Genomic DNA, 72089 nt, shown 5'->3' on the forward strand with positions numbered 1-72089 from the left:
TATTGTATGGTGACTAACATAACATAATAAAATTAAAAAAAAATAAAATGAAAACACTAATTTGAAAAGATATATGTATCCTTATGTTTATTGCAGTATTATTTACAACAGTTAAGATATGGAAGCAACCCAAGTGTCCACCCTTAGATGGATGGATAAAGACAATGTGGTATATATATGCAATGGAATATTACTCAGCCATAAAACATAATGAAATCTTTACATATGCAACAACATGGGTGGACCTAGAAGGCATAATGCTAAGTGAAAGAAATCAGTCAGAAGGAGACAAATACCATATGACTTCACTCATATGTGGAATTTAAGAAACAAAACAAATGAACAAAGAAAAAAGAGAAAAAAAAAAACAAAAAACAGACTCTTAAATACAGAAAACAAACTGGTGGTTGCCAGAGTGGAGGTGGGTGTGAGGATGGGTGAAGTAGATAAAGGGGATTAAGAGTACACTTAAACTGATGAATACTGAGAAATGTATCAAATTACTGAATCATTATACTGTCCACCTGAAACTAATATAACACTGTATGTTAATTATACTTCAATTTAAAAATAAATAAATAAGGCTTAAAAATATAGATAAATTTGATTACATTATAATTTATAACTTCTCTGCAAAGAAACCTCCAAAAAATGAAAAGAAAATCCCCCAGTCTTCAGGAAGATATTTATAAAGCAAATAATGGAGAAAAGATTAGTGTTATTGTATCAGAAACTAATAAAGAACTTTCAAAAATCACTGAGAAAAAGATAAGTCAATAGAAAAAAACAAATGAAAATTAATAAGCAAAGAAAGAGGCAATTCACAGAAGAAGAGACCTGAATGGCCAATAAGCATATAATAAAGCTATCGATCTCATTAGTAAATGGGCAAAGACAAATTAAAAACATAATGAAATATCATTTCACAACCATTAATTTAGTGAGAATGGTGTAGGCTAATATCAAGAGTTAATGTGGAGCCACTGGAACTCTCATACACAGTGGGTAGGAACTGAACTCAGCATAACTCTGTGGAGAGCAATTTGGCAATATCTAGTAAAACTGAGTATGCACGTTCCCTGTGACCCAACAATATATATCCTAGGAATTTTCTCATGTTTTTCCCAATTTATGGATGAAAATATTCATTGTAGAATTATTTGTAATGGCAAATGGGAAACATCCTAAATGTCTATAAATAAGAATATGTATAACTATATATTGGCTTATTCATCCAATAGAATACAATACTACAGTAAAAACAAATGAACTAGAGGAAATATGGGAAAAGCTCACAAACATAATGTTGAACAAAAAAGCAAGCAGACATGTACAATATGGTAACAGTCATATAAAATTTAAAGACATGTTGAACCACACCATATTGTTTAGGAATACATACATACATAGTAAAAGCCTAAAGATAGGCATAGGAATGATACGTAAGAAAATCAAGGTAGTACTGGTAGTTAATTACCTATGGGGAGCAGGTGAGGTTATAAAGAAGAGAATGTCATTGGGAAAGATACAAAGAAGTTTCAACTGTATCTATAATGTTATATTTCTTTTTTTCTTTAGATTTTATTTTTAAGTAACCTCTACACCCAACGTGAGGCTCAAACTCACGATCCTGAGATCAAGAGTCACACGCTCTACCCACTGAGCCATTCAGGTGCCGCCATAATGTTATATTTCTTAAGCTGGGTGATGTTAACATGAGTGTTTTTTTATATTATTCTCCATGTGCTACTTGTGTGTCTGATATTTAATTTAAAAAATCAGTAGATATTTAAGAATCTTGCCATGAAAAAGAAAAAGAGATGATGGGGCTGGAGGAAGAATTCACCTAATGTCAGGACTCTAACTTCTATGGATCCTCATCTTTGGGTCTCCTTGCCCCAGCTTCGCTCTCTGGCCCACAGAACTTGTTCTGTGACATTAGAGAAATACAGTAGTAAAAAGATTCCATGCTTAAGGAAGTTTAAAAAGCGCTGGGTTAAACAAAGTTAAATAGAGTTCTTTTCTGCAAAACTTGCCAGAGTATTTAAAATGCTAGTGGGTGCCATGAATCTCTGAGTGGGACATAGAGTAACTCTGACACCATTTCTTCATGCAGGACATCAGGGCGACAGTTTCTATGAAAGATATTTTGGGAAATGTGCCCCCAAAATTTCCTTTCCCAGTCGTCTGCCTCCATCCCCATGTCTCAGTCTGCCCCCAAATTCCACTTTCTTTTCAATACCTGTGTCTTTTTCATTTCATTTCCACTTCTCCACAGAGCTCTCCCACGTCTTTGTCTCCCTTTCATGGAGGCAACATGGCATCGTGAAAAAACACTCAGTTTGAAATGCTAGCCCCCGTGCTTCTTAGTGGAGGGGGAGGGGGACCCTGGTTTCTGTGCCTCGGTGTCTGTCCACAAGATGAAGAGGGTAATCAAATCCCTCACCTCATGGGGCGGCTTGTTTGTACAGAGTTCGTATGTATAAAGTACGGACTTGATTCTTCTTTGAACTTACTAAGTGTTGACTATTATTTATATGAGAAGGAGGAAATAATAATTTACCTGTCTTTTTTTTTTTTTTTTTTTTTTTAGATGATGATAATTTACCTGTCTTAAGAGACTACTTTTGGAGACAATATTAGTTTCCTAGGACCGCCATAACAGAGTACCACAACCTGAATGGCTTAAACCACAGAAACTTACCGTCTCATTGTTCTGGAGGCTAAAAGTCCGAGATGAAGCTGTGGGCAGGGTTTGTTCCTTCCTTCCAAGGACTGGGCAGGAGCAGTCTGTCCCAAGCCTCCCTCCTAGCTTCTGCGGGTTTGCTGGCAGTCTTTCGTGTTCCTTGGCTTCCGCTGCACCACCCTGCTCTCTGCCTTCATCTTCACAAAGTGTTCTCCATGAGCACAGGAGTGTCTCCAAATTTCTCCTTTTTATAAGGACACCAGGCATATTGCATGACAGGTGCACCCTACTCCAGCATGATTTCATCTCCACTAATTACATTTGCAATGACCCCTTTTCAAATGTGGTCACCTTCTGAGATCCTGGGGGTTAGGAATTCAATATAAAAATTTTCAGGGGACACAATTCAAGAGACCAATTAAAATAACATCTATGAAGGTATTGTTACATTCTTGTAAGGGGTTACAAACTGTAAGATTCTGTGTTTGTCACAAATGATCACATCTTAAATCACCTACTAAGTTATGTTGTTGCAGCACACAGCCAGAACTTGGCTTGGCACCAGCTTAGACAGTTTTGGGGGGTGATGTGAACAAGAGCTTGTCCAGGGACTCTTTAAAGCAAGTGCTCTGTTGGGTTCTAAATCTATCCTCAGTAATTGATTGCTTTACCTCAGCAAACGGAGAAAAATCCATTCTGCAAAGTTACTAGATACATGGGGTTTGTATATAAAAGGAGATACAGCAGTATGTGGAGAGATTAAATAATTGCTTGGAGGCAGGGATTCGAAGAAATTTCCCAAATTAGCCAGGCTGTTCCATCATTAAACTGAACAGAGGATCCAGCTTTTTTTTTTTTTTTATATGCAGGCTTGTGCTATGCCCGCTGACCCCAAATGCAGGTACTTTCTCACTAGGTGACTTCCACAACATCATTTGCCCTAAATAGGAATCCAGAATGACATTAGGCCACCCTGAGCCTAGTGAGACCGTTTCTGCTAAAATGACTTGTTGTTAAGGTAAAGCAACATAGCATGGTGGTGAAAAAAAACGTGAATCCTGAAGTTCAGCTCCCTGGGTTCATGGCCTGGGTCTAACTGTGAGGTCTCAGGCAAGAGATTTCTGTGACCTTCACCAAATAATCTGACTCACTTGATAGGGCTGCTATGAGGATTAAACCAGACAATCCATGAAACAGAACAGTGTCTAGAACATAGACTATGTTTAGTAAATGATGGTTATTATAACTCTCTGTAAGGACAGAACCTCAGAAAAATCACTTTAAGATCATCTTTCCCTTTTAAATTGTGGGAAGTAAAAATAATGATACCAACCAACACCACCAACTTTCATTTCTGCATATCATCTTATAGTTCCTAGGATACATAGAGTGAGATATAATTTTGGATTGTGCTGTTTAAATGTAAGCAGATTGCGTGTTCTTACACAGTTGTTCTAAATGGTTGTATAAGATTCCATTAAATTAATACACCAAACTTTACCTAACAGTTTTCTTATGGTTAAATATTTGGAATTTTTTAGTTTTGTTACTGTACGTACCATTGACTAATATCACTTGGTACAAACCAATAATTTTTTCTCATTAAGACAAATTAACCCGGACAATCTCCCTTAAGCCTCTGCCTAAGGGCCTTTGCTTCTGTTGACTCCTCCTCCGTATCATTTTGACCTAAATTACCTTCCTTATAATTTACTCCCTCAAACTCCCCAAACTCTAGTTACAAAAGCCAAATCTCCATTACTGTTTCTTATTCTCCCTCTGCAAATTCCAGGCTCCCCATACTGTTCCTTGCTGTGTCATGTACCAGACATACTAATCCTCCCTCCCCCACTTCCTAGAGCTCACCATCCACTTCCAGGAGCATCAAATAGGGGGAAGACAAGGTTAGGGCCATTGGGCATACCTTATGCTCCCTCTTCTTACACTGGGCGTGTTCTCAGAGTCTAAAAGGGAAATAATGTAATTCTTCCTAAAGTATCCTTCCCCCTGTTCTGTGTCTGCCAAACTCCTACTCATCCTTCAACACTCGTTTCAAATGCACCAGCCTCTAGGAATAGCTCACTGCTCCATCCTTACTGTCCCCAGGGCACTTGCTACATATCTTGGTGTTCTCAACAACCAACAGTGATTGTACATTGGAGATGCTCAAAAATGCTCAAAAAACAGTGACTGTACATTATAGATGACTAAGTCAGTTATGGACAGACTTGTATATGAGAGGTTAGAAACTGCTTAAACTGTCTATTGTGACAGGATTGGAATGTAGTGGCTAATAGAAAAGAAATCAGTTTGAAATCAGTTAGATCTTGATTTGAATAGTAATTCTGCAATATGCTAAGTGGGAAACGTTGGGAAATGTAAACCAAGCTGAGTCTCGGTCTCCTCATCTGCAAAATGGGATCATTTCTGTCAACCTTCTTGGAGAGGTAATATGCAGATTAAATGGACTCACAGATGCAAAGCACGCAACAGACACATGGTTTCAGTGGCAGCTATTAAGACTAGCAAAAAAGATGCCGGAAAGTCAAGCTGGCCCAAAGTATTTTCCCCCACTGGATTTTGTCAGTGGACTCCAGGTTCTCACCTCTTTAAATATAAATGGGGGCAGTACCATTAGGTTATCAGGAGGACTGAGTAACCCATGTTTTCAGTGAGGTTCTGGTATTAGTATTGGTGGATACATTCTGCTCCAGTCTTTTACTATTTTTTGCTCATTCTTATCAGGGAAGCTCATTTAATGTAAGGAGTTGCTAAAGGCATACCTCATCCTGTCCTGTCCAACTCCAGCCCATTTCCAAGCCTTTTCCACAGCTGATTTGTTGTCTGAGATCCATCTCATCTTTGTCTTTTCTTTGAATTGAGGGTGGTTTCTAGCCAGTCCGACTCAAAGTGTGAATTCAATCTGTGATCTGGAAGGCCTGACATTATCAAGTCACAAGCAACCATGACTCATTGGTTGTGACCAATAACTAGAAATAATTTTAAAAAGATTACTGACCCCAAAGAAAGTTATCTGTTACTAATGGATGAGGAGAACACATAGTGAGAAAATGGAGATCTAAATTTAACACCCCCAAAATGTGGTCCTGAGCAGCAACAGGGTGGCAGACTGTAGGCATCTCCTAGGAGAGGAGGGGAGCGTACAAAATGGGGAGGAAGGGAATCCAAGGGAGGAGTGGTATCCCACTTCAGGTTTTGCCAGGGATCAGCCTTCCTGTGTCTAGTGACAGCCAACACTCACTTGCTAGGTTGGTGAATGGGCTGCAGACTCTAGGGAAGCCAAAGCCACCTGGGTTGGATCAAGCTCGCAGGCCTTGGTACCACTGGCCCAGTGCCTGGTAGTGCCAGGCACGCTTATTATAGACTGTCAGACCATCCAGGGGCAAGTAAAGATATGCTTGCTGGCCCTAGGAAGGCTCTTTAAAAACTCAAAGCTTTGCATTTGATTAAGGTGCATGAGATACAAGACAGAGTATTTAAATGTAAAAGTCTGCTAAGGAATAAAACCAAAGCAATGCCAAAGAATTTAATCTAAATGCAGACATGTAATAAAATCATAACTCTGTTTGCTTGGCCCAGATGCCTGAAGCATCTTAAAAGAAGGCACATTTCTGCACCTGAATAATGTTAATCTTGGGTTTAGAAAGACTTAGAGTGAATATGGAGAATTTTGAGACTGCTAAAAAATCACTTCTGATTGCAATTAGGTATGCTAGTAAATCAACCAAATATTTATTAGAAAATTGCAATGTAGAAGAGGTAATACTAAAAAACAATGATGATGACAACAACCAATCTTTATTATGGTACTTTATAGTTGACACCAAGCTTTTTACATGGTGAAGGATGCTCATTGATCTCCAAATAATATGCATGTGTGCAATCTGGTATGAGGCATGGTTTTCGCCCCTAAAAAGCTTATAATCCAGCAACAAAAGAAAGACGTGAACACAATGTAATATAATACAAGCTGGATGATGATAAAAGCTATAATAAAGATAATAAATTATGAATTTCAAGGACTAGGCCACATAAAGGAAGTACAATTTAAAATGTGCTTTGAACTTTTGATAGGTAGAGGTGTGAGACAGACATTTCGAGCAAAGAAAACATCACGTACAAGGGCAGGAAATGGAAAATTGCAGCATGTGTTCAAAGAATGATAGGAAACGCAGGAAGAGGAGGTTATGGTGGACATCTGTTACTTTTGCCTACTCAATATCCATTCTCTATTCTTTTCACAGTGGTAAATATTTCCTTTGGGGAAACCTATCCATTCTCTATTCTCTTCATAGTGGTAAATATCTTCTTTGGGGAAACCCATCTCCTGTAGGTCTCTCATGAGTGGAGTTGACCCTACTCCTGGTGTCAGGACAGGGCAAGTGGTCATCACTTGACCAATCACTACCTTCCATCTCCCTGGATATAGCAATTGCTTCAAAGCTGGGTACATGACTCAAGTTATCCAATGTCCCAAGGCTAAATCTCAGGAATTTTGTTGGAATTTTAAGGAAGAGATATTCTCTTTCCATGAGATTGGTAGCCATAAAGAATAATGAAAACCTGGAATTTCCAACGGTCTCTCTGAGGAGAATGAGTGCCTGCCATGGAGAAAGGCCAACATTTATACACCTGGATCTTGTCATGTCTAAAACAATCTGCTCCTTGACTTTTCCAATACAGGAGATAACACATTCCCTGTGTGTTTAACCAGTTTGAATTTTTTTTCTGTAATGCAGAGCTGAAGACAGAGAGGGCCTTGAGCGCCCCATCATGGGAGTTCATCCTCTGGCCAACAGAAATTCACAGGATGTTTTAGAAATTTTGAATTCCATGCCAAAAACAGTTTGGAGGCAGTGTCTAGACGAGAAAACCAAGAAAGTGACTTCCACAGAGGCAAAGCCAAGGGTAAGAACTGTTGGCCCTTTGTGTGTTCCCTTTGTGGGTTCCATGGAATCATCATTGCCTTCCTTTCTGAAGCTTAATGTGTACTAGCATTTTTCTTTTTTTTTTTTTTTAATTTTTTTTATTGTTATGTTAATCCCCATACATTACATCATTAGTTTTAGATATAGTGTTCCATGATTCATTGTTTGTGCATAACACCCAGTGCTCCATGCAGAACGTGCCCTCCTCAATACCCATCACCAGGCTAACCCATCCTCCCACCCCCCTCCCCTCTAGAACCCTCAGTTTGTTTTTCAGAGTCCATCGTCTCTCATGGTTCTTCTCCCCCTCCGATTTCCCCCCCTTCATTCTTCCCCTCCTGCTACATTCTTCTTCTTCTTTTTTTCTTTCTTAACATATATTGCATTATTTGTTTCAGAGGTACAGATCTGAGATTCAACAGTCCTGCACAATTCACAGCGCTTACCAGAACACATACCCTCCCCAGTGTCCATCACCCAGTCACCCCATCCCTCCCACCCCACCCCCCACTCCAGCAACCCTCAGTTTGTTTCCTGAGATTAAGAATTCCTCATATCAGTGAGGTCATATGATACATGTCTTTCTCTGTTTGACTTATTTCGCTCAGCATAATACCCTCCAGTTCCATCCACGTCGTTGCAAATGGCAAGATCTTATTCCTTTTGATGGCTGCATAATATTCCATTGTATATATATACCACATCTTCTTTATCCATTCATCTGTTGATGGACATCTTGGCTCTTTCCACCGTTTGGCTATTGTGGACATTGCTGCTATAAACATCGGGGTGCACGTAGCCTTTCGGGTCCCTACTTTTGTATCTTTGGGGTAAATACCCAGTAGTGCAATTGCTGGATCATATGGTAGCTCTATTTTCAACTTTTTGAGGAACCTCCATACTGTTTTCCAGAGTGGCTGCACCAGCTTGCATTCCCACCAACAGTGTAGGAGGGTTCCCCTTTCTCCGCATCCCCGCCAACATCTGTCATTTCCTGACTTGTTAATTTTAGCCATTCTGACTGGTGTGAGGTGGTATCTCATTGAGGTTTTGATTTGGATTTCCCTGATGCCGAGCGATATTGAACACTTTTTCATGTGTCTGTTGGCCATTTGGATGTCTTCTTTGGAGAAATGTCTGTTCATGTCTTCTGCCCATTTCTTGATTGGATTCTTTGTTCTTTTGGTGTTGAGTTTGATGAGTTCTTTATAGATTTTGGATACTAGCCCTTTATCTGATATGTCATTTGCAAATATCTTCTCCCATTCTGTCAGTTGTCTTTTGGTTTTGTTGACTGTTTCCTTTGCTTTGCAAAAGCTTTTTATCTTGATGAAGTCCCAATAGTTCATTTTTGCCCTTGCTTCCCTTGCCTTTGGCGATGTTTCTAGGAAGAAGTTGCTGTGGCTGAGGTCGAAGAGGTTGCTGCCTGTGTTCTCCTTTAGGATTTTGATGGACTCCTGTCTCACATTGAGGTCTTTCAACCATTTGGAGTCTATTTTTGTGTGTGGTGTAAGGAAATGGTCCAGTTTCATTCTTCTGCATGTGGCTGTCCAATTTTCCCAACACCATTTGTTGAAGAGACTGTCTTTTTTCCATTGGACATTCTTTCCTGCTTTGTCGAAGATTAGTTGACCATAGAGTTGAGGGTCCATTTCTGGGCTCTCTATTGTACTAGCATTTTTCTAAGCACACATATTAACTCATATGATGCTCACCCCAACCCTATGAGAAAGGTCCAGTAATTATCATTTAACACTCACACTAACTCTATGAAGAAGGTCCAGCTATTAGCCCCATTTTTCAGAAGATGGAACTGAGGCATAAGGAGGTTAGCAAACCTCCAAGTTCCCACAACTAACTAAATGGCAAAAGTAGGATTTGGACCTTGGGAGTCAGGTCTCAGAACCTGTCTTCAAAGAAGACAATGGCCAACACCATAAAGTCTTGGAAATGCCAAATTATCTTCCCCAGTGGCCCATCCTTTCCTCCCAGTAGCCTGGATGTCCATATTTAGAATTACCTTTTTGACCTAGAAAATGAAGTTGGAGGTGTTACTTCAAGAACACTCCAGTTGCATTGTTACTTGAGTAGGAGAATAAGATGCTATCCTTTTCACATCAAAACAACAGAGCTTTAAGGGAAACAGGTAAGTTTTGAAGAGAAAAATGTGGAAGTTTGGGCACTATTTGGGGAAATGCCAATTTTCCATGGTGTTGGCAGAAGGGCATCTGGTGTGCAGGTGAGCAAAGAAGTGGGGTGGGGGGAGCAGGGAGAGACTTTGCCTCCTAACAAAAATCTCGTATCTCCTTCAAAATGCAAATTTTTGTCAAAATTCCCAAAAGCACATTCTTGCAATGTTATGCTCACTTCCATAAATGGCCCTTGCCTGTGTTGTTTCAGTCAGTCCCTGGATACGAGGAGATGAAGTCAGGCCTCCCAAGTACTGTCACTGTCAAGTACTTTCTCTTTGCCAGACCTTCCCACAGCCCCAGATGGTCTAGCTTCTCCTTCCCTGTCATTTCCTGAGGGGGTGGGAGAGAGGAAAGAGAAAAGAGGCAAGAAGCATAGAATTTGCCAGTACCAGCACTGACTCTAGCACAACCCACCCAGTAGGGTGGGTTTCAAACAGACCATTGGTTGGTAAGTGGCTGAAGCTTGGCCCTGTGCCCATGGCTCCATGCCTGCCCACATTCCCCTGCAGGAAGTACCACCTACTTCCTTCTCACCTCAGGCTATCAGTTCTCATAAGGGTTCTCATTACATTTTCATTGCACTGATATAAATGATTAATTATGCACAGAACTAATGCTTTATTGGGTCACTGGTGTGATCACATTAATGGGAGCATTTTGGGGGAGAACTTGGAGGAGACATCATGCTTCAGGAGTCACTCATTGAACAAATATTTATTGAGAGCCTATAATATACTAAGGAGTATTCTTGATGCTGGAGATAGAGTGGTGGATTTTCATGGAATTTTATTCTTGTAAATACACAAGCTTGTATCAGGTGGTAAAAAGTGCTATGCAGGGGGCGCTTGGGTGGCTCAGTCATTAAGCATCTGCCTTCGGCTCAGGTCATGATCCCGGGGTCCTGGGATCGGGCCCCACGTCGGGCTCCCTGCTTGGCGGGAAGCCTGCTTCTCCCTCTCCCGCGCCCGCTGCTTGTGTTCCCTCTCTCGCTGTATCTCTCTCTGTCAAATAAATAAATAAAATCTTTTAAAAAAAGTGTTATGAAGAAAAAGAAATATCTAGTTAGAGTATGGAATTTTAATTTAGGAAGAGTTGTCAGGGGAGTCCACACTGAGAGGGTAGAACTGAGACTGCAGGCCAAGTGAAAATTGGAGGGAAGATCATGTCAGGCTGAAGGAAAGGAAGGAGGCAGAATCATTGTCAAGAATAAGAAGGCTTGGGGCGCCTGGGTGGCTCAGTCGTTAAGCGTCTGCCTTTGGCTCAGGTCATGATCCCAGTGTCCTGGGATCGAGCCCCGCATTGGGCTCCCTGCTCTGCGGGAAGCCTGCTTCTCCCTCTCCCCTCCCCCTGCTTGTGTTCCCTCTCTCACTCTGTCTCTCTCTGTCAAATAAATAAATAAAATCTTTAAAAAAAAAAAAAAAGAATAAGAAGGCTTGTGTGGCTGAAGCACAATGACCAAGTGGAACAGTTATTGGGAATGAAGCTGGAGAAGGAGCCATGGACCAGATGAGAATTTTGTATTAGATTCTTAGGGTAATAGGAAGTCATTGGAAAATTTTGCACAGAAGAGTGATATGATGTACTTTCAGGGGCACGTGAGGCAAAAAGAATGTAAGAAGACAAGCAAGGAAGTAGGAAGACCAGCCGGGAGGCTTTGTAAAGGCTCAGGTAAGAGACAAAGTTGGCCTGGACCAGAGTATAATGGTGAAGGTGGGTAGAAGTGCTAAAGTTCAAGATATACTTTGAAATTAGACACTTAAATCTCACTTTGTGGCTGTGTGGCAGAAACCTCTGGTGACTGTGTTACTTGCCTTTGACTCACCTCTGATTTCAGCTGTGGCTGTGGTGGACAGTTCCCAGGAGCTCACTCTCATCTGGTGCTACTTTCCCACTACCAACAGAATCCTCCTGGCCTGTAGGCAGGCTCACGGAGAGTGCAGGGCAAGCCTTAACCTACAGGGGACTGCAGTCATATAAATACTCCAGCTCTCTTTCAGGTAGAAGATTCTAGAAGGCATTCTAGATACTTCTCAGAGGTCCGCCTACATCGGTGACCTTGAACACCCTCATGTTAACTTGTCCTTTTCCCCTTGCTTTCCCTGCTCTCTCACTCCTGCCTCCTAGGATCACCTCCCAAATAAACTGCCTTCACTCACTTCCTTGCTTCAGTCACTGCTGTGGGGGAAATCAAACTAAGATAGGGAATTTGTGTACTCTACCTATTTCTCATTTGCCAGCAAGTCCTGCCCCTACGAAACATCTATAGTTCTCTTTCCATGCTCAGTCAGGCTCTTGAGAAGAACATCCAGGAGATACAAACCTCATATTCCAGTTTCTAATTTTCTTCCAAGGATCTGTGAAGTTTGCAACCAGAAACAGCTTTTCCTCAACTCCTTCAAAACATCCATCGTCCATCCCCACTTCAAAGGTCAACATCTAGAGCCCAACTTGTGGAAATTTAATGTGAAAACAATTGCACATTATAGGGAAAAATAATCAGGAATCTCTTCCAGTCAAGAGAATATGGGATACTGTAAGGAAGACATAGTCTCAAAATATATAAATGACTTTGTAATTGACCTGAATGGACACATTGCCAAGTTCATAAATGATAAAAAAGACAGGGATATGGTTGAGTGATAATTCGGCTGAGAGATAAAATGCTTAAATGAGAGCTGGCAAGAATCACTTAAAGTGCTTTGGCTGGTAGGTTCTGAACGTTCTTTATTAGAAATGACTATAGATTAAAGAGATATGAGACAAGTAAATAATACAAAGCAGAAGAAATCCTTAAATCAAAATAGACATTTTAATAACTATGCTTTAAATAAATCCCCCCTCTGAAGCCTTCTAATGTTTAACAGCTGCAAATAAATATGACACTGGGAGAAGCTAATCAAATAGTTTAATAACACAGGAAACAAAAGAGCAAAAAGGAAACTGAAACAACCCCTTCTGAGTCCCTCCAGGATTTCAACTTCTCTCATCCTTCTGCTCTACCACCCAGCCATCCCAACACCCTACAGGTTGGGCAGCCTCCCGGTTAAGAACTATGGAGCCAGCCAGCCAGACAGGGTTTGAATCTCAGCTCTGTCCTGTTTCATCTCTGTGTGTCTGGGCAAGTAACTTAACCTTCCAAGCCTTAGTATTCATGTCTATAAAATGGGACTAAACTACCTGATAGGGTTTTTCCAAGAGTTAATTGGGCTACTACATGTGAAAATAGAGTAAATACTCGATGAAGTATCAGCTGTTGCTGTTATGATTACTACCTTGCTCAAAAAAGCAGAAGACAACTAGAGGAAAAGAAATAGAGAATGAAACACAGGCAGACAGAAAAGAGAACAGATGAGAAGGATGCCCTGGAGGTAACTAAGTTTGCCATCCAAGTAGGGCCAATATTCCGGCAGTGTGCCCAGGCAGGCTGACCAGCTGGCCTCAGTTTAGATCAGTCACCACCAATGCTCCAACGAGTTGATAAATTTTGAATGCCATCCCTGCCTTGGCTTGTGCATTATTCAACCACAGGATGCAAACCTTTACTATCCTTTAAGAAATCAATATGGTGACACGTAACAAAGGCCATGAAACTATTAAAGCTTTACCCCACTCTTGGGCATTTATTCAAATACAAAAGAAGAATAAGCTATAGATCCACCGAGGCTTATGGGGGTGTTATCTATGAAGGCAAAACACCACAAGCAATGCTAAAATCCAACAATAGAGGAGTAGTTAAATTCATTTTTAGTCCTCTCTTCAGTGGAAATCATGTAGCATTGAAATTATAATTACAAAAGTCAGAAACCCATAGAAAACGTGAGGTGCTTATGGTATAACGGTCAGCCAAAAAAGGTAGCAGAAAAATTGTGAATTCTGACATAACGTGTAAGCTACACATGGATAGGAGCAACAGAATGTGCAAGAATAACTGTGGCATTATGAATGCTTCCTTTTTTCAAAACCGTTTAATACGTTTGTTACAATATTTTAACAATTAAAAGGGGCTGGGATTTGGTGAGAGAAATCCATTTCTCTCGCTAAAACCCCATGCTCAGAGACAAGGAATAGTATCTATAGCGCACGGGCCAGAGTTCTCCTTCTCCCAGAGACACTATTATCCCACTGGGGGCTTTTGTGCAAATTAGGAAAAGCAGCCCCTGTCAAAAAAATCTTCCCTAGAATGCAGACATTTCTTTTGTATTGAGCTCTGTTCACAGCCTTACCATCCTCCATTGGAGGCTAGTGAAATAGGATTCTTCCAGGAAAATGTTGGCAGGATTACCAAAGGGGAAGCTACTGCAGACCCAAAGATTCATTATTTTAGGTGGTATGCAGATGAGAATTAGGACACTGGTGGCTGAGTAAACAAATATGAGTGGGATAAAAGCTGAATTATTTGGTATAGAAATTAGATCTCTTTCCCCTTGACATCAGCAAGTTGGGTACTTTCTAAGCATTCCTCTTCTGCCTACTGCAGATTATATTTAGACCAAACCAAGAAAGATATTGCACCCGAGATCCCACAAAAAGCTTGTGATGTGAGTCCCAGATGTAGAAGGAAGTGAATTTGCCAAACCATGCTGTCTGCACCTTCTTCGGAGGCAGCGCCATTCCAGGCCTCTGATGAAGGGGTGAAGACAAGTCTCCCAGGTGCTGGGGTCCTGGGTCCACTGCAGCGAAGGCCCTTGGTAGCTCTCTTTTTTCCACGTGCATCAAAGGAGCACAATATGGACGCCAGGCACCTCCCAAGATGGCTTGTGTCTTTCTGAGCAGACTGCCCATGTGTAAAAATGTCCAGGAGCACAGAAGACATTTTCTGTCAAAGGGAGCTTTTATATTCAGCTCCCTGCGGTCAAGGACTGAGTTTTTGGAGCCATGCCCCTCAAATATTTGAACAGTCAGACCACTCAGGTGTACTGAAGAGAAGCGAGAGAATGTAGTTAATGCTCCGGGTGAAGAATAAGTGAGAAAGTTCTTGCTCCCTACCTTGGTTTCTCTACATCCCGTGTCCCATCAGACTTCGCTGGCACGTTTACCTTGACACACGTGTGGAACTGCTTTCACTAGAAGTTTGAATGAAGTGGGTTTGGGACTGAGGCAAACAGTTATGCAAGGTCCCTGGGCTCGGCACACAGATTCCTACATCTCAAATGTTCTTTTCACATCCTCCTGCTGGGGTGTGCCGAGGCAATGACCCCCGCTGGACCTGAAGGTGTGATTTCTCTCGGGTGACTTGGAGTTCGTGCCTGGCAAGGCCCCAAGTGCCCGAAGTGGGTGGCACAGCCCCGGAGGGAGCTGGGTTTCTGAAACCAGCCTGTCAGGACCCTGCAGTCTTCCCTTTGTCCTACTCACCTCCTGCTTGTGGTTCCTGACGGCCCAGGCTAGCTAACAGGGAGAGCCTCTTGTTTGGACGGTCCAATCAGACCTGCCCGGTGCCCCAACAATAGGGCAAATAAATAGGTGATGAGACTGAGGGCCAGGTGATAGGCCCCTTTCCAGCAGCCATAAGACACCCCTTCCAAACCTGGGGAGTTCTTTGCCCTTACCACCCATATGCTTTAAATTTTCTGGAATAATTCCACTTTCATATTGTGCTTTGGTAAACAGAAGGCAGTCATCAGGAAGGTATTAATACAAATGTCACTGTGCACGTCCCTCTCCCCCAAAGCTAGAGCAGCCTGTTCAAATGCCAAAGGATATGGAGAAATTGGTGAGGAGGCACTGGAGACAGAAGCCTAGCTTTTCTTTCCCTGGTCGTGCAGCAGACAGCTTACTGTCTTGGCAGCCCTCCAGCTCTGCTTTCTTTTCTGAAAGTTCTAGGTACCCAGACTCTACGCCATGCTGCTTGCTCATCCGAAGCACATTTGCTCTCTGCTTTGAAGGGGACAGCCGTAAATAAAGCCCTAGGGGGAGTCCTGGGCAGGCTTCAGCACACTCACCGCCCTTTCTCGGGAAGAGAGAGCCACGTTCTGAGATGTGCTTGGGGCTGGCAGTTCAACTTTCAGTCGGTCACAGCTTACTAGCCAGAAGGTTTTAATCTCCATGACTTCCAACGAGAAAGTTTGCAAAATGGAAATGTCTCCCTGATCCACTGATCCACAGTTCGGGAAAGGTAAGCTAACAAGTATTTACCGCAAGCTGTGTTGTTCTCTACCCCCACCCCTCCCTTGCCTCGTACTTGCTCTGCCCGGGAGAACGTCCACCCATCGTCAAAGCCAAGTCCAACTCTCCCTCTAAGACTCAGATCGTATCCCTTCATTCCACAAATATGACTGAAGCACCCACTTTTGTGCCGTCACTGAACTATCAGTCTCCCGGGAAACAGGACAATTAAAGAGTGCACTTCTGGGGCGCCTGGCTGGCTCAGTCATTAAGCGTCTGCCTTGGGCTCAGGTCATGATCCCAGGGTCCTGGGATTGAGCCCTGCATCGGGCTCCGTGCTCAGCGGGAAGCCTGCTTCTCCCTCTCCCTCTCCCCCTGCTTGTGTTCCCTCTCTCACTGTGTCTCTATCAAATAAATAAACAAAATCTTAAAATATATATATATATATATATATATATATATATAATAAAGAGTGCACTTCTTATGTGCACTTCTGGAGGATGTAACTGTTATGGGAGTAACTTTATTTGGATGGGGTCATGGGGTCACAGAAGGTTGTCACCTCCTCCCCAAATCCTTCCTGGCCTTTCCAAGGCCATCTTTGCTTCTTCATTCCCATGTCTTCTCAAAGGCACATATCATCTCATCAGGTCACTACGTGGGATTTCCACATGATTCCCCACTCCTGCCATCCCATCTCAGTCAATTACCTGGTAAATGTTCAAGGAATGAAAGAAAGAAATCTCTACAGAAGTAACTGTTGTCTACCGGACCCCAAGCGGGATCACTAAACTTAAAAATCTTTGTTAGGGCAATCTCAGAAGTGACAGCATATTTTACTATTTCCAACAGGAACACGTAGATGAGCAAGACTGAGCAGGTGAGCAAAGGCTCAATCAGGTAGTTAGTGCAGGGGTGGGTGGACAGAGGCAGTGAGGTGAGGGAAAGGGCAGTGAGTGCCTAGAGTGGCTGCTGAAGCCGGGAGTGAACTAGCTGGCAGCAAGTGCTAGGACAGAGGCCAATCTGAAGGCCAGTTTCACACAGGTATTTCTGAATCATTCACATCCTAGTTATTAAAAATGTGTGAAAGCTATTTCAATGCCAGAAAGACATTTGAAATCTTATTAACCTCTTTGCACAGAATGCCAAATGTTATATCTTGATAGTAACTAGCCAACCCAGTGCAATAATGACACAGTCAGGTGAAATGCCCTAGCACAGGGCTTCTCAAACATCCATGTGTCGATTAGCTGAGTATCTTGATAAAATTCAAATTCTGACATAGAAGTCAGGTGAGGCAGAGATTCTGTATTTCAAATAAGTTTCCAGGTTCTGTTGGTCCACAGATCTCATGTTGAACAGTCAATTCCAGAAGATCAGGAAGAACAAGTTGTGATTTTGACAAAACACACCATTACTCTTCTTTTTACATTTTTACTATTCATTGAAATTTGTCTAATTATGGAATTAATATATAATCTTTATGGTGAATTTGGAAACTGTAAAATGTACAAGGAAAAAACTAAATCACCTTCAATCTCATCATCCAGAGATAATCTGTGTAAGCATTTTGATGTGTTTCCTTCTCATTTTTTTTTTTCTGTTTTTACATCAGGTCCTCCTTAAATTTTTTAATCTTGATTTTATTTTCTTTTGAAATTGTGAGTGCTTCACATGCTGTTATGTTATTTGAAAACATACTTTATACTAAGCCAATCAGAAAACATTTAGAAGGGTGCCACTTATTCTCCTAGTTACTCCGGGTACAGCAGTTAAAGAAAGAGTCCCTGCCCTTGTTTTATAGTGAGGGGAAACAATCTGATATACAATCTGATAATAAATAAGATTAAATGGATATAATTCTTATTTTAAATTACTGCATTATATTTTATTTTACAGCTGATCACAATATAGTGAACCTCCTTCAGATACGTAATGTCCTTTCTTTTACTATTGTGTATATATATATATATATTTGCTATATATACATATTATATATATCTGTATATATATACCTATTTGTATATACATATCTGTATATCAATTCTTGCATGTACTTCTGATTTCCTTCAGATAAATTCCTTTTAACTGGAATTTCTGAGTCACTGAGCGTGTGCAATTTTTAAGTTTTGGTACATATTGCCAAGGGGAGCCCTGGCAAAGTTGGGCCACACACACTCCTATCAACAATCAGGAGGGTACCCGAAAAGCTTCGCCACATCTTTTCCAGCATTAGTTGTCATTTATTTTTATATTTGTCAAGTTATTTTTATTTAAATTCCCTTCATACCTATGGAGTTAAGCATTTGCACATGCACATAAGCCATTTGATATCTTCTTTTGTCAAGCGTCTTTTTCCTTTGCCCATTTTGCCTTTGAGGTATTGGTCTTTTCTCCTTATTAATTTTTAACTGTTCTTTACCTATTAAAGATATTAACCCTTGCTATACATTTTGTAAATATTTTTTTAGCTTACTATTGATCTTTTTACTTTGTTTCTGTTTTTTTAGAAAAATGTGTTATTTAGAAGTATGTTTAATCTCCATGTTTTAGGATTTTCCAGTTATCTTTCTGTTCTTGATTTCTAGTTTAATTCTGTGGTCTGAGAGCAAGTATTGCATGATTTATATTCTTTTAGATTTGTTAAGGTGTGTTTTATGGCCCGGAATGTCATCTATCTCGGTAGGTGTTCCATGTGAACTCGGGAAGAATGAGGATTTTGTTGTTGTTGGATGAAGTAGTCTATAAATGTTCATTATATCCAGTTGATTGATGGTGCTGTTGAGTTGAACTAAGTCCTTACTGATTTTTTGCCCACTGGATCTGTCCATTTCTGATAGACAGTTGTTGAAGTCTTCAACCGTGATAGAGGATTCACATATCTCTCCTTTCAGTTCTATCAGGTTTCGCCTCACATGGTTTGACTCTCGTTTGTTAGGCCCATACACATTAAGGATTGATGTCTTCTTGGATAATTGACCCCTTCATTATTATGTAATTCCCTCTTTTGTCCCTGATAACTTTCCTTGCTTTGAAATCTGCCGTATGAAATTAATAACTACTTTTGCCTTCTTTTGATTAGCATTAGCATGGTATAGTTTTCTCTGTCCACTTGCTTTTAATATATAGGTGCCTTTATAGTTAAAGTGGGTTTCTTATAAAAATCTATGGCTGGCATTTGCAACGACGTGGATGGAACTGGAGGGTGTTATGCTGAGTGAAATAAGTCAATCAGAGAAAGACATGTATCATATGACCTCACTGATATGAGGAATTCTTAATCTCAGGAAACAAACTGAGGGTTGCTGGAGTGGGGGGTGGGGTGGGAGGGATGGGGTAGCTGGGTGATAGACACTGGGGAGGGTATGTGCTATGGTGAGCGCTGTGAATTGTGCAAGACTGTTGAATCACAGATCTGTACCTCTGAAACAAATAATGCAATATATGTTAAGAAAAAAAAAAAAGAAGAAGATAGCAGGAGGGGAAGAATGAAGGGGGGGAAATCGGAGGGGGAGACGAACCATGAGAGACGATGGACTCTGAAAAACAAACTGAGGGTTCTAGAGGGGAGGGGGGTGGGAAAATGGGTTAGCCTGGTGATGGGTATTAAAGAGGGCACGTTCTGCATGGAGCACTGGGTGTTATGTACAAACAATGAATCATGGAACACTACATCAAAAACTAATGATGTAATGTATGGTGATTAACATAACAATAAAAAATTTAAAAAAATAAAAATAAAACAAGTAGAAAAAAAAATCTATGGCTGGCTTGCTTTTCAGTTCACTCTGACAATCTCTGTCTTTTAACTGGTGCATTTAGGCCGTTCATGTTCAAAGTGATTATTGATATGGTTAGATTAATGTATACCCTATTTGTTCCCACCTTCTTTGTTCTTATTTTGTCTTCCATTCTTTTTCTGCTTTTTGTGGTTTTAATTGAGCATTTCATAAGATTCCATTTTCTCTCTTTTCTTAGGATATCAGTTATATTTTTACATCTTTTAGTGGTTGCCTTAGAACTTGCAATACATACAACTAATCCAAGTCCACTTTCAAATAACACTATGCCACTTCACGGGTAGTATAAATACCTTACAGTAACAAAATAATTCTAATTCTTCCCTTCTGTCCCTTGTATCTTTGCTGTCATTCATTTCACTTATGTATAAGTATGCATATGTATATATACATATCTGCATGCTTGTCTATATGAGCATCATAATAGAATACATTGTTGCTATTATTTCAAATAAACTATTATCTGTTAGATAAATTAAGAATTAGAAAAATAAGTGTTTTTATTTTACCTTCACTTACTTCTTCTTAGTTCTTCTTCCTTTCGTTATGTAGATCTGAGTTTCTGACCTATATAATTTTCCTTCTCTCTAAAGAACTTCTTTTAACATTTACTGCAAGTAGTAACAAATACCCACAATTTTTGTTTGTCTGAGAAAGCCTTTATTTTTCCTTGACTTTTGAAGGAGAATTTCACAGGGTACAGAATTCTAGGTTAGTGGGTTTTTTTCTCTTACCGTTTTAAATATTTCACTGCACTCTCTTCTTACTTGCATGGTTTCTAAGTAGAAATCAGTATAACTTTTGTTCCTGTATAGGTAATGTGTTGGTTTTCTCTTGCTTCTTTCAAGATTTTTTTTTATCTTTTCTTTTCTGTACTTTGAAAATGATATGCCTAGGTGTTGGGTTATTTTTGTTTCATTTTGTTTTTTGTGTTTTTTTTTTCCTTGGCATTTGTATTGTTTGGTGTCCTCTGAGTTTCTTGGATCTGTGGTTTGGTGTCTGACTTGAATTGAAGAGTAATTCTCAAGTCATCATTACTTCAAATATTTCTTCTGTTCCTTTCTCTCTTTCTTTTCCTGTGGTGTTTCCATTATGCATATGTTACATCTTTTGGAGTTGTCCCACAGTCCTTGGATATTCTGTTGGGTGTGTGTGTGTGTGTGTGTGTGTGTGTGTGTGTGTGTGTGTTTCAGGCTATTCTCTTTGCTTTTCGGTTCTGGAGGTTTCTACTGAGATATCCTTATGCATAGAGATTCTTCCCTCAGCTGTGTGCAATCTACTAATAAGCCCATCAAAGGCATTCTTTATTTCTGTTACAGTGTTTTTGATCTCTAGCATTTCTTTTTGGTTCTTCCTTAAAATTCCCATCTCTCTGCTTACATTGCCCATCTGTTCTTGCATGCTGTCTACTTTATCCATTAGCGCTCCTGGCATATTAATCATAGTTGTTTTAAATTCCCTGTCTGATAATTCCAACATCCCTGCTCTGTCTCTCCAAATCGTGTTTTTTGCCTGTTGGTATGCCTTGTAACTTTTTCTTCATAGCTGGACATGAAAGACTGGGTAAATTGAACTGCTATAAATAGGTGGCGTGGGATGGGGAGAGAAGTTCTATGGTCCTATGATTAGATCTCAGTCTTTTAGTGAGCTTATGGCTATAGACTGTGAAACTTCACAAGTGTCTCCAGTTTTTTCTCCCCACCGGGTGAGACAGGGTGACTGGATTGGGCTGAGGTTGGGTATGTTCCTTCTCCCATGTGGAAGGCTAGAGTCAGCTAGAAGCTGGTGTTTCTCTTCCCCTGGGGTTAATTAGGTTCTGATGGTATGCCAGCAGGCTAGGCGTTGGCTAACTAGTTTCCGCTGAGGGAAGGCCTTATTAAGAAGAACCGCGTGCTCTGGCACCTTTCAGAATGGCTCCTTTCCCCTCAGACTAATGGAAGCACATGAAAGTTTTTTTCCCGATATTTACTGTGAGAACCTGGTCGAGCTCCTGGAGGTAAATCTTACAAAACTGTGGGGGTCCCTCTATGGCTGGGTCTCCCTAGAGTTTTTGACTCTCAGAGTTGTCTACACTGGGCCTCCAAAAATTTATCAGTGTAGGTGTTCGTACCCTGGTGCTGGCTCCCACGGCGCTTCCGCCCGTGATCCTCCGCTCTGGTAAGCCACGACTCCCTGTATTAGCCCGTGTCTCTAATCTTGGGGCAGCAGCTCGCCCTGTGTCCTTCCCCCCTCTCTCACTAATCCAAGAAGAGTTGTTGACTTTTCAGTTTATTCAGATTTGTGCTTGTTTGAGTGGAGTGGCAACTTCCAAGCTACTTACACGTGGGACCAGAAACTGGAAATCTGTTTCTGTGTTTTAAAAGCCTGCATAAGTTGTGAATTTTTAAGTAAGTTATAGCTATTGATCTTGTCCACTGTGAATTTGGTCTTTGTTTTTGTATTTGGAATAGCCTTGCCCACAACAAGGTGAGAAAAATACAGATCCATGTTTTTAGTTTCGTAAAAGCTGCTTACATTATGTGAATATGGGAAGGTAGGAAGGCAGTGTTGTGAAGATATTCCCCTCTCCTGTGGTACAGTTTTTCTAAAATTGGTTGTCCAACAGACTTCTCACTAGAAAACCAGGAACAGGGAAACACTGAAAGTTGACATGTTTCATGATAGTAACGGGTTGAGAGGCCAGCTTCTTTTTGTTCCATTAGCATGCACACTTCTCCATAGGAAGGATATGATGGGGTCTTTCATCTATGCTTGGTCCACATGGCAGATAGAATAATACTCTCCAAAAATGTACATATCCTAATCCTGGAAACTTGTGAATATGTTACCTTCTGTGCCAAAGGACTTTGCAGATGTGATTAAGTTAAGGATCTTAAGATAGATTATCTCAGAGGGCCCAAAGTAATCACCAAGGTCCTTAAAAAAAGGGAGACAGAAGGGTCAGAACCAAGGAGAAAAGGCAGTGAACAATACAAGCAGAGGTCAGAGAGAAAGAAAGAAATTTGAAAATGCTATGCTGCTAACTTTCAACATAGAGGAAAGTGCGATGAGCCAAGAAATGCAGGTGGCTTTTAGGGGCTGGAAAAGTCCAGGAAGTGATTCTCCCCTAGAGCTTCCAGAAGGAATACAGCCATGCTGACATCTTGGTTTTAGGACTTTTGACCTTCAGAACTGTAAAATAATAAACCTGTGTTGTTTAAGCCACTGAGTTTGTAGTAATTTGTCACAACAGCAATAGGAAACTAATATGGGCTTGTCAGAGTACAAGTCAAGTACAGGCCAAATCCCCACCGTGGTTCCTGAATACTGTTGCTTCCTCACCCATGTCCAATTTGGTTGGTGACTGCCAGGATAGTAGGATTGATTTCACCATCATTGCAGGGTCTCAGAACACTGATATATCTTACCCAGGAAGAGCTGGTTGGAGTCCTGTGCCTAAAAGTAAAAGGGCAGGAACGTGAGGCTTTTGGTTCTCCTCCTTGAATTAGCCTAGAACATTCCTATGAGTCGTCAGAGTATTTCATTCTGATTAGCTTCTGATAGGGACAAAAATTGCCTTACCTTTTAGGGTTACTGTGAGGATTAAATGAGTTCATGCAGACAGGTGTGCCCCTTAAAACATTGCCTGGAAACATCTTTAGTAGGTGTTAGCTTTATTTGTATTCGAGTTCTCCAGAGAAACAGAACCAAGAAGATGTGTGTGTATATTATATACAGAGAGGTTTATTTTTAGGGATTGACTGACCCAGTTGTGGGGTCTGACAAATCTGAAACCTGCAAGGCGGGCCTAGGGAATAATTAATGAAGTCTTGAATCCAAAGGCATTCTGGAAGCAGAATTTTTGTCCTCCCCTGGGGACTTGAGTCTTTTTCTATTTTGGCCTTCCACTGATTGGATAAGGCCCATCCGCATTATGGAGGGCAATCTGCTTTATTCAAAATTGACTGATTTAAAAGATAATCACATCTCAAAAAAATCTTCACAGCAACATTTAAACTGATATTTGACCAAACCTCTCAGTACCATAGCTTAGCCAAGATGACACATAAAATTATCTATCATATGGTTATTTCTTTCCTATCTTATTTCAGTGGCTAAAACTTGAGGAAAATGTAAAATGGTAAAAGTAATGCTGGGCATCCTTATCCTATTTCCAGTTCTAACAAGAATGCTATACTAGGTCCTCATTTGGTATCTCTAGTACTACTAAGAAACTGTTCTCTAACCCCACTTTAGTATATTTTTAATCCTAAATGGGTACCATCTGCTAAGATGATTATATAATTTTTCTCTTTTGACTTATTGAAATGATATGTTTTATTTATAAATTTCCTATTAATAAACCATTCCTTGCATCCCTATGGTAAATCTTACTTGGTCAGATTGTAGTCTTTTCAGATGCCTACTGAATGCAATTTCTTAGTATTTCACTTCATTTCTAATTTGTTTTCCTCAGTCAGTGTCAGTGGTTTGAAGGGTTTTATTTTTAATTGTTTTGGGGGGGAAGGTTCTGTTTGTGTGATCTTTGTTAAAATTTGATATTTTCATTTTTCTCTCTTCATGAAGTGAGTTGGTAAGCGTTCCATGTTTCTCTGCTGTGTATCAATTCATAAAGCATGGGACTAAACATGTTCTAGTGGCAAGAAACATAGACTGTCTCATCACAAAAGTAATTTGGTGTTTCCTTCCCTTGCAAAGTCCCTGCCAATGACTCTGTATTAACATACCAAATTCAATATTATGTTACACATCAATTCAATTTTTTTTTTAAATGTACATTTCCCTTACAAAAACATGACATTTCTTTTTACTCTGTCTTTTGGATCTCCTATACACTTTCTGTAACTCTCTGGAAACCTCTCCCTTAAAAAAAAACTCCCTAGTAGGAATAGCCAGCTGTTATTCAAGAGGGTGGCCATCCAAACTCTGCTCTCTATATGAGTCATCCTTCTTTAGGAGTCAGTACTATATTCTTTGACAAATGGTAACTTTCCTCTTCAAGAGCATCCCTGTGTGGAGCTTCTCCGACACTGAGACCAGCATAGGCTGACTTGTTTTACACTTCATGTGGTTTCCTACAAAACAAACTCAAACAAAAGTGTAAAATATGTGTGACCATTCCTGGCTTAAAAAAAAAAAAAAAAAGTCAAGCTTTGGCTTGGGTGGTCTTAGGATAGTGCAGAACTCGGGTCTTTTCTTGAGGAGATTAAACTGCCACGTAGAGATCTGGCTGGCTTCTGTTTAAAAGTGAAGCCAGCAGTCGGAACAGAAATTCTGATTCAGAATTTAAAAACCTGCCTGACCACACTGCATGCTGCCCTCTTCACAGCAGATGGCCAAGATGAGGATGTCCTCTGCTCCCGGACTGCAGCAAGGCCAAGAGCCAACTACAACACTGGTCCAATATTCACTGAGGCCAGGCTTTATACTTAAACTTCTATATATGTAACTCTTATTTGCTTTCTGGTGATAGATTTTTAACTAGTCACACAAAGGAGAATTATTTCCACAAACTGGCATCATTCAAACGGTGTTCTGGGGCACATTAGTGAGGTCAATAGGTGTTCTAAGAGGAAAATGGAGGACAACCTGGGTTAAACAAAACTACTGACTTCTTTACTGCACAACTCCACGGAGCCATGAGTACATTGATGTTCTCTGTGACCTCTGAAACTTTTTCCCCCAGTACACCTATTAACAGTTCCAAGTACACTGTTACTGGGTAGAATATATTTTGAGGAACAATATCTTAAATAATCACCATTATTATCGTCAGCTATGCTGAGTGCTTACGAGATACTGAGTACCATGTTGGAGATTTTACATCTCACTTAATCCTTGCAACATCTCTATTCTAATCATTGCTCAGTGGTGTACAGGTTAAGTAATTGGCCCACAATGACAGCAGCAGTGAACCACAAATCCTAATTTGCATCCGGGTCTGTCCGATTCCAAAGTCTATGTGCTTAACTAGGAAGCTACATTTGTTATAGCGCCACTGCACTTTGAAATAGTCACCTCATAAAATAATTGCATTACATCAGCATATGCCTTTCCTCCCACTCGGAGAACTATCCTATCCCCTCATGCCCTGAGAGCCAGCCTGGCAGACCCTTCAGTCAGTGAGCACCTTCCCACCTTGCTGCAGCCACTCAACCAATGAGCGCTGCATCGAGTATATCGGGAATGTGTGTGGTTTTCTTCCTCTGCCTGACATCTGTGTGTGTCAAGAGATGTCTACATGATGGCACCAGCCCCTCTATAGAGAAACAGCAAAGGACACCAAGCTGGATGTTAAAGTTAGATAGCATCCTCAAGGACATAGTGAAGGAAACAGAGGGTAAAGATTAGTGGACAATTAGGGGTTGGTGGAAATCCTTTGGCAAAGGAAGGGCACCGCTGTGGCCTCAGAGGAGGGACCAGCCATTGTGTGAAGCTCTGGCTGGAGACTTGTGCATAACCTCAGGATCTGAAGAGGAGAGAAAAGCTAATGCCAAAGAACTTGCTGGAAGCCCCTCTCCACAGGGACCATTCCATGCACTGCCATGATTGCTCCCATTTAAAGATCCCATCTCCTGTACTCATGGGACAGCCTTGTGCTGCCTCTTTTAATAGCTTCCACATTTCTTGGTCCACTAACCAGCCTTCTTCCATGCTGCTTTGCCCAGTCTTCCACACACAGAGGTGAGAAGTTTACAGTGATCTAATTTTGCATATCAAAGAACTACCCTGAGGGCCACGGCAGCATGTTCTATGGGAAGAATGCCCAGTTTGGAAGTTTCCCATCTCAGGAAATCTGGGGATGAAGATTGCCAGATTTGGAAGACATAATTTGGGGGAACCCTAGTCCTACAATCCCCACTCTTAAGGTGTCCCTTCATCCTCCCTATTCAAAAAGTTAGGTCTTTTCCACACATGCAAGTGAGCTATTGTTACATAATAAACCACCTCTAATGCTAGTGGCTTAAAATTGCTAGCACTTGTCACCTATGAGTCTACAGATCGATTGGGGAGTTCTGCTGATTTGGGCTTGATTTTAGCTGGGCATACACATGCATCTGCGATTGGCTGGTCTAGGATGGCCTGAGCTAGGAAAACTCACCTCTGCTCTAGGCAGTACCTCATCCTCTAGCAGGCTAGCCTGGGTTCATTCTCCTGGTGATTATGGGGATTGAAGAGAGGAGAAAAGCAAATCCCCACGTATAAGAAGTTTTTAAGCCTCTGGTTGTGGTACATTTGCTAACATTCCACTGGCTAAAGCAAGTCTCACGATGAGCTCAAGGTCAGAAAGGAAGGAAACAACAAAGTTACAGGGGGAACGCCAGAGTAGGCACTCTCATACATCAAAAGAATCTCTTGACTTGAATTTAAATCCTATGCTAATAAAATTATAAAAGTGGCTAGGTTATAGCTAAGAACCATATTAACCGAGGCCCTACAGTGACCCATAATTCTAGAATTAGCCCAAGACCCAATTCAGAATACTGGATTGACCTCTTTGGGTAACTTTGACTACCTGGCAGAATGCAGGGCTGAAGGAGATCAGGATATGCCACCCCAAAATATGCCATTTTGGTGTAAGGATTATTTTAAACTGAAGACATCTGAAATTCAACAGATGCAGAAAGGCGGCTTCGTGGAGCTTTCCTTATCTGACTAAAAGCAGAAATTCCTGGGAAATCAGTCTACCATAAATTCCCTCGTTGGGGGTGGGTCTGTCCCCAGAACAGAGACCAAGAGTAAACCTACCGTAAATCCTCCCTCTAGGGCAGTTTTATGGCCTTGAAAGAGCTGGAAAGACCACTCCTACCTATATAGACAAGCATCACAAACTTTTGTATCTTTTTCTCCTAAAATTTCATTTGTCTTTCCTAAAAAAATTATTTGTTTTTCCTGTAGAAACCTTTTCTCCCCTCTCTTTCCCAAAGGGGAAAGAAGGGATCTCAAGAGAAAAGAAGACTTGGATTGTGTTGAACACTTGTGAGAAGTCCTGCTCTAAAACCACTCTGCACCTGCCGAGCTTCATCTGTTCCAGAACCCGCACCCTTGCCCTCTATGCTCCAAGTTGCTGAACTTCCTTTTCCTCAGTCTCACATCTCCAGGTCATGCTCTCCTTACCTCTGTGGCTTCACCCACCTTGCAACCTCCACATAAAACATGCCCCCTCTTCGTCTCCCCTCTCCAACTCCTGCTGTTCTTCCAGGTCTCAGCTCAGATGCTGATGCTCCGGATCTGGCCGTGGGTCCCCTGCAATATGCCTCCAAAGAACTCCACACATCCCCTGTTGAATTAGTCTGCTTGGGCTGCCGTAACAGAATACTATAGACTGGGAGGCTTAAACAACAGAAGTTTATTTTCTCCCAGTTCTGGAGGCTACAAATCCAACATCAAGGTGCTGTCACTGCTGGTTTCCGGTGGGGACTCTCTCCTTGGCTTACAGATGGCTGCCTTCTCTCTGCGTCCTCACATGGCCTTTCCTCCGCATGAGTGCAGAGAATGCTCTGATGTCTCTCTCTCTTAGAAGGACATCAGTCCTATAGGATTAGGCCCTACTCATATGTCCGTATTTAACTTTAATCACCTCCTTAAAGGCCTTGTCAGTTGGGGGTTAAGACTTCCTCATGAAAATTGGTGGGACACCATTCAACTGATAGCACTCCCCAAACACATATTGGAAGATAACGTGTCTCTCCTCTATTTGACTGTAAGTGCTGTGAGGCCACGTCCAGGCAATGTGTATATTAGGTTTTCTATTCTCTTCACACAGCACAGTGCCTAAAGGTGCTAAAACTATTTATGGATGAAATGAATGAGATCATGAATGCAGGGTCCATCTCTGCTGTGCCATCTGGCTACCCCACATAGCTAGCGAATGCCTCACCCTCGCTGGGAATTCTCCTCCCACGAGTGTCCCATTTTCCATGCTTCATAAAATCTCACCCATTTGGAATAAATGGAGGGAAGCCTAGTGTGAATTAGTGAGAAATTATAGAATTTTAAAAGAAGTTTTGGTGTTTTCAAGTAAGCTCTAAAACAAAACAAAACAAAACAAAACCCCTTCATATTTGAAGTACTGCTTTGTAATGCATTCGCTAATTGTTTGCCTTCAAACAAATGATGTTAAAGTGGCTTAAAATGGGATGAAAAAAGCATTTTCTTTAGTAAATGAAGCAATCCTCCCTGAATGAGTTCTTACTATCCCTTTATTTGGGAAATTCTACTTGCTACATACATATAGGGCAAAGGTAAACTGAATCCTGCCTCCAGAAAAAAAAGTAAGTCCCAATTCAGGATTCTGAAGGTCTCCACACGTTAGGAAAGCTAAAAATGATGAGAAAAGAGGGTTGCAGAGGGGCTCAGAACTGCAGTGTTTCAAAACTCTCTTTCTATATAAAGTCAAAGTTGTGAGTTTGATTTATAGATATTAGGATACTATCTTTAGAAATAGGAAGTCAGCGGTGGTATATATATTCTTCTCCTTCTTCCTTGAAGATTACACATACATTTTTTTTAAAGATACAAAAGATGATTTGGGAGCATAGAAACTGGCTTTTTTTAGGGTATTTCATTTCTAGGTTTTCCTAAACTCTAAAATATGTTGGGGGGGGGCAGGAATCTCTCAAGTTCCCAACTGTTCACTGGTGTTAACCCTTCAAGGGTGCCTTTTTCTTTCTAAAAATAGAATGTGTTTCGGTTAAAGGCTGACTTGGGATGTAAATGCCTAGCTGCAGTTAGAAGAGGCACTCAGCCCCCGAGGGTTCCAGCTTTCTCTGTGGGGCTGGATTAGGGCTATTATCCCAGTGGTTCCCCAGTGAAGCTCAGGGACATGTGACAAACAAGCTGACACAGACCTTACTAACAATAACACCCGAGCTGACACACCCAGGCCTGTCCCCTCCCTCCCACCACAGGCGTATCAAGCGGGAAAATGCCTCTCGGGCAGGACAGACAGTACCTCTGGCTGTCAGGATCATCCCAAGGAGCCCATTTCTTAAACAGCTGTTCAGCCTCACAGGGAAGGGACAGAGGTGGGGAAAGAACTACACTTGTATAATTATTTTATCTTGCCCAAGAGTAACATTACTTTGAGTCCTTTGGCCCTTGACATAAATTCAGATTTGTGGATACTCTCTGTGACGTGGGTGAGTTCTTGTGATATTATGGAGAGGAACACGTATGGCCCAGGATTTGAAGAGCTTGCCCAGAATCAGTAATACCCCAAGGGAAAGTGCACAATGGGCTCGTGTACCATGGGCTAGTTCAGGTGTGGCCTCTTTCTTTAGATTTACTGATGATTGTTCTCAGAGAAAAAGCCACCTTATAACAATTATTTCTCTCATTGGCCCACGGGCAGTTCTGTAAAGTGGTGGTAGCCTGCAGGCCCTGAATTATAAAAGGCGGCTTCACTTCGGTCACGATGCAGAGTTTGAAGGTAAGCATGACGCCATGTTTGAATTCAGAGAGTGTGACGGTTTGGGAGGAGACTAGAAGGATGTGGTGGATAGTATGTGTAGGTGAAGGCTCTATCTTCAATATGTCTGAAAGCTCTTGGCAAAGTCCAGTTTGGCTCCAGAAAAGGATTATGGGCCTCTCTCCAGCACAGAGTTTGAGACAAGATGTACACTCGGGTCCTGGCAATAACCAGCTGAGAAAATTGCCTTTGCTTGCCCTGATGGGATCAGAAAGACCTCAGCACTCTTCAGACACTCACGGGCTGCCAGGATAACATCTGCGTGCACATCCGCCTGTAGTGTACTTTGACCCAGATTGGTAAAAACAGCAGTCCTTGCTCTCCTTTGGCCTGGGACTCTCCCCTTCCTTCTCACTGGATTAATAGGTTGAGGAGATTATTGAACTTATTTTGTTCACAACTGGTAAATCAATTCTCTAGAGAGGAGCCTGCTCAATTAGCTTCCTCTTCTGAAATAGAATATCGGTCTTTAGCCAGAGTATATCCACAAACGCCCCTAGGATTGATTTGCTTTCATCGTTTCATGAATTTGGGCCTTAGTTTTTTCATCTGAGCAGGGGATTACAATGACTTACTCACAGAATTGTTATGAGGCTTGAATGAGAGGAAACAATGTATATGATAGAGCTTTGTAAAGGCTGGGGGGGAGGGCGGGCAGGGGAAGTAGCAGTCATTAATAAGATCCGTTGATCAAAGCCAAATTTATTCATGTAGATATAAGAAGGGGATTCTGGGAGCATGCATTCTTAGCCATTTTTTCGCAGTGTGAACTTGAACAAGCTAATTAAATTCTTAGAGGCTTACTATTCTTACCTATATTATTAGGAAAACAGTGTCTATTCTTACCAAACTATTGCAAGAGTTAAAAAATCATACCCTCTCACACCAAGTGTGATGCTAACACATAGAGGATGCTTTCTAAAGGGTAGTAATGGCTATAACATTAACCCAGAAGATATTTGTACAAACAGACTATTTCTTTCCTCCCTAACTTTCTAGCGTTCTTTGCTGCTCAAGAATTGAATCTTGACCTCAGTTATTGTTATGAGTGTGCAAGACTGTGGCCAGTGGGACTGATGTCTGGGGTGTGAAAGTAATTCCTGGACCATACTCTGAACCCTTTGCTTGTATTTACTTGAGGATTAGTATTTCAATTTCTTGGACTGAAAACAGAAATTGTACCAGGAAACTTAAAAGAAAGAATGGTGGGGGAGGGGCACGAACCAAAGTAATTACTGAAGATTTCTAGTACAGTTTGGTAAATTTTCTCTCAATTTAGCCAGATGTTGAGGTTTTTACCGACTCAAAGGTAAATGGGAAAAGTTATATATTAGGCCTACCAAGTGATAAACTGTAACTTGCAACTTCTAATTTAGTAAAGGAAAAAAGACCCTAAATTCTTTCAGTAAATAAGGTAGCTTTCAGAGACATATTATGGTCTGTGGAGAAAGAAAAAAGCAAAGTGAAGCATCAGGAGGAAGCGGATGAGCTAGAGGGTCATAGTCTTCCATCAGATAAAGATGCCTTCTTAGGACTGTGGGCTACAGCCATGTCCCCCATTTGCAATCACATGCTTACGTGAGGATATCTTGTCGCTCTTCTCACCCGAGTGACCTGAGACAGAAGTTTCACAATGACACAAGTTCTTCAATGAAGTGATGTACATTTCAGCTGTCATTCAGCACCCAAAAGAAGCCCACGGGTCCCAGAACCGGCATCAGCCATGGCTGGGCTGGCACTGGATTCCATTATATCCTCCAAAGAAAAGAGAAGCTAGTTTTGAGGTGAAATCACAGAAAGCAAGGAGGCAGCAGTTAGAATTTCAGTGGACTGGGGGAAAAAAAAACCCAAGCCCCTGTGTATCTCCTCCATTCCCCAGGCTCAGAGTTTCTCCCTCTCTCTCCTCCTTACTAAAAGGTGATCTCCACTCACTCTTGCCAGGATAGTCCCATTTCCGTGCCATTTTTGTGAGTGCAGGTAACATGGCAACTCAGGGTGGGGTGCTGCCAAACTTTGTCCGGGAATGTAGTTACCTGATGCCCAGTTTAGGAGTTTCTATTTTAACAACTCTGAATAGAGCGTTCTTATTTGTCACTTTGCAAACAAACACATCGAGAAGACCAAAAGCACTGCAGAGACTGCAAATAGATCTCGCCTCCCACTCCAACCCTGATCACTGTGAATCCTGCGTAGAGAATGGCTCTGAGACCATTTCCGTGTCTGGAAGTGGTGTGATCTGTGAGGGGTGCTCACAGAGGGCTCTGAACGTGGGAGGGGTGAGACACAAATCACGTATTTGCCGTCTTTGAGCTACAATTGCATTAAATACTGTACACAGTCCCACGTATACAACAGTGTTAGTGTCACCTAAACATTGAGATCGTCTGCACCATGTTGGTCTTTGGGTATCAGTTGTTCCTTCAAACACACTTCCCCCACCTCCAGAAAGGTCTGGCGTATAGGATTTTCTCACACTAACCCTGCCTGAGTTTGCGTTTCTCTACTACCTGGTTTGGGTGTTGCCGCCACTACTAGATTTTCCATCTCTCTCTCTCTCTCTCTCTCTCTCTCTCTCTCTCTCTCCGCCTTTGTATTTGCAAATCCCACCTGAATTGTACTGCTGGGTTGGAGAAACACCTCTGGCTAGTTATAAAAATCAATCCTCTCTGCGCTAATCTCACACACTTTGTCCTCGATATCTTTCATTTAGGTTCACTTGGCTCAATTTAACCTGTGCAACCCTAACCCGATAAGGTACGCTCACTAACCTGTGCCCCTAACTGTGCTCCTTCTTGCATCCATTTCTCAAGGTAGCGATTTTTCTTGGGCACCTGCTGCTCCCTTAAACTAAGGCTGAGGTCTTTGGGTCCTTTAAGACCACAGGCTTGCCCCAACAACTACCAAATTACTGACCTCACTCACTATGGAGCACTGGCCCCAGGCTGCAATAACCACAGCGGCTATTCTGGCCACCAGTAATGCTCTGTGTGTTATTGTTCCAGTTCTGCCTCCCAGGAGGGCTACCCCGTGATGGGGGGCAGGAAAGACCAGCTTCTAGGCAAACTGCCAATAAAAGTTCTTAAGAAACCGACCCATTTCAAAAACTTCCCCTTTCCTAATTAAAATGACTCCTACCTTGACAGAAAAATTCCTTTGAACCTTAAAGACCTTTTTAGACTCTTGCCTAACTTTGGGCAGATGACAGACAAGAGCATCACCTTTTAGGGCACCCACAAGGGCAAGGAGGCAAAGGAGAAACAGAAGAGGAATTTGACAGGTGACAAAAACCCTCTCCCCTTGCGCCAGAACTATGCTTGCTTTCCGTCAGTTATGCGTCTGTTTGGTCTCATGCACCAAGCCACACTGTCTTGTGCCTGCAGGCTGCCCAGAGCGGGCAGAAACCCTTCTTCACGGTGGGGAGAAAGCAGACAGAGCTTGTTAGCTTGAAGGGGAAGAAGTAAAAGTAAAATAGTTCTGTACAATCACCTGCCGCTTTATATACCTCTAGCTACTTGGGTACACCCCTTCAGACTCTTTCTGGAAGTCTTATTCTACTTATTAAAAAGTGACAGCAACCATCTGATGGTCCCATCACTGCCACCAAAAAAAAAAAAAAAAGAAGATAAAATGTTCATGGAAATGCATGAACACGAAATAGATTATGAAGTAAAAATTAAGAGTGCATTTGGCAGATATCAGGGAGAGTAGCTCCTGGGTTCTCCCATATTATTAAATTGATAAACGACGGTCAGAATGGAAGAGAGAGATGGATGATTAATTTGATTCAGAGAAAAACGGAGGTATATTTCTCACAGTAGATAGGTTTACCTTCCAGTCTTCTATGTGGGGAAAAATATTGTACTTTTCTTTCACTTTTCAGCCACTTATGACAAGTACACAGTCTCGAATTCCCATGATTGGATTAAACCGCTATAAATAGACCTTGGAAACTCCACTCTGACTTTTAGACCCTGCCATTTAGATTCAGGAATTTCCCCTCTCCTTCCTGATATTTAAAAAGAAAAAAATCTTTGCTATGCTTTTTTGGTCTGTGAGTTTCTCTTCTACATGACTTCCATGCCAAGTGATGAAAAGTCTGCAGGAAAAGAAAGAATGCAGAATGGTGTATAGTTTGTTAAAGTGAAGAGAAGTCTTGGAATAAATGTGTGATCCTTAGAGCCAGTCAATAATTCCAGGCACCAGCAGGCAGCAAATATAAATTTAATAATCTGAGAAAATCCTATTCTATCAACTGGCCTATTTAAATTAATCTACAGTGTGCTTAGTTGTGCTTAAATCATACATTCTATTCAAGATACAAAGAAATATATAACTTTTGCTCACCAGATCTCCAGAAGATGGGTTCGTGTAGCTCTTACCCTCTCAGAAGAGGTATCTGTGGGCTTGTTGGAAAGGTAACTTGCCTTAAATTATGCAGATGGTTGCTCAGATGCATTGTTCCTATGGGGAGGACTAAAGTAAAAATGACAGTTCATCGTAATCTGGTTTTAGTGGGCCTCAATCTAACTTGAAGGGAAGAATGAGATTCACAAGAGACACAACGGTCACACCAGACTCTATACCCTGAAACTTGAGTTTTAATAAAAGGGGGCTATACCATTTCTCTAAGTTGGTAATGAACATTATTTTTATTTCAAGGGACTACATTTTTACTGGTTCCCACCTGGTAATCTTAGTCTAAGAAACTCTTCCATTGACATTACATGTATGAACTGTGTGTAGAGGTAGAATTCTATCCTACTATTCCTATGCCCAGGGCCACAATGAGAGTGTTTAATCCCGATGGCTGGGTACTAATTTGTTAGGCTAAATAAATTGTTGTCGATAGTTGTATGCTAGATTATAAACTCCTTGCAGGCAAAATATAATTCATGTACAATCTAGAGGTATTTATTTTTTATGATGATGGTGGTTGGGATGTCTTCAATATTTTACCAGTTACTCCGATCAAAAGCATTAAAAGGGTTGCCGTGGTATGGTTTTAAATTCTGAGGAGACAGGACTTTGTAAAAATTTTGACAAAGTTAGTAGAAAAATCATCAAAGCCAGAAAATGGAATGAGCCCTGGATTTTGTAATAAAGACAGGAAAATTATGTCTTGGGGATGATATAAAGTGATTCCTATAGGCCCACTGAAGCAAAAGGCCAAAGCCTGGGATGAAGAAAGCCCGAGTGGGATTTTGTGATGAAGTTAACCTCCAGGTTAAATTCCAGGATGGGATATAAAAATTCTTTCTGTGTCTGAAATGAGCATAGGCATGAGGTGGTATTTTTCATCCGGGTACTCTGGGATAAGGAAAGAAATGTCTGCGTGCAGATGCAGAAGGAAGAATACTGCTGGCCCCCTGGCATCCAAAAGAAGCCTAGAGATCTTAACTGGACTAATAGGTCCCCATCGACAGCATGGGACCTATGAGCAGAGATGTCATTGCTACCAAGGTCTACTGATGTCTTAGCTCGTGATGCCTGTTACTGTATGCTTTCTACATATGAAGGGGCTGCCCTCTGACTGGTATATTCCCATCAGGCCACCCAAGGCACACTGGTGTCTGGCAGACCGAGGAGGCCAATAAAACTTTACAAGCCGAGATCTAGGTTTTTATCAACAATCTGTCTCTTAACTCCGAGTGACTTGAAGAAAGTGGGTAGTAGATCCTCTTGGCACGCTTTGCTGAGTAGGAAGAACGAGTCAAACAAAATAAATAATGACGTTCCTTTCAGTAACTTTCTTTTTTTTTAAGTATTCACTTCAAAGACACCAAAGCATCCTTCCCTGACTCCCTCCCATTCCTGCTCCAACCACAGTGGTTGCCTGTCTACAGAAATAACCCTGAAGGAGGGGTTGGGAAATGAATATGATGGCTGCCATTGGGGGTGGTGCTCGCTCAGTCCCCACGCTTTGGAAAGTCTTGGTTACTCAAATGTTCTGACCAGTCTTGTGGATTATAGTGCTCCTCCGTCCCTCGGTAATGAAGAGTCCTTCACTCTGCCACCTTCACATCATTACTGGGGTCTGACCTTCCAGTCTCACTTAGTATTTCATCCCAGTGACCACATTTGAGGGATTCAGCATTCTGAAATTTAGTTGTAAATAATATTGCCAGGCACTCAAAAAGCAAGTCAGGGGTGCCTGGGTGGCTCAGTCGATTAAGCATCTGCCTTCGGCTCAGGTCGTGATCTGGGATCGAGTCCCACAGGGGGCTCCCTGCTCAGTGGGGAGCGTGCTTCTCCCTCTCCCCCTCCCTCTGCCACTCCCCCTGCTTGTGTACATGCACTCTCTCTCTCTAATAAATAAAATCTTTTTTAAAAAACTAAGTCAGGTAGGTCTAACCTTTAACAAATACACTCACCACTACCTAGAAAATGAACAAGACATAAATACTCCAACAGCTAAATTTTGTCAGCTGGAGCTTTTTTTTAATGGAAAAATTTTGTCCACAACACCCAATATAAGGTATTTAACTACTTTAGAATGTTTCTAAAAAGAATGGCATTAATGCTAGAATGGCTATAAAAAATTGTACAACCCTTCATTCCTTAGAAAAGAAAACAGACCTAAAGAGCTTAAGTGACTTACTCAAGGTAATTATATTGCCAAATTCCTTTTATGTTATTTAATAAAATAATTTATTTAATACAAATAGAAACCCCAAATCCCTATATACACTTTATCTGTAAGCCTGTGAAAACCACACTGTACTCCGGGTCCTCTCTGCTGAGGACCTGATTCCTCTCCTTAATTCAGGAGACTGTTGGTGGTGTGAGCAGACAGTGCTCACACATGGTCACAGGGTGGGATTTTCCTGCTGCATAAAGAGAACTTGTAGATCCAAGAGAGGGATTCCTCCCCGATCAAGCCTTCCTGGAAAATTCCACTTTCATCCGTGAATCAGAGACAAACTGGAGGCAGGCCCAGCCTTAAAGCCTAGCAGTTCTTAACCACTGCTCAGTTTGCCCCCCCTGCATCCAGCAGGAGACAGCTGTGGGGTCAGCTCAGACTCCGTCTTGCTTAAAACAGCTCCTGTCTCAGCCCCTCTGCTTTCCTGGCTCTTCCAGGACTTGGGAGAGGGCTTCAGGGAGGAGAAGGAAGGCCAGGGTGCTGGGCGTGAAATTTTCTGGGGACACTGAGCACACAGAGAAAGCAAGAGGGCCACAGCGGCCACTCCTATCCCTCTCCGTCCCCGCCCCTAGAGCCCCGCAGGAATTCTCTGGCCTTCTAACTTAACATCCTTCCGGGCGCACCTGGCTGGCTCCGTCAGGGGAGCTCGCGAAGCTTGATGTGGGGGTTGTAAGTTCGAGCCCCACACTGGGTGTAGAGATTACTTTTAAAAAAATCTTCAAGAAAATATAAAGAAGTAAATAACATCATCCAGAGAAATTCCCAGGGAGGCCCAAGAGCCCCAATTATCTCGATTTTCCTTGCATTCCCAACAAATGCACAGAAGTAAGGAAAGGTTTTCGCTGTGGTGTGGAAGATATGATCTTGAAATATTAATCATTGGGTTTTCTTTCTTTCCAGCACTTCCTGACCTTTCCCCTAGTGGGCAGAAGTATGTACTTTGCAGAAGAATTCCTGTTGTGACTGGAAGGCTGAGAGAAAGGAAAGGTTAGTTTTCCTGAGTTTTATTTCCACTCAAGGCAGATGAGAGCAGTTTACGCTAAGACCAAGATCTGTGGGTGGGCAGTACCAGCAGGCCTCCTCCTGTTCCCTCCCTGCACTGGTTCTCTTCTCTGCGTGGGGGGCTCCTGCCCTCCCCTGACAGGTCCCCACACATCAGTCACCCCACGTGATCCTCCCCTGACCCGAGCAATTGCCGACCCTACCCGAACTGGACCACATGGACAGCCCTCTGTCCGCAGTCCAACAACACTGACAGAGCTGGACTCCTTGACCCCAAGTGGGAGTTCCTGAGGGGAAAGACCCAGCCTAGTATATCGGTGGGCCTGGGGATGGGGTGGAGGAATGACCCCCCACATAACACAGCAACCAGTGGTGTTTCTGGAAGGATGGGGTATTTTGAAACAAGTAACAACAAAAGTTTCTGATGCCAGCCTCTCTAAATCCCTAAGGATTCTGTGGAGTTGCTTGCTAAGTGGATTGTGACCCAGAGTTGCTGGCCTCCATTAATCGGTCTGTGCCAAGCCAGCAGTGTGTACTTCAAAGGATTATTTTATTTCATTTTCACAACAAGCCAGCAGAGTAGATATTATTTTATGGATGAAGAAACAGAGACTCCAGGGCTTCTGACCTTAACCACTGGCCTATCCCACCTCCTCATAAAGCTGGAGGATAGAGAATAAAGATAGTATGTTTCCCCGAATATTCCGCTTCCTAAAATATAGTTTTCATGATATATTCTATTTTAAATAAATAAGGAAACTACACTTTTCATTGGAACTTGGAAGCTCCCCCTACCCCCGGAGTAAAATAAAATTTGCCTCCTAGATGGTTTAAGACTAAGCTCCTAAGTTAGCTAATACGTTAATAATACAAATTTGTACAAGGAAGGGTCTCCTTGGTCACTCAAATGAAGGCATAAGAATCAAAAGGGATTCTTTAAGGGATGAGTCAAAGCAGCCTTAGATCATAATCTCCCCTTCAGGGCATGGAGGTCCTACTAGCTTGTCCCTTAGGGCAAACTGGGCCTGTCCCCTCTTCAGGCGCCCCCTTCAGGAACCTGGGGAGGCAGTAAGCTCTTGGAGAGTTTGGCCAATGGCAAGAGAGTAGCAAAGGAGGTAGGTTCCTCATTAGTATTCGTGTCCTGTCCTTTCCAGGGGAATTTGCGTGGGGAATCCCCCTTACATATCATAAGTAAAGAGGGCAGTTCTCCTTCTCCACACAGTTGAAAGCAACAGAATGATTGGGTAAACACTGACCGCATCTTAAGGCTCCTTTTAGGAGGTTTGGGGTTATTGGCAAATTAGGTCCTTCCATTCATTTTTCTGTGTATGTGTAAAGCAACATATGTCCTCACCATTTAAGAGAAAAGAAAATTAGTGTGAGCTGCCAACAGCTGGCTGACAACCTTGAGCACTGGGTGTGTTGGAACTGATCCAGATTTCACATAAGGAGTTCATTTTTGGTTCGATAAAAATGGGAAGGAGTTGGCCCAGATCCTGTTCCACCAACTCGGGGAACAAGGGTCCGCAATTCCCTTCAGAAATTGCTGGAGGGTGGCTCTTCAGGTCCACTTGTCTCTCTACCCGACACAAGAAGTACCATCGAGCTGTCTGGGTGTTTCGTCTGACAAGTCAGTGATTCAGTGCAGCAATTAAACCAAGCGAAGGTTAATGCCCCGCTTTCTCCAAATCCCTTTTATAAAGATCTATCATTTCTGCAGATTCCACACTTTTTTTTAAGCTGCTTTTTCTTCCTCATGAATCCTACTCACCCTCACTTTGAGTTGAGCTTTTAGACAGAGGCCGAGTTTACTAGCATAATAAAGAACTTAATATTTGTTGGAGAATGAAATCCTCTTATTTTCCTAATCTGTGACTCACCATTTCAGAGTAATAAAAATTTCATGTTTCAGAATGGCGATAGCCATTTTTATTTTCAAAGTCACAAGTAATCAGTGTAAAAAATGTGGACAATGAAGGAAGGGATAAAGAGAAAAAATTAAAAACCATCCCAAATCCCACCACAGGAGAAAACTAACCACCATTAGCATTTTAATGTATGTGATTTTATATACATTTCTCTTTTCACAAAAGAAATTACAAATTATTTAATAATTTGATTTTTTTCTACATTTTGGATGTCATTAGATGAAAATAGATTGATGTCACTATTTTTAAGAGGGGGATAGTGTACTGCAAAATATGAATGTGCTTTAACTTATCTATAGCAATAGATATTTTTGCTAATATAAATACTGCTGCAATGAATGCCTTGTACATACATCCTTGCTCACTAGGCTAATTATTCCTTATGATAAATTCCTATGAACAAACTTTGCTAGATCAAATCATACACACTTTTTTCAAGGCCTCTGATACATATGCCAAATTACTTCTCCTCCCAGAAACCTCGTCCTCATTTATAGCCTCACTAACTTCATTACAGTGCATTTTTAAACCAAACTCTCACAAATACTAAGTATGATAAGCCTTTTTAAAATTTTTTGCTCATTTGAGAAATAAAAAATTGATACCTCCGAATTGTTTTTTTATTCTTTTTAAAAAAATTTTTAATTCCAGTATAATGAACACACAGCGTTGCATTAGTTGCAGGTGTACAATACAGTGATTCAACAATCCTATACTCAGTGCTCATCATGATAAGTGTACTTTTAATCCCCTCCACCAATTTCACCCCTCCCCCCACCTGCCTCCCCAGTGGTCTCCATCAGTTTCCTCTCTGTAGTTAAAAATCTGTTTTTGGGTCTGTCTCTTTTTTGTTTGTTTTGTTTCTTAAATTCTACATGAGTGAAATCATATATTATTTGTCTTTCTCTGACTTATTTCGCTTAGTATTATCCCTCTAGATCTAGTCATGTTGTTGCAAATGGCAAGATTTCATCTTTTATGGCTGAGTAATATTCCATTGTATGTGTACCACATCTTATTTATCAGTTCATCTAGGGATGGACCCTTGGGCTGCTTCCATAATTTGGCTATTATAAACAATGCTGCAATAAATATAGGGGTGCGTATATCTTTTTTAATTAGTGTTTTCATATTCTTTGGGTAAATACTCGGTAGTAGAATTACTGGATCATATAGTAATTCTATTTTCAACTTTTTGAGGAACCTCCATACTGTTTTCTACAGTGGCTGCACCAGCTTCATTCCCACCAGCAGTGCATGAGGGTTCTTTTTCTCCATGTCCTTTTTCAACACTTGTTGTTTCATGTCTTTTTGATTTTAGCCATTCTGACAGGTGTGAGGTGATATCTCATTGTGGTTTTGATTTGCGTTTCCCTGATCAGTGATGTTGTGTATCTTTTCATGTGCCTATTGGCTATCTGTATGTCTTCTTTGGAGAAATGTCTGTTCATGTCTTCTGCCCAATTTTAAATTGGATTTGTGTGTATATGTGCATTGAGCTGTATAAGTTCTTTATATATTTTTGATACTAACCCTTTATCTGATATGTCATTTGCAAATATCTTCTCCCATTCAGTAGGTTGTCTTTTAGTTTTATTGTTTCCTTTGCTGTGCAGAAGCTTTTTGTTTTGATGTACTCCCAATAGTTTGTTTGTTTCTGTTTCCCTTGCCTCAGGAGACCTATCTAGAAAAATGTTGTTCCAGCCAATGTCAAAGAGGTTACTGCCTGTGTTCTCTTCTAGGATTTTTATCAGGATTTATTAGGTCTCACAATTGGGTCCTTAATCCATTTCAAGTTTATTTTTGTGTATGGTGTAAGAAAGTGGTCCAGTTTCATTCTTTTGCATGTAGCTGTCCAGTTTTCCCAACACCATTTGTTAAAGAGACTTTTTCCCATTTCTCATGCATGCCTCCTTTATCAAAGATTAATTGACCATACAATTGTAGGCTTATTTCTGGATTCTCTATTCTATTCCATTGATCTATGTGTCTATTTTTGACTAGTACCGTACTGTTTTGATTACTACAGTTTTGTAGTATATCTTGAAATCTGGGATTGTGATACCTCCAGTTTTGTTCTTTTTTTCAAGATTGCTTAGGCTATTCAGGGTCTTTTGTGGTTCCATACAAATTTTAGGGTTACTTGTTCTAGTCCTGTGAAAAATGCCATTGGAGTTTTGACAGGGATTGCCTTAGGTCGGTAGATTGCTTTGGGTTGTGTGGACATTTTAACAATACTTATTCTCCCAATCCATGAGCATGGACTACCTTTCTATTTGTTTTTGTCATCTTCCATTTCTTTCATCAATGTTTTATAGTTCTCAGAATACAGGTCTTTCACTTCCTTAGTTAAGTTTATTCCTAGGTATTATTTTTGGTATAATTGTAAATGGGACTTTTTCCTTAAATTCTCCTTCTACTATTTCATTATTAATGTATAGAAATACAATGTATTTCTGTATATTTTGTATCTTGCAACTTAATTGAATTTATCAGTTTGGGTAGTTTTTTGGGGGGGAGTATTTAGGGTTTTCTATGTATAGTATCATGTCATCTGCAAATAATAAAGGTTTTATTTACTCCTTACCAATTTGGATGTCTTTTTTTCTTTTTCTTATCTGATTGCGTGGTAGGACTTCTAGTACTATATTGAATAAAAGTGGTGAGAGTGAAAAAACAAAAGCAGTGAGAGTAAATCTCCTTATCTTGTTATTTGAGGTTTTTCTTGCTTCTTGAGGTAGGTCTGTATTGCTATAAACTTCCCTCTTAGAACAGCTTTTGCTGCATTCCAAAGATTTTGGATGGTTGTCTTTTCCTTTCCATTTGTCTCCATGTATTTTTTTATTTTCTTTTTTATTTCTTGGTTGATCCATTCATTGTTTAGTATCATGTTATTTAACTTCCATGTATTTGTGTTCTTTCTAGATTTTTTCTTATAGTTGATTTCTAGTTTCATAACATTGTGGTCAGAAAAGATGCATGGTATGACCTCGTTTTTTTTTTTTAATTTGTTGAGACATGTTTTATGGCCTAACATGTGCTCTGCTGGAGAATGTTCCATGTGTACTTGAAAAGAATGTGTATTCTGCTGTTCTAGGATGGAAAGTTCTGAATATATTGGTTAGATCCATCTGGTCCAATGTGTCATTCAAAGCCACTATTTCCTTGTTGACTTTATGTTTGAATGATCTATCCATTGATGTAAGTGGGGTGTTAAAGTCTCCTACTATTATTGTATCACTATCAATTATATACTTTTAGTTTGTTATTAGCTGCTTGATGCACTTGGGTGCTCCCATGTTGGGTGCATAAATATTCACAATTGTTATATCTTCTTGTTGGATTGTTCCCTTTATTATTATGTACTGTCATTCTTTTTTTTTTTTTTAAGATTTTATTTATTTCAGAGAGAGAGAGCACAAGTTGGGGGGGACAGGCAGAGGAAGAGGGAGAAGCAGACTCCCTGCTGAGCAGGGAGCCCTCTGTGGGGCTCGATCCTAGGACCCTGAGATCACGACCTGAGCCGAAGGCAGACGCTTCACTGACTGAGCCACTCAGGCGCCCCTGTACTGTCCTTCTTTAACACTTGTTACAGTCTGTTTAAAGTCTATTTTGTCTGATGCAAGTATTGCTACTCCAGCTTTTCACTTCCATTTGCATGATAAATGCTTTTTGTCTGTTCACTTACAATCTGCACATGTCTTTAGGTCTGAAATGAGTCTCTTATAGACAGCAGGGGTGTTTCCTATATGTGTTGCATGTACCCTACTGTTGTGGCTGAGCTGTGTTTGCCTTCAGTCTAATTGTCTGCAATGGCTGTCTTTGCCTGTTGTGGGCAGGATTTGGTCCCTGTGTTAGTGGGCCAGTCTGAGGCTGTCTTGGGCTTGAGTTGAATCAGACCAGGCGTATGCCAGAGCTAGGTACTTTCCCTGTGTTGTTGCCTGAGAAGCCTTCATTGGTGGACATGGCCTGCGGTCAGTCCAGATGTCTGCCCCAGCCCACTGTTGGGGCCATATTTGGACAGGTGTGTGTGGTTATCTTTCCCTCTACCTTCCAGGGTGGTGCTGATCCCTGTTGAGGCTGCTTGTGCACTGCCAGGCTTGTGGCACCACTTTGGATAGACTCCTGTCAAGGGCATGTTGAAGGGAGAAGGCAGAGGCAGGGTATGTGGTGCCAGCAAGCTTCATACTGGTCTGCCGTGGGAGGGGTTCTGCAGTCACCCAGGAAAACTGCCGAGGCCGAGATGGAGGGGGCCAGTCTGCAGGAGAACACAGGGGCAGGGCATGTTGTTAGCAAACTAGGTGGAGAGTGTTTGTGCTAAGCTGGTTCCCACAGGTGTCTGTGTATCTAGGCTTGGGGGCAAGGGAGAGAAATGGCATCCACCAGCTCCTCTGTTCTTAGAGAGGTCTCCCAAGGATCCCTGCCCCTCCAGCACAAGCTCTTAGTTTAGTAAGCAAATCTCCCTCCCATATACCCCAGGTGTTTTTCAAACTGCTTCTAAGCTGTATTTCCGTGGGGCTGTGTGTTGTGCCATCTCTTTAAGGGCAGGGACTCAGTTTCCTCTCACCCTTTCTGGTCTCCCAGAGCCAAGCCCACTGATTTTTAAAGTTCCAGGTGTTAAGCCCCACTAATTGTAAGAACTCAAGAAGTTAAGCCCCTCTGGTTTTCAAAGCCAAATATTAGGGGGATTCATCTTCCCCATGCAGGTTCCCCATGCCTGGAGTAACTGGGGTGGAGTCTGCTCTTCTCCCTTCTCTGGCCTGTGGCATTCCTCCCTCCAGCAGACAGTCCCACAGGTCCCTTTAGCTCCCAACTGCATCTCCATTCTTCCTACCCTCTTTGATGTGGCCTCTTCTCTACATTGTGCTGTGGAGAGTCCGTTCTGAGAGTGTTTGGTTGTTTTCTGGGTTATTTACACTGATATGGGTGTTATCTAGATATATCCATGGGACAAGGTGAGCTGAGGGTCCTCCTACTCTGCCATCTTCACCATCTCCTGTTTTGTTTTGTTTATTCTTAACAAGGGTGAATATGTTTTCATAGGTTAATAACTGTTGGTATTTTTTTTCTTTTTTGCATTGTCTCTTATTTTGTGCTCATTTTTCTATTGGGGTATTGATAGTTTCCTTCCTGATTGTAGGAACTCATTGCACATAAACGTGACGTGTTCTAGACTGTATTTCAGGGAAATTTATTGCACTTTGAGATATGAATAGGTGTGTTGAGGGGAGGAAAAGACTTCCATGGTCAGATTTAACACATCATTTCCTGCACTTAATTGACCATCAAACCTTTTTTTTCTTTTTCTTTTTTTTTCCCCACAGAACGCCCTCTGGCATCATTCAGGACATGAGTGTTCTGGGCAATAACATTTGAGAAAATGTTCTATAAAGGATATTAATGCTTTATGTATTACATATGTGGCATGATTTTTCCCCATTACCATTTGTCTTTTACCCTATATGGTTTTTTCCATATAGCATTTAATTCATGTATTGAAATCTCTCAGTATTTTCCTTTGCAATTAAGTAATTTAGAATATGGATCCTGAAGTCATATTTGTTTGCTTTGAATCCTGGTAACACCACTTGTGGGGACCCTGGGAAAATTACTTAATCTCTCTATGCCTCAATTTTATCATCTAGAAAATGGGAGAAGTAAAAATAAGTACCTAGAAAGTTGTTGAGGGGATTAAATTACTTAATTACAGGTAAATCACTAGAATTGTGTTTGACACAGTGTCAGATGTTTATGACAGATTATTTTTTGGATGACGTAAAAAGTTTTTCCCCATTATGTTGTAAAAAAAGCACTCATATTTTCTTCTAGTATTTTTATGGAAATTAATTTAGGTATCACCAATAGAGCAAAGAGTCTACTTTTCCCCCAGGGGTTAGGTAAGTTTTTCCAACACCATTTATTGATTACTTCCCCCTTTATCATATACTATTTCTTTCTTTTTCTAGATTTTTTCTCTCCTGCTCAGTCTGTTCTGATACCAAGACCCTTACTTTCCTATTTTCTTTCGGAAGAGTCACAGCTTTGTTTGCCTGAATCAAGAGTACATATTGGATTCCCTGTTAGAGGTGCCCCATGAGATACTTGGTCAGCATCAGGTACTTTGAAAGTGGGGCTTGGCTTTCTACAATGCAGATGGGAACTATAGATCCCATAGGCTTTTGATTTTAACTGTTACTGTGCCTGTCAGTACTCATATACTGCTGAGGCCTAGTTGGGATTATAGCTTGTGGATCCCTCAGGAATGTTTGAGCCCTAGTGTGCACTGTATCACAGAAAAATTAATGTCTTTGAATTCCATCTGGTCTCTCCTTCCTGTTGTATCAGCCACATAACCTCTCAAATTACTAGGAAAGATGTGAGAGGGAAGGGATACTAACCTGATCCAACCCAGGCTGTGGGGGGGGAAAGCCAAGTGGTCACGGTTGAAAGGAAGATGTGATACTGGGAGGCTTCCTAGAGATGGGACCAGAAAAGCGTTGAGGGCATTTCAGTCAGAGCTGAGGGAAAGCCAAAGTCCTGAGAATTATCCATAAGGCCCAACAACATTCTCCTTCTCTGCACACCATTATCTCTTGTTCACCCTGTTCCCAACAGCCTCTTTGCTGTTCCTCAAACATTGCTCCCACTTCGAGGCATTTGCATGTGCTGATCCCCCTGGAAGGTTTTTTCTCCAGTACCCTTATTGCTTGTTTTGGAGTCAGTGTAAGCCCTTTGCTCAAATGTCAACTTGAGGCCATCCCAACGAGCCATTTCACTTTCGGTTTATTGTCTGTCTCTCCACCCTAGAATATGAACTTCCTAAGAAGTTTAGTTGTTTTGTTCTCTGATTTCTCTCAATACCTAGAACAGTGCCTGACATACATAGGACTCCATGACTGATTGTGGATGAGTGAACACATGAGTGTACCAGTCAGACAGTGCGCCTTGCACAATACTTTGGAATGTGTCTAGGTCTGTTAACAATAGCACATTTCCTCAGAATGTAGCTGCCTGTAGGGCTCTGGATTTTCAAGCTTGCCTCTACAAACAAGTTATTTCTAAAGAGGGGTAAAATGTTGCATTTCTTGAAAGTTAGAACAAGCACATGTCTATGGTGGCTTCTTTCATTAGATGCCTGAACTTCATACCTGAGGCTACCACAAAGCCAGGCAAGGTGAAATGCAAGTTAAAATCACAGTGAGATACCACCATACCCCACCACGATGGCTAAAATGAACATACAGAAAATGCCAAATGTGGCAAGACTCGGTGGGGGGCGGGGGGGAACGAATTCTCATACATGTTGAAAAACTGTTTGGTAGCATATAGCAAACACATATCCCATGGCCGAGCATTTCCACACCTATGTAATATGACCCAACCAAAATGTCTACATATGTCCATGCAAAAGACAGGTAACACAATGTGTACGGCAGTACTGTTTGTTGTAATGGCCAAAATCTGGAGCAGAAATAAGCAAAATAGTAAAACGGGTTTTTGAAAATGTGGTATTTTCACATAGTAGAATACTGCACAATACATGAAATGCATGATCTACAACCCCATGCAATGATATGGATAAATTGCACAGACATAATGCTGAACAAAAAGTCAGACACAAAAGAGCAGATAGTGTGTATTTCCATCTGTATAAGATTATAAACAGGTAAAACTAATCCATTATGCTAGTAAGTCTGAAGAGACTTAGGAACATGAGTGGTGCTCTGGGCTTCTGATAGCATTATACGCTTGGATCTGAGTGCTGGTTACACAGGAATATTCAGCTTTTGAAAATTCATCAAGCTGTATATTTATATGTTGACTCTTCTGTATGCAAAATTTCCTAAAAACCATCGATTAGAGATATAGGCCACTCATTTACTAAAGCTACTTGTTAATTAGTACAAGCTGAAACTATTCTAGGAAGCACTGCTCAGGACCTGGTGTTAGGGGTAGGGTAGGGTGGGCTGGAGGGGAGGCAGGGAGTTGGGAGGACACCTTCCAACTGTGGCAGGAGCACACCTCTAACATGCTGCAAGAATGAAAAATGGCAGGAGCCAGATGGAGTGGGGCGGAGGAGGCTGGTAGAAAGCCTTGAGGAGTGCCTGCTGTCTGAGGTCACTGATGGCCTCGAGGCAAACACTGCCTCCTCTCAGGGGCCGAATGGTGAAGACTCCCCAGCCCCGCTCTGGGACAGCAGCTACACACTATGCAGGTCAGTTTTCTAGCCAGATATTGAGGAAGGAAAATACCCTCTGCTTATAAGTTGAATGTAGAAATTTTGTTTTAGAAGGGAGTAGAAAAACAGCAGAGAGAAAAAAAAATACGTAAGACAAGTCTTTAGTAATTTCTGAAGAGCAAGCTGCGGCAGAAACTCCGGCTGGCATGCCAGAGATAGCCCCATACCTCTTTCAATTAATGAAACTAAACAGGAAAAGAAGGACCAGAACATACAGGAACGACCAGGCCCCACTAGGGTGCTGAAGCCTCGCCCCACACCACATCCACACACTTTGGAGCATGCGGGCCAGTGGCTCTGGCAAGGCTTTAAGGATCCCATTGCTACCATTGAAATGTAGGCATGGGAGGAAGCAGGACCTAAAGAAAGAAAAAGGCCATCCCATTAACTTTCAATTGCTATGGGAAGGAAGGGAGCAAACAAAAATCTATAGTTGAAAGAGAACCCGTCTTTAGTCTTCCGGAGTTAAAGGCCACTTGCAGAAGGTTGAGAAACAATGAATTGGCCAAGGATCTGCATTGTTTCCAGCCTTCCAAGAGCAGGCTCTTGCTAGAGAAAACCTCCAGCCCTCACTCCCCAGGATCTGGAAAGGCCCAGCAGAAGAGGCTGCCAAGAGAGGAGAGATTTGGAGCTCAGTGTTGCTTGTTAGGGAATCTTTAATGATACTCGAGAGCCGGCCCCTGCACCATCATCCTGGCTTCGGATTCTGTGGCCACAGTGTGGAAGCCTCCCAGCACTCATACAAGTGAGAGGCAAGAAGGAAGTGGGAGTCCAGAGGACAAAGCAAACCCAGGAGGTTTGCAAGAGGTAGATGGATGCATAGGGCCAGCTCTAGCATGCTTATTGTCCGTATCCAGACATACAGACAACATATTTGGGCAGTTAGTATGGCTATCCTTAAGTATGCACTATGTGCAGAAAGCTATACCAACAAAATATTCAAGCATTGGCTGGTCCCATTTCCTCTCTCAAGAGCGTCCCAAACAGATCCCTCAGAGGATGGAAAGTTTCAGTTTTGTACCTAAGGAAATGCAGATAAGGCTAAGAAGGATTTTCCAAGTCAAGGTCAAGTCAACTGAACTTCTGTGAGTGCAGTGTTCCCTGTTCATGGGCTGAGAGCAATCTAGAGTAGACACGCAAAACTCCTGACCATTTAGGGAAAGTCTATGTGAATTGTACTTTCTGAGAATAACAATTTAAGAGATTGTCGCTACTCTATTTAAGCCTCCTAGCATGTGCATTGTGAAAAATAAAAATTCAGATAAAACTTAGATTTGGATAGACTGCTTCTTTCTAAATAGACACCAAAAGAGACCCAAACCCAAAACCTAGGTTCAGAATGCCCAACACTGCTTACCAGAGACCATTTTTAGAGCCAGTTTTCAGGACCAAATAGCATCAGCTCCAGATGCCACCAAGGACAAGGAGAAGACAGTTTTGCTGTCTGGTGGGTTCTCTCAGTTTTAAGCAATGTTCACAAGAGAACTTGGGCCCTTCTGATACTTTCCAGTAGTTGACAGGAAGGATGATTGCTGATATGAAATATGTGGAGATACTAATTTCTTTAGATAATAAAACTGAATTTCACAAGGCCTCAGAGGCACAGGAATTCTGACCCTCAAAATTCAGAATTGCCTGGAAGAATCAGGGTTGACTTTCTTCATTTTCAAATACAGGTTCCACTGGATGTATAGCATCATAACAAGCTAGGGGCGTATCCAGAATAATCTTTCCTAGCATTCATTGGCCAGTTCCCACAAATCTTAGAGAATCAAAGACCCACAGGCTTAGTGGATATTATAGGAGATTTGAGGATAACCATGCCATTAGGACAAACTCTTTCTCTGACCTGACCCAGGGATATCAGGCCAGAGCTAAAAAGAAAAGGGACCAAAAGAGGCATCCGTGGACAAAGAGAAGCCAGGGCCCTCCATCCTGTTGAACTTTTTGAAAACTGGTAAGGAAGAGCTGTAAGCAGGTGCTCAAGGCCTTAGTGACCTGCTCAACCAGGTTCTTGCATGAGTCTCAGTTGATCAAACCTGGCTTTAAATCCCTTAGTTTAAATACACATTTATATGAAGGGCTTCAGAGGTGTGATACATCAAGAAGATGTGGGGAACATGGCTAAATGTTGCTGCAGAAGCTTGAACTATGTGAGATCCAATATCCTGTTTGCAAATCAGAACTTTTGGCTCTAAGTTAGGCAGTGAGATACAGGTTCTAGGAAGTGTGCATGTGAGGTCCAGGGATAGTCAACAAAAACCGTCTCACCTCTGGACCCACCAATGCCAAGCAAGATCTGACACTAGTAGTCTTGGTTGACTATTTTTAGGACTGATGTTCTCTTGCAGCTTCACCACAGGATGCCACATCTCTTGAAGGTGCCAGAGTCCTGTGAGATCCCCAGAGTCTAGAGAGATACAGTATTCTTTATGCCAGAAAGCTTGGGGCTTTCCAAGTTGGAGTCACTGGTGGTTCTCACCCCTGGAGCTCTGGTAAATCTAACTGCTCTAGCAGAGAGGGACCAAAGGGAAACTCAGAATAGCTGATGGTCAAGGAAAGAGACCCAGTCCTGTTGGACTAGACCAGAGTTTTCCATAAGTGAATTTGAATTTGGTATTGAGAGTGGCAGAAATTACAACTATTTCATAATACATTATTAAAATGGGTGTTGGAATGTCCTCTATGAAGACACTTTTCCCGAAGAAGAGTACTGAAGTGTGGTTCTGAAAGACTTACAGAGTTTTCAATGGAATATATGAGTGTTGGAAAGCTTTACACCTGTGGAAATCTTTAAGTAGTGAGCAGAACTCCAGTGGAGTGTTCCACTTCTAAGTCCTACCCTAACAGTTTTGGTGAGACTTAAAACAATAAATTTTAAAATTTTATTCAGTTCTCCAAAATCTTAAAAATGTGGTTGCTATGATTATTATCCCCAGAACTCTTTCTTGTTTTCTCCTGGGAGTCACTGAGAGGTCTCCATTTTTTTTTTTTTTTTTCAGATAAAGTGATAGCCATTTATTTCTTGATATCTAGCTCTGCCCCCCCCCCCACCCCCAGCACTTACCTTCCATTCTCACCAACTTTCACTTTGTAGGTCCCTTAATCTGATCAGTGAGTTTCTTGCCTAACATCTTTCAAGACCTTCTGGAAGTATCTTGCCAGAAACCTACTCTCCCATCATTTAAAAATATTTAGCCAACTCTTCATTTTCCATATTCTTCTTTTGATTCCAAGGGTAATAATACCAACCAAAGTGTATGTAACCTGTGTTTCCTAAAGCCTCTCCAGCCTGGGGTTTTAAAAGGATCGTATTAAACCCTTATTGACTCCTCTTTGCTTCCTCTCCCTTCCATGCCAGTATGCCTTCTGAGAGATCATGGAGGGGAATGACCCGCAACCAAGGAGCCACTCCCTCACTGGCATGAGGCTCTCCTAATCTAGGACCAGTTAGTCTCACTCCTAGCTTCCAAATACAATTACCTGGGGGAACTTTAAAAAAAAAAACTGATGCCTGGGTCTTATCCCACACCAATTAAATCAAACTCTTAGGATGAAGCACTACCATTGGCATTTTTCAAAACCCTGCAAATGATTCTAATGTGCACCCACAGTTGTGAGGAGCCACTGTGAGCCATGATTAGCCATGAGTCTTTGCTGAGCATCTGTTTGTATCCCGGTGTCAGCCCATGCAATCATGGCACAGAGAAGTAGCACAGGACTCTCCAAGTTGATCAGATTCTCCCACTCACTGCTTTTTGCCTTTTTTTGCCTTCCCCACTTTTCAAAGCAGGGATCCTGTCATTTAAATGACTTCTGAGAACACAAGGGTGCTCTCTGCCTCTTTCACGAACTCCTTTGCAAATTTCTTAGCAGTTAGCACTTCAATCACTATTATTCATTCAGAAAATGTAAATCACTTTTTTGCTTTGAGTTAATCATTTTCCATTTTCCCAAGGTGATTCAGAAATTCAGAGCTCACTGACAGTAGTGAGCAGGTGTGTGGGCCTGTAGACACACCTTGCTGTTCCATTAATGGCAGAATACACCTTAAGAGGTAACTGACAATGCCAACAACAATAAAAATCAGGTTTTGTCCAGTTATGATAAAATAAAGAGACCTGTCTCTGAAAACACATTTTGATTTCTCTAGATTTCAGGCAGTGTTAAAACACACAATCAGCTCTAACCTTGTTTACATTAATCTTCTTTACAGAAATTGCACATTTGCTTTCAAAGCATTGGGTTAGAGCATTTTGCTGCTACGTGGAAACCGTATCAACAATCATCCTCAGGACATGAACTGCACCTGCACATAGAGCCCATGCAATTTTAATAATGTCTGCTGACCCATTGATAAGCACACAGGAAGGAACACACAAGAACTAGAATAGAGAACCATTAAGCCACCAAATGTTTACTTTCTAAGAATCATCACTTTCTGTGATTAATTAGTACCCTCACCAGACATCTCATCAGAGGTTAAGTCATTTATTCACTCACTCACTCATTCATTCAACAAACATTTTCTTAGATGTTTATTGTGTGCCAGGTACGTGCTTTGAGTTGGGGTTGGACTAATGAACAAAACATAGCCTCAGCCTCCAAAGTCTCAGGTCTACAGCCAATCATATCAGCAGATAATGACTTTTGCAAATTCTTTTCCTCTCCCTGGTATGTTTTTCTCCCATATCTTTGTCTGGCTAAATTCTATTCAACTCTTTAGATCCTGGAGATATTACTTCATCTGGAAAACTTTCCTTAACACTTCAAGTCAGGGTTAGGTGCCTTATCTATGTACTTCCATAGCACCCATATCTTAGAACTTTGCATTTTGTATTATAGTTACTTGTTTAAATATCTATATACCCTTACTAAACAATGAGCAAGTTAAGGACAAGAGCCATGTCATGTCCCTCTTTGTGTCTTTAATGACTAGCACATAATGGGAACTCAATAGAAAATTGAATGAGTGATAGGGGTATTCACAGGGTATTATGAGAATGCAGAGGAGAAACACCAAAAGAGACTTCCTGTAAGAAGTGGCTGTTAAGTGAAGTCATAAATGATAAGTCTGAGTTACCCATACTAGGGCTAGTTGGAGAGTAGAAGCAGAAGGGCAACATGGTCTATGCTAGAAAACTCCTAGCACAATGGTATTGATAGAGGGCAAAATGTGAGGTAGAGTATGAGGAGAGGACAAGTTGAGGCAGCTGGAGTAAGGTCTTGGGGGGATGGATGGAGGGTTTTGACCAAACCAGACTCAAACTCCATTTTCCCTTTTGTTCCCATCTAAATGAATGAACACACAGATTCAAGGAGTCCTAGGAGCTGATCTCCAGGGATTACACATTTGTTCCCAGCACAGACAAAAGTCCCTGAGACACAAAACATGTTAAAAACTCTTCTCTGATATGAGAACCATTTCTTATATCATTTCTCTGATATAAGAACCCTGCCCCATGAGATTCAGTACATGGGAGGAGGGGAGCTCCACAGGGGAGCTGCCAGGTCACCTGCTTGATACTTGCGGAAGGTTTCTGTCCTTTACTACAAATTATGGGTAAAACACCTTATCAAATGTGATGGACCCATCTTTGCTCAGTGTCTTTCTAAAACCCAGCTCTTCTTGTTCAACCTGGGCAAGGCTGGGAAGAGTATATTGCCTAATTTCTCTTTACTTCATTGTGTTTTTAATATAAATTTCAGTAATTTAATAATTTACAGTCAATGCAACCCATTTGAGGTCATGCCAGGCGTTTAGAAAACCTGCTTCTGTTTTAAGATCAGCTGATAGGATTCAGTTATTAATTAATGCAACAACGATTTAATGAGTACTTTCTCTCATTTCTCACGAGGCTGGAGTCTGGAGATTCAAAAATGAATGAGCCATGGTCCCTGCCCTTAAACTGCTCAGTCTAGTGGAAGAAGCTCCAGGACATGGAAATAGCTTTTGTGCTGGCAGCATTGAGGCCACAGTTGACCTGCCTAAGCCAGTGTTCTTGAAATGTGGTCACCTGGGAACTGCTTAGAAATGCACAGCTCTTAGTGTCTAAATATGGTGTCTCTCCTGATCAGAGGGGGGCCCCCAAATATGGGTGATGGTTGGGTGGAAGCCAGTGGCAGAGGAGGTGAAAGGATCCACCGGAGGCAGAACAGAGGAGACAGAAGTGTATCGAATACATGGCAAGGGAGCTGTGGGCAGGACCGGGAGGGAGAGGCTGTCTGCTGTGAGGCAGTGGGTGGGGACTGTTTTTAAAGGGGGAAGGTGAGAAGGTATGGGGACATATGGAATCTTCCCTTTTCCGGTAACTGTGCCTGGTTGTAAGTAGCCCAATTGGTCAGTGAGGGCCTCTGGATATTTTGAGATGGGTCGCCTGAGGGGCCTGTCTGTACTCAGCCAGGGGGGCGCTGTGGGCCCCTTTCTACATTCCATCACTGAAGCCTGTGTGCCTGAAAGCAGCCTCTACACAGTCTTGGGCCCTTCTTCTAGATCTACTGAATCAGAGCTAAGGGGGTGGGGCCCAGCAGTCTGGCTGTTAGACCCTCCAGGAGATGCCGAAGCTCATTTTTGTTTGGGAAACTCTGGTCTAAGCTCTACACTGAGTCATACCAGGCCTATGGAGAGGACCCATTAGCCCTTCCCAGCCTTCCTCTCTACCACTCCCCTTCTTAGGGAACTCCTGCCAGTCCTAGAAAACACCAATCCAGAGGGACACTCCCCCAAATGAAGTAAATGCTATGTTATCATGTAATGGCAACACCAGACCCTTCTGGATAGAATCACAGAGATGAATAGCTTCATGAAGATCAGTGTGGTAGGGACTAGACTGGCCAGGATCATTTCAGTGTCAATATACAAAGAATCAGGGGGGATAAGGTCATCCTTGTCTCCATTCGGCTTCCTGCCCCTTGTGGAGGTGGGGTTGGGGGGAGAATATTTTTTTTTAATTTAAATTTCATTTTAAAAATTTGTTTTAAAGAACATACCCACTTGGCTGTTCAAACGAAACAACCAAGAGCTTCAGAGTTACTTCAGAGCACAGGAATAGAAACAGGGTAAACTGAAACAATAATGAGTGACTTGAATGCTTAGGAAAATAAAGGAAGGGGGAATGAGGTCACAATCTGAGCACGTGAGTTTTGCAATCCTGTGGTTGTTCTGAACAAATTCAAGCAGACTGCTTTCTTTCTGGAGTTCCTGTAAAATGGATCTTGCCACCAGTAGACGGTTCAGAGCCCCTGGCTGAGGCTTTTTGGCTTATTGCCATGTGTCATTAGTGACCTAGTTTCACTGCAGTGAGATCAGCCATGTCTGCAGGCCCCTGAATCAGCAGTTTCTCGTCCACTCACTAGCTCCAGGCTCGCAAAGCTGACACGAGTTTTCACAGAAAGTGCCACCCCTGCCCTCTCCCTGGAAGTGGGGAGAGCACCATTTTGTCATCAACATGTCGGCCTTGACCAGAGGCTGCCCGGAGAGCCAGCTGTCATGTCTCCTTCAAATAAGCTGCTAAACTTGGAATTATCTCGGCCTGATAATTAATCAGGACTAAAAATAGCCCCAAACTGCCTGAGCTTTGCTTAAACCCTACCCAGGTGGGAGAAGTGGTTTAAAAAACATCTAATTGCAAAAACATCTAATTGTATTTTGTAAGGCTTTGCACAAAAATATGAAAATAATTACCCAACATGCCAGTTTGGGAGACAATTCACAGTTAACCTCTCTCTCTCAAAAAAAAAAAGAAAAAAGAAAATAGCTATTGGTTTAGAGCTACAGAAGCTAGCCTGTTGCCGGGCAGATTAGACGATGAGAGGAGTTCCACAAGAGGGCGCCCTCGCCACTCTCCCTTCAAGCCCAGTGCTTCGCATTTCCCAGATGGTTGGCAGCTCTTTGCCCTCCACCGGGTGCCCCTAAGAGCCCAAATGCTCTGTGCCCTGAGCTGAGATCATCAGGCAAATGCTATCTCTGTGACATCAGAGAAGCAGCTTCAAATGAGGGGAAATCAAGCAAAACATTAAAAATAAAAGGGAAAAAACAGATATATCTAGATTGACTCTTCTCCACTGTGATCTGTCTTTGTGTGTTCACTTTCTTGATACTCTAATGGTAAGAATATGATCAAATGAAAGTACATTTTTCACAGTTATCCGTGTCTAGCCCAAAGTCAGAAACCGCCATGGCACCAACCAAACAGTGACAATTGGCAGGGCCAGGGATATTTCAGGAGAACCTTCACCCTCATCATCATTTCCCTCCTCCCAGTAGGCACACCTTCACGTCACAGCTTCTTCCTGCTCTAAATCCCATGGCCTGCACTCATACGCCCTCCTCCCCAGTTCAAAACTTACCTCCTCAAAGACATTCGCGGAGGACCAGCTGATGAAGGAAAGAATGGATTTGCTCCATCTAGTCACAAACGAAGAACTGGAACAAGGGAGAGAGAAATGATGCAGGACAGATGGCTTGGATTCAGCGTAACACACTGAGCAGGCTTTGCAGAAAGACCTTTACCGCTACGCCTACCTACACACACACCCACGTATCTGAATTCAGAAACCAAGACTCTGCCATGTCCCAGCAGCAGAAATTAGAGGAGTCACTCATCCCTTTGGAGCTCGGCCTTCTCATCTGAAAAGAAAAATATGATAATAAAAATATCCATTCTACTCTACGGGTTATTCTGGGACTAAAATAAGATACTGTAGGTGAAACTCTTTGTGGGTTATCAGGAGCTCTATAAGCATAGCGAGTACCTACCCCTGGAGTGGGTCAAGCATTAATAGATTGACAGGGGTAGATAAGAGAGGAAGGAAAAACTGAATTAGGTTGTATTATTATGATTATTATCATTATTTCACATTTCAACAAAACAAGGATCACGAAGTTTCTTCTTAAAGAGAATCTATGATGCTATGAATCTGTTTCTTGTCATAGGTTACTCAGTTTTATTGACTGGAGTTTGAATCCCCCTAAAATTCATGTGTTGAAACCCTACCCCACAATGTGATGATATTAGGAGGTGGGGGGTCTTTGGGAAGTAATTAGATGGGGTCATGAGAACACGGCCCTCCTGAATGGGATCAGTGCCCTTATAAGAGTCACGAGAATGACTGCTCTCAGCTCTCCACCATGTGAGCATACAATGAGAAGCTGGTAGTCTGCAACCCAGAAAAGGGTTTTCACCAGAACTCAACCATGCTGGTACTCTGATCTTGAACTATAAAAAATTTGTTGTTTATAAGCCACCCAGACTGGGGTATTTATTATAGCAGTCAAAATGGGCTAAAACATCCAAGTTGCCTTGACTCAGAGAAATGTTCCTGGAGATAAATATCTAGAGACTCCTTGCAAAGATTTTACTGTGAGAAATGTTTATTATAGACATGTGCAAAATTGGAAACTCTATCCCACATGGAGTGGTTTAATTAAAACTCTCTACATAATTATTATGCATCCATTAAAATGACATAGAGCAACATGTAATAATATAAAGAAGTCCATTATGAGGAATTAGCAGGGGAAAAATAACATGTATAATAGACTGACATTGAAAATGTGCACACATCTGCATATAGAATGCATACTGAAGATTCCAGAAGAATATATATCAACATGCATGCTTATAATCTGAGAAGGTTGGAATTGGAATTTCTTTAATTTTATATTTTTGGCTTTTATTTATTTTTTACTGCTCTATAAAGAACATATATTATTTGTTCTTTATAAAAACCCCTATTAATAGTTCTCTATAAAATAAACAATTCTGAGCTCTGGAGAAGACCAGGGAGACTTTTGAGGCCAGGAGTTCTTTGAGGACACTCAGCAATTCTATGGAAGAAGAGGCACCCAAACCAGAGCTCTGCCCCACTGGAGCCCTTATCCAAGATGACTCAGGACCTCCTCTGAAATTTCTGTTCAACCAGCTTTATTGTGTTCACTTATCAGATGAGGCCTGAGTCAGAGATAGGGAGTTTGCCCCTAAAGTCTGTGTGGAGGAAGAAATAACACCAAAACCTAATAAATATTTAGTCTCAAGCCAATGGGTGACCAATGGGTGATTTTGCAACATGATGATTCTGTAAAAGGAAGAGGGTGCCTAGAATACATCAAAGGCATGAACTCCTCGTTCATTGCCTTTGACATGGGCTGGGTAAGAATCACAAAGCAGAAGAGAAGAGCTGTAATGATTGGCACAGAAATATCCACTATTCATCTTGAAAAATCTCACTCTCGGAAGTATCTAATAGACTTCATTAATGCATTTTTCGTATTTAGTATAGTCAGTTGGTATGTAATAAGAGTGCTGAAGGTCACAGCTTATATTATTAAAATTCTAGCAAGTACACCAGGTCCTGGGCTTGGAAATGCATGCAAATCTCCTCATTTTAAAAGTTGATTTATTATTGTTAGTTCTACCCTGTATCATCTGGTTAGAGCTCAAGTCTAATGAAGCCCCAGGAGCTGATTTTAATCCCGTACAGGCTTTTAGCTTCAGAGAGAGAATTTTCCCCATAGCCACAAAACCCTTCTCCTAAGCCCGTAACCTAGATATGTCTGAAGGAGCATGGGCCATCATAACTCCTGGGAAAACAGCCCTAAATCCTTGTCCCACTGAGACAGTAGTCCCGTGTTCCTATAAACGGGAAACTGTTGGTCATTTGTTGCGGAGAGGCCAGAGGAGGCTAGGAGGGAAGCTTGGTTTGGCAAAAATGATGCAGAGCAGGAACTTGCCAGACAGGAAAGGTAAAAAGATGATGTCTTCAAACGAGCTATGTGGCTTGGAGTCCACCAGATGAGCAGTGATGATTTGAGGCCTGTCGCTCTGCAGAGCCAGGAAAAAAGAAGAAAGGGCAATGGAAGCACCTAGAAGAGGAGACTGGCAGAAACACAGAGAGATTTTTCCACCGCTTTTCAAAATAGCAGCATCCCTCCTTTCTCTCCTCTGTGCTCCCCATACCTCCTGTTTTATTTCTATAAAGTATTGTCACCTCATGTCCCTCTTGCCTATTTGTCTATTTGTCTATGTCCCTTAGTAAACTTCAAGCTTCCTGTGGGCAGAAGCCATGTTTACTTGTCCATAATGGTGAATAGGCTGGTATCCTCCAGGCCTTCCACACTGCAGGCTTCATAGTAAATGCTTAATAAATACAAATCAGTGAATGATGCATGCAAAAATTAGCCCTGAAGTAGGAGTGAGCAACACATCCTAACAAAGAGGGGTACAGCACAGAACTTGGAGATCGAAGTCAGCCCCTTGGGTGTACCTCAGGGACAAGTTTTTTTTTTTTAATTCAATTAACCAACATATAATACATCATTAGCTGCAGATGGAGGGTTCAGTTATTCATCAATTGCATATAACACCCAGTGCTCATCATATCACGTGCCCTCCTTAATGTCCCTCACCCAGTTATTCCATCCCCCCACCCCCTCCACTCCAGCAACCGTCAGTCTGTTTCCTATGATTAAGAGTCTCTCATGGTTTGTCTCCCTTTCTAACTTCTTCCCATTCAGTTTTCCCTCCCTTCCCCTATGATCCTGTGCTATTTCTTATATTCCACATATGAGTGAAACCATATGATAATTGTCTTTCTCTGATTGACTTATTTTGCTCAGCATAATGCCCTCCAGTTCCAATCATGTTAATGTAAATGATAAGATTTCATCCTTTTTGATGGCTGAGTAATATTCGTGTGTGTGTGTGTGTGTGTGTGTGTGTGTGTACATGTACACACCATATCTTCTTTATCCATTCAGGGACAAGTTTTAAACAAGGAGGCAGGAAGAACTCTGGCATTACTTGTAGAAGAGATGAATGAGCCTCTGGAGTTGAACTGGCCTAGAAATCTTGTATGTTTGCAATACCCCCTTTGTTTGATATGAGTTGTAGAATATTTTCTTCGGTTCCTTGTACCTTTTAATTTAATTACCTGGGAAAAAGTCGTTGCTATGTATTTCAAATACTCCCGGGGCTGATGGGCACATAAACAGAATAAAGATGGAGAGGGGCCATGTCACCAGGCAATTTCCTGTAGGCATCTGGGCGGGACTTGTATAAAAATGCTCTCAAGGGGTGTCACATCACAAGTAAGATAGTTCTTAACATGTAGTAAATACTTTTCCTATCTGAAGGCTGCTTCTCTTTCTCCTACATCATTGATTTAGAAAGGGAGTTTTTCCATTCCTCATTCTTCATGATACAAACCAGGAGGCTGGTCTGTTCACAGGTGTCCTTTCTTAAATGGGCATTCTTTTATTTTTTTAAAATTTTACTTATTTATTTATTTATTTGAGAGAGAGCAAGCAAATACGAGCAGGGGGAGCAGCAGAGGGACAGGGACAAGCAGACTCTGCACTGAGTGTGAAGCCTGACGTGGGGCTCCATCTCATGACCTTGAGGCCATGACCCAAGCCGAAACCAAGAGTCAGACACTAAACTGACTGAGCCCCCCAGGCACCCCAAATGGGCATTCTTAAATCCCATTATAAGTTCCCAGACCGAGGTTGTGTCTGAAGATTAAAAGTCACAATTTCTAGTAGAGGAGGAAGTGGAGGAGGAGTGAGGAATAATTGTGTACCAATTTTGGCTTCAGTAAGCATTGGAGACAGAGATCTCTGCAAAGGTTTAGGGGGCCTTGTAGAAATAGGGGTAATTGAGGAAAGGGAGTAATCTGAAACCACCTATAGCATCTGTGTTCCTTTCTTTGCTAGAAAGAGCCCGACAAAAAGGGGAAAAGCAGCAGAGAAGCAGATAGGCCCTGTCTTGAAACCTGTGGGCACCCATTAAGTGACACGGTGTAGGGAGCAGAAAACGCAGCTATTCTCAATGTCAGCAAAGCCAACACTGGCTTGTCAGCAGGTGAGATGTGTCTTTTCCACCTTCACACTTGATGTTCCCCTAACACGGAATGCTCTGTCCCAGATCCCCTTGTCCTCGGGTCTCAGCTCAAATGCACTTCCTCCGAGAGGCCTTCCCAGGTATCCCGCCCTTCCTGGTCATTCTCTGTCCAGTCGCTCGCTTTCATTCACAGTCGGAAGCTGTTTTGTACATGCACTTGTTTGTTTTATTGACCATGTCCTCTCACTGCATCTGTAAGCAGTGTGAAAGAAGGGACCCCATCTCTTTTGTTCACTACTTTATTAACAAGTACTTAGAACAGTATCTGGTACCTAGTAGGCCCTCAATTTACAAGTGAATGAGTGAGTGAGTGAATGAATGATTGACTGAACGAGTGAATACAATAGCCTGAATATGAGGTTCAAGATAGCAATGGGAAAGTACTTTCCATCACCAACAGGGTAGGTCTCTTCCCTGGGAGGGGAAATGTGCATTTCCTAAAGGTAAGGAACCAGGGAACAAAGTGGATATTTACATCACAGGGAAAGCTTTTATTTCCACATGGAGGCACTAACATGTCCTCCCCAATATGCATGTGTGGGGGGGGGTGGGCACACCAGAAGGCCGCTCTGAAGCTGGGGTGGGGCGGGTGGGGCGTTTAGGCGGTACACGCTAACAAACTAACCCAGTCCTGACTGTGATGTAGAGCCGACTGTTTACGTGCAGCTCCCTGAAGGCAGAGGGTAGCTTTGTCTTACCATTTGGGTGCAGTGACAAGATATAATTAATCAAAAAATCTCTGGGAACTTGTTTTATTCTTTTGAACAGCTCCATGGGAAGGTGCTCAGACAAGGGACACCAGCAAGCTTCGACAGCTCGCATTTGGTGGTTTTCCATCTATCTGTGCAGCTCAGAAGACGAAAGAGAAACGGGCCTTCTCATCATGTCCCCTCTGCCCACTGTGCATGAGTACCCTCGGATCTGTCCTCCCAGGAGTGACGGTAGCCTGCCTCTGTCCAGAAGGGTCTGTCTCCAGCCTCGTTCTCTCTGAATACCTTTATCTGGTAGAATGAGGGAGGACATTCACTATTGAACAGTATGGAGCTAACACCTTATTTATTAATCACTTCATTTATAGAAGACATAGTGTTCTAATGAGAGGGGTGGGGGAAAGGCATGCTGAGAACGATAACCCTCCCATACATTTGTTCAGTACTCGATACAGCTGAGATCGTGTTGTTTTCATGTTAGTCCTCATCACTGCCCTTCATGTAAAAAAAGAGCAGGTCTTTTCCCATCATCATTTTATAGAGGACAAATCTGAGGTCAGAAGAGGTGAATGACTTGCACCAGGTCACGGAGCTGGGAGGACCCGGGTCTCCTCATCTCCAGATGCAGTATCAAAAGGCAAATTTCTAAGGAACACACAAAGACTGACAGTCTCTTTTTTGTCACGACCAGATTATCTCTACATAAAATTTTATGCAGCTACAAGAAGAACCTATTTTATAATTTTGTTGTGTCTGATCAGGATCAGTGGCTAGACAGGCTTAGCATGGTGCCTGGCACATGAGGCAATTATTGAATGGTGGAGAGAAAGGAGGAGGGGAAAAAAGAGAAGGAAGTTCTTCTGTTTTAGGGAATGAGACTGGCTACACAGTACACCCAAATCCTCCTCGGGAGAATGATATTATAGAGAAACTCACTACCGTTGACTGCCACTCGCTCAGTGGGAACTGATTAAATCGAGTTCTGCAAGTGACAGAGACCTGAGAGGGCATAAAGAGCCACGCAGTCTTGTTGGCCGCCTTACTTACGCCCCTCCGCAGCCACTCCTCTGCCCCTGTCAGCTGATCCGAGCTCACAGTCCATACACCAACATTTAAAGCAAATACTTCCTGGACTAAAAATAAAGTACACATAAAAGTCCATTTAAATGAATCATTCTTCTTTTGGAAGCTAAAAAGGGGAGGGAAAGGAATAGTGGATATGTTCTGGGACTAGCAGCGATGTGAACAGTCTCTCTTTGATCCTCTGAGAATTTCCAAGTTGAAAACACCATGTGGGGATGACTCCTTCCCTTGGGATATGGGCTGCATCTGACCTTGCCCTGTGGGTGTGAGTTTTGACTCTCTCTCTCTCCCACTGCCCCCCCCACCCTCTAGTGCCCCTCCTCCTCTCCCTCCCTCCCCCTGCCTGTAAATGACTTACTCAGTAATAAAATTGTGGTTGATGAGATAAGAGAGGCTGGAATGTGTCCTAGCCTGGTGTCAAACAAGGAGCCTGATTATCTGAAATAATGTTCGAGGTTGGCCATTAAGTCTGTGGAATGGCCTTCCTTTTCCTCTTGCATTCCATCACATGTTCATTCATTCATTCCTTCATTCATTGTCCCACTTACAGGTGCAAATATGAATAAGAAATCATCTCTACTGTCAAGGCACTCTAGTCAAGGAGCAGGCATGGGGGAAGGTGCAGGAAGGAGGCTGAAGTGTGGTAGAGTCAAGAGGCAAAGGGCCTTGTGTGCTATTCTAAGGAGTTTGCGTGTGATCCCACAGGTCAGTGTTTCCTGAACTTGGGGTGGAAAATTGTGTGGATCAATATTATAAGAATGTATTAAATATTCTTAGTATCAACAATTTGTTTTTATTACAACATTATCCAAATTGTATACATTTGCCAATGTTTACAACCTTTATACAATAATAGAACCAAAATAAATTTATATAAAGTAAAACCCAATCTAATGCAAATTAACAAAATTCACTTAATGCAATGGATGTTATTGTTTAACTGAAACCAAATGGCTATTGGCATGTGAATACGGCATTCACTAAAAGCATGTACATTATTTTAAATTCAGGACGCCTACATGACCATGCACTAAGTAATGACTTAACTCATCCAAAACTCCTTTCCATTCAAACTAGCATGAAACTGCCATCAGAAGAGACCGTGGTGATGTCACGTGGCCACCACATCCTTGCCTATGTGTCTACTTCAGTTCTTTTCTCAATAGCCTGGGACAATAAAAATGGAGCTATTTGGCTACAGGTTACAAGTGGTCATCAAATGACCTAGAAGATGCATCCATTTACATTTTAAACATCCTTAAAATTAAAAAAGGATCTTAAAAATGTCTAAGAGACCCCATTAGCACCAAGAGTACATTACCAAAGACCATAGCCTAAAGTTGGAGGAAATATTACATAAGTGCTTGGGGCCCACCGCTGATGGATTTTGAACAAGAAAATGAGGTAAACAGATTTCCCTATTAGGGCAATTATGCCAGGAGCAGCAATGATTGCACATTAGAGAAAAGAGAAACCAGGAGTGAGGAGCTCACTTGGGAGACAACTATGATCCTGTAGGTGAATGATGATGAATGACCTAGCAAAGACAGGATGAGTAATGATATGTAAGAGAATAGGCCAGAAAGGTCTGCAAAAGGCAGAATCCATAGAACCCAAGGACTGACTACATGTGACAGGTGAAGGAGAAGGGGCATTTCTAGCTCAGGTGACACTGTTAAACCTGAGTGAGAATGTAAAGAAGGTGAATTTAGTTTCAGACAAGGCCACTATGAGGAGGCTGTGAACTTTTGGGGTAAAGATAGGCAAATACAGTGGGCTAGAACTGGAAAGAAGCAGCTTCTAGATGAGACTGGTTTGCTAGGATGGCCAAGTGGTCACCATCCTATAAACCGTAACTTCTACATCCAAGAACGTCTCAGTGCCCACTCTCCCATTTCCCAAATACAGTGCTTCTCCTGCCTCCTCGTTGCTACCCAAAGTTCCACCCCAAATGATCATGGCTGCAATAATCTAACTTAATACTCTGATATTAAATATATATTTAAAGTACAAAATCTGAAGAGACTGACAATCTGTGATTGATAGCCTGAATCCTGGAGTGCGCGTGGTGGACAGAACGTGGAATTTGTAATCATTCAGATCATGGCTCCAATTCCTGCTCCACCACTTACTAGTTATGAAATCTCGGCAAGTCACATATCCTCTTGTCTTCCTTTTTGCAAATTGGGGTTATAACACCTTATATCAAAAGCTAGTTAGAGGCATTAGGTAAAATACGGCATATGGTTATCTAGCACAGTGCCTTCAACATCCTGGTCAATGCATCATTCCCATTCTCCTAATATAACAACTAAGAAATGGACAAAACCAGACTTCCGTGATCTACTACCTTCTAATGACATGACCTTGGGTAACTAAACTAACTTCTCTGTAACATAGAGGGGGAATGATATTCTCTAGTGCGGAGAACGGAGTAACTCACTGAGCCAACGTTCACAAATCTCTGTGCACCACGTGTTTGCACATCGCCTGCACTATATAAGTGTAAGCTGTTAACATCATAATTACTCCTTTCTCTTGCAATCATTAAATTTGATATCTCTTCTTGGTCATCATTTTGATGGAAGAGGACAGAGATACAGTGTGGTGACGGTTACCTAAGCCACTGAGTGCAAAGCCCCAAGGGAAGAGGAAGAGAAGATTGACAGCCTGAAAGGCATTCTTTGCTCATTTCTCAATTTTGTCCAAGACAGGATGGTATCTGCTTTGCCTCAGGGAGTGAGACGTAGGGTGACTGAAGTCCAAAGTCCAGTGATGAAATGGAAAGACTGTCATCATCAGATGTTTGGCCAAGAAGGAGGCATCCGGATGGAAGTACTGTGACTTCTTATGAGGTATGACAACACTCATTGTTTTCAATGAACTTTATTTTTCACTTAACGGTAGTTAAATGCCACAATTATGCTGGATTTTGTCCCAAACTAGGGAGAGTAGCAAAAAGCAAACACACACACACACACACACACACACACACACACACACACACCTTCAAACCAATGTCCGTTTCCCAAGGGTTAAATCAAGAAAAGTTAGAGGCCTAGTCAGGAACATGGGCCAGTGAGCAAACATAGATTTTTCTCATATATTCAGCATTATCACGTCAAGTTTCTGACCCTAATCAACCAAGGTCATGAACAAACTAGTCCTTTTAAAAATTTTATGAAAGAAACTGCTGTGCATTTTTCTCTCTGGACTCTCTCTCACTTGGAATACAGATGCAGCCCGGCTCTTCCAAGCTTTTGCTCACAATGACTTTAGGCCTGAGCACTGAACTGAGTTCTCAGTGATTTGCTGCCTCCATCAGGATCAGAAAAGAATATTCTTTAATGCATTTCAATCTCTTTAATCCTGAGAGGATGCAATGACTTTTGGGTCAAAAGGAAGCAGAGGGGTCTGTTGGGGGTGGAGACATTGTTTATTTGGGTACAAATTTTAATTAGACTTTTCCCCAAATTAAAAAAAAAAAGAAAGATGCACAGGAGTAATGTAGAGAGAGTTCTGTCTTTGGGGTGAGGCAGATATTAGATCCAATTCCCATTCTGCTACCTGCACTGTGTGATTCGGGGCACATCCCTTAACCCCCTGAGCTCCCTGGCCTCAGCTGTAAGATGGCAGTGTTACCTGCCTCATGGACTGGTTATAAAGCCCATCGTGCTCTGTCCCTGACTCCTGCCTCTGCTTTCTACCTATTTCCTGCTGGCACAGTCCTCGTCAGGCATATCAGGCCACTCAAGGCCCCTTTTTGTCTCTGGTTCTTATTCAAGTCAAGATTCATCTGCTTGAAACAATCTCCCATCCCATCTCCATTTTCCAGGCCTCCCTATAGATGTCACTTCCTCCAGGAAGTGTTTAACACCACCTCCCCCAGTTAAAGCTTAGGTTGCATGCCCTCCTATGAGCCCAGAGCATCTGTGCTTATCCCATCAAAGCACTATTAACACTACTGTGTTGATTTGCCCCATCATCCCCCTGGACTATGAACTCTGCAAGCAGAAATCATGTCCTTCTAATGGCACAGTATTTCTAGGGATTAGTGCAAGACAAGACACATATGAAGCATCCAATATCTATTTGTAAAGTGAATGAAAAATTTAAAAAGTGAATGAAGACTGGTAAATGTTGTTCTGTTGCTATTTATATGGTCCTGAGATGACAGTTAGTGCATGAGAAGGCAGACATTTTAGAGATGCTCCAGGGTATTTTTCCATGTTGCTGTGCCTAATACTTGCAGTTGTCCTCATGACCAGACCACCCCCCTTTAGCCCAGACTCCACCTTCCCTTGAAGCTGAGACTGCTGGCTTTCCTTGTGAACACCATCTGCCACCTACCTATGACGCTGCACCCAGAAACCCCAACAAAGCTTGATGCCTGATCTCCTGCCCTTGCTGATCTAGCATGCCCCCTCAATCCCATTTCTGTCCAGTCCTACTCAGAGGGTGACACAAGAGTTGCTCTGACTTGCTGTCTTTGAAACCATGTGACCAAGTAACAGTCCTATTGGTCTTTAGTGAAAAAAGATCTAACCCAAGTATCCTCCTTTCCTCCTCCTCCCCTCCTATAGGTCAGATTTTCTAAGGATGTATTGGAAGGGGAAGATTTACTTCACATCACTTCTCTACTTGGAACCTGCTTCTTAGTGCCCTCTTCTCCTTCCCATTCTGCCATGGGCCCCCACCTCTCCTCACTGGTCACCACTGGGAACTCCCAGGCAACCCCCTTTAATCTTCTCCCTTCTCCTGGGCTCAGACAGCAGGTTGATGTGGGGCTGACCACACCTCAATCAAGTGCCTGGACTTTTCATTCTACATTGTGTCAACACAAAGGATTGAGGTGTTTTGGTCTTGTCTGAAAACTAGGGTAATTCAAGAAACAAACAACATATTTTCCTCTTACAAAACTTAAATCTGCATACTGTTCATGATTTTTCCTATGGCCTAAGGAAGAATATCAAAAAAAGTAGACTTTTTTCATGGGGTTTCCATCATGGGTGCAAACCTATTCCCAAAGAGGCTCTCACGTCTCCAAATGCCTTATTCTTCCCACTCTGCAGAGCAATGACATCAAATTGAAAATCTAACTCCCTCCCCAAAAGACCAAATCCTGACCCAGAAGCCATCACCTTCCCAGTGATACATTTCTATAAGTCTGAGTCATTCAGCCTAAGGAAATTCAGAGGCATTTCATCAGCAATGGGGGGACACCCCGATTCCAGTGAGGTCTGGGCCCCAGAGTAGAAGAATTCCATGGCTACAAGCAGGATCTCTGGACCCAGGTGACCAGAGCTTGAATCTGGCTCTCATTTTCCCAGCTGTGTGACCTTGGTCATTTTTCTTGACCTCTCTGTGCCTCAGCCTCCCTATTCGTGATATGGTGATAATAATAGTGAGGCTTTGCAAGTAGTGAGGCTTTAAAGAATCCAAACACACATAGAACAGAGCTTAGCAAAGAATATGTGCTCAATAAATTTTAGCTACAGCCATATATATAGTCCCCCACTAATGTAGACATGTCTATTTATTACCTTTTCTGTTTATCTAGCAAGTAATTGTTGAAGCAGACATAAACACATTCACAGACATCTTCTGAGAACAAATACTAATTGCCAGAGATAGTACAATCTGGAAATATTTTTCTAAATGACTCATGAGGAAGTCTCAAAGTGGAGTCAGCGCAGAAAGTTCACTCCTTATGAACTTTCAACTTACAGATGTCCATTAGGTGCAAATGGATCTTTTCCTGCCGTCTGCATTTTGGCTGAAGCCCCTAAGGTGAAAACAGTGAGTAGCAAGCACCTCCCTACTCAATCCTATAGGGATCTACTGGATACCAAAACTCACTGAAAGGTAGCCCAACTAGTCTTTTGCCTCTAGACTATATAAAAGGAGACTAATCTAGTCTAGAGAGACTAGAAAGTAACATGAAGGTGCTTTGAGTTCTGATAGTATTCTGCTTCTTGATCTGGGTGCATGGATCTTGAAATTCCCAAAGGGAGTTCACTCAAGGGAATTCCTAAGACTAAAGATCACTTGGCTATTCTCATCACTGGAGAGCCTGACACATGTCCTTGAAGGCTTGAGGACATAGTAGTTGGATAGAGACCACAGCCCGCCTCATGCGCAACCATTTCTGAAGGCAGGAGCCTGCCTTAAGCTGCCCAAGAGGGCAGGCAAAGACAGAAGCAGCATGGGAGCACGTTTTCCACATAGTGGAGCATGAATGCGTTAGTCCTCGTGAGCCTTGTGGACACCACGGAATATGTATTGAAACATCTTAAAAGGACCTCACCCTAGAGAGTGGCCTGCCAGAGCAAGGGGACTCCCATTATAGGAAGCTGGAGATTAGACCACTGGGACAGGAGTGGAGATGGGAGGAGGAAAGTGGGTCACAAGAGGTCAGCCGAAGAATGTATTACCCATATCAGGAACCAGTATAGTGCAAAAGTCCCAAAGTGGAGGATCCACAGAGGCATATGGTGAAAAGAGGTATTGGAGGGCCTAACACCTTGGCAGTGCCAGCCAAGAAAGAATCAAAAAGAGCCCCAACTACGTGAAAAGACGATTTGCCCTTCTTTCCCTTTTGCCCCACCCCCCAATCCTGGAGAAGCCAAAGGCAACAAAGCAAACTGAGGAGAGGGAGTGAGTCAGAAAGAATATTGCTCAAGCACACCCTAAGATCAACCCTCCTTCCCCATTTCAGGACCCCCAGCCAAGGATCAGGCCTATGCTATGGAAATGGGAGAAGTTTTGAATTGGATCTGAGGTCAAAGATTTGATTTAGACTCTACTGGGTCTTTTAATACTTGAAGAGTCAGAATTATCAAATTAAGACTTGTTTTGTTTTTAATGTGAAAATGTCCCCAGACTACAGAAGGGGACAGGGGAAGAAAATTGAGCAGTATACATTTCAAGGTGGTCATACTGGGGAAAATTTGGCAATTTCCTGTGTGTAGCTGTTGGGCCCAATGCATTCACAATACATCAGTTAAAACAAAACAAAAACAAAACAAAACATTTGCCAAGCAACATCTCATCAGTCCTACCCTCTACCAACAGATGGTTCTGAGCTCTTATTTGCATGGGCTTGTCATAAATTGGCCTGAGCCTCAGCAAAAAGGTCTTTGTCCTTAAGATTGTTATGAAGGACTTAGATCGTTCCTTTCTTTTACCCCTTTTTCCTCTAACCTGCTGGGCAGAGGACAGTGTGCCCTTCAATCACTCCTTGAATCCACAAATTCCTACCCTAAGGACAGAGAGCACTGCTCCTACTGACCACATAAGATTCAAAATCAAAGTCCTGTCTCATCTCAATTTCTCTTTAGGGAGAGAGAAGTAGCATTTTTATTTTTCTGGCCACAAAGACATTGGGTATTTAATTTTGGGTGGAGAAAGAGAGGTACAAATTAGTTGGGGAGAAAAGTAATTTAAGGACCTTCCCCCCAAGAAATAAAAACTTTCCCTGAAAGAAGCAAATTTAGAAATTCAGATGACTTCAAAGAGGGCTCAAGAATGGACTGGAATGATCCTCCCTTTCTCAAAACAATAAAACAAAAGCAAACAAACCATAACAAAAAGCCATATGCCAGTAAATATCAAGAACTCAGCAAGGTATTGGACATCCCTGTTCCTCCCTCTTCCCCCTTTTCTACTCTCTTCTCTTTCAATCAGGACAAACTCATGTCCTTTCTCATCCTTTATCCCACCTTGTTATTGGTTCCACCATTCTTTGAAAGCAAGCCCCTTGGTCAACCATATCTTCCTTTCACAGAGACTCGGGGAAGCGAATACAAACTCCATGTGGAAACCAGGAGAGCCCAGAGGAAAGTGCTGGTCGTTTTCTTTCGATTCTCTACTCTCCTGAAAGCTTATGGTCTGGTAGAAATTCTGAGTTTTCTTGAAATGACTAGAGGAAGCACAGATGGAATAGCAACATCTAAATAAAAATGCTGTGGACCTGCTGATACTAACTAGTCTAAAAATACCATGAAGCATGTGGTTTTCTTTAGAGCAACAAAGGAACTATAGTATGACAGGCAGCCTGCCTTCCAAGATTACCCTCATTTACATGATATTATGTTACACGTGGAGCTGGACTCTTGGGTTTAAAGAAAAACAAGAGTTCCACAGCAAGAGGTGAAATGAAGAGTCAGGCACTCAGCCAAAACTTTGAGACTACCCAGAAATGACTGAGCTCACAGTCACATGGCCCCACTCTGCTCAGCACTCTAGTCACACATCATTTTTTCCGTTCATTTGGAACTTCTCACACGTGGCTCTTATCACAGGTAATTGTAGGTAAGATCAGGGCAGAGACTACTTCTTGATCAAAACCACATCCCACATAGCACTTTCCACATGGTCTTTAGCTCCCATGGAGCTGATGGGCAGAGATGCCATGTAGCTAGATATGGTATGGGTGGAAAGAACACAGACTTTGGTGTCCCAGAGCTGAGTTTCAAGCCTTGATGGCCTCTCTAAGGCTGTTTACCTTGGGCAAGTTTTCCACTTCCCCAAGTCCTCAGTTTGCTCATCTATAAAAAGAATATTAGCATAAAGGGGGGTTAATGCTATTATATTCAAAGCTAATATTCATTGCATGCTTAACACACCAAGGATTCCACTTCATGTTGTTACAATGCACTATTTTATTTAATATCCACAGTCCCCTCATGAGGAACGTAGTAGTATTATCTCCATTTATAGATAAGGATACTGTGGGCCAAAGAAGTTACATAACTTGCCAAAATGACACAATAAGTAAGTTGCTGAGCTGGGATTCAAACCCAAGTCTGACTCATGTCAAGGCTTGTGTTCTCATCCACAGAGTTTCAAGTCAACACCTAAATGACTACAACAGGCAAAGAGCAAAGTGGTTAAAGGCAGGGACTCTGGGTTCTACCATTTCCTTGCTGACACTTGTGTGAACTTCAGTTTCCTCATCTGTAAAATGGAGACAACAGGACCTACCTCATAGTATGGCTGTAAGGATTAAATGACTTACTATGCATATGGTTATGGGATAATTCCCAGCACATGTTTACTATCTTTATTATGATAAAACGGCTGACTTATCGATGACAATGGAGGCTGGAATAAGAGAAAAAAAGAGAATAAGCATGGGAGGCCACCAAATGACTGCCCTGTGGCACTTGTAAAACCCTCATGGGAAACTTGCAGAGATGACTAGGGACAATTTCAAGGGTGCTGAGTTTGTACTTATGCAGGTGGAGGAATCCCGGAGATTTTACCACATTTATGTGACTCCAGCTGGTAAAACCAGGAGACATCCGGATAAGAAATGTAATGCTAAGCAGATATATACCTCAGGTATGGCCCCACAGTTGTGGGCTGGAGAGTCAGGCTAGGGCAG

This window comes from Phoca vitulina, unplaced genomic scaffold, assembly GCF_004348235.1.
Source record: "Phoca vitulina isolate PV1807 unplaced genomic scaffold, GSC_HSeal_1.0 scaffold23, whole genome shotgun sequence".
NCBI lineage: Eukaryota > Metazoa > Chordata > Mammalia > Carnivora > Phocidae > Phoca > Phoca vitulina.